The sequence below is a fragment of the Podarcis tiliguerta genome (genome assembly GCF_965153285.1).
Source record: "Podarcis tiliguerta genome assembly, chromosome: 4".
Classification (NCBI taxonomy): domain Eukaryota; kingdom Metazoa; phylum Chordata; class Lepidosauria; order Squamata; family Lacertidae; genus Podarcis; species Podarcis tiliguerta.
In genome coordinates this window covers 13,080,021-13,152,109 of record NC_139537.1, presented here as the reverse complement: position 1 = coordinate 13,152,109, position 72,089 = coordinate 13,080,021, and the positions used below count along the sequence as shown (strand labels likewise).

Genomic DNA, 72,089 nt, shown 5'->3' with positions numbered 1-72,089 from the left:
CTGGTGCTGCATCCATTCATTATGCTCCCGACTAATTTTAATGGACAATGTATTTTGAGAAATGGATTCCCTTCCCCACTCCCCTGGAAACTTTGTTGTTCTTGTTTAGTCATTTAGTCGTGTCCGACTCTTCGTGCCCCCATGGACCAGAGCATGCCAGGCACTTCTGTCTTCCACTGCCTCCCGCAGTTTGGTCAAACTCATGCTGGTAGCTTCGAGAACACTGTCCAACCATCTCGTCCTCTGTCGTCCCCTTCTCTTGTGCCCTCCATCTTTCCCAACACCAGGGTCTTTTCCAGGGAGTCTTCTCTTCTCATGAGGTGGCCAAAGTATTGGAGCCTCAGCTTCAGGATCTGTACTTCCAGTGAGCACTCAGGGCTGATTTCCTTCAGAATGGATAGGTTTGATCTTCTTGCAGTCCATGGGACTCTCAAGAGTCTCCTCCAGCATCATAATTCAAAAGCATCCATTCTTTGGCGATCAGCCTTCTTTATGGTCCAGCTTTCACTTCCATACATCCCTACTGGGGAAACCATAGCTTTTACTAAACGGACCTTTGAAACTATCTCAGCAGAAAACATCCAGCCCACATCACTGCTAAAGACCGGTGTATCTAATCCACAGCCTCCAAGCCATTTTTCCCCCTGCCCCACCCCAAGGCTAACTGGTTCTGGCAGCAGCAAATAAAGTAAGTACAGGCAGTGACTTTTTAAGGAGAGTCTGATACGTGCACAACTGCACACATGTGCATTGCGCCAAACTGAGAAATGACCAAATAAATAAAAAATATCACAGAGGTGTTACAGGCTGTTTGCAGGCTTTTTCAATGAGTGTTCCAATTATACATCATTTCATGCAAGCCTGTGGTCCCTCAGAACATAACCTCCCCCCACAAAGCAGTTGCTGCCTGTAGATACACATTTGGCTGAGGAAAGAAGTTTAATTCTCTCCATCCAGTCAAACACTCTGTGGAGGGTTTGTTTGCTTGGTCTTTTTTTTTTTTGCAAATCACCCCCTTCCTGGACTTTCAATTGATCATTTGATGATCAATGAAGAGGTGATAATCCCCTTCATCCATTGGTCCACACAGATCACATGGGGCAGGGGGCTGTGTGCCTTTATGTAAGAGAGAGCGGAGGGGTGACCACACCCAACATTGGTATTGTTATGTACTGAGTTGAATAGGATCCAAACTGCAGCAGTCTGATTGGTCCTAGAACAATAGGATCCAAATCGCAGCAGTCTGATTGGTCCTAGAACAATAGGATTCAGAATGCATCAGTCTGATTGGTCCTAGAACAATGCAGCAGTCTGATTGGTTGGCAGGAACCACCCAATCATACTCCAGATATAAGTGAATCCACAACCTGATTGGCTTACAGTAGAATTCCAGAATTAGCCAATCATGTGCAGCCCATTGTGTAAATAATGTATATAAAGCAGATACTTTGAGGGGACTTTCATTCATTCCTCCTCACCACTATGAGCAGAATAAAGAGCATGAAATCACCTTGCGACTCTGAGTATATTTCACTGGCGACGAGGATGGGATCCCGCTGAGCTGACTGCCACACACCGCACCGCAGCACCGCCACCTGCCGCACCGCTGCCTCGCACCGTGTATCTAGGCTTCAGCTCCGTGACACAAGGAACTCAGAATGGCAACCAACAGCAGCTTCTCGCCGTTCAACCCAGCATCTGGAGACTGGGAAGCGTACGCCTCTCGTTTCACCTTCCTCCTAGAAGCCAAAGGGGTCACCGATGAAGAAGACGCCAAGAAGAGGGCAATATTCTTCAGCGTCTGCGGAGAGGAGACGTTTGAAATCGCCCGGGCTCTCCTTGCACCTGAAGACGTCGCTACAGTTCCATACAAAACAATAATGGAACAGCTGAAGGGGCACTTTTCGCCACAGCCCTCAGTGGTAGCTCGTCGAAATGCCTTCTACGCAAAGCGGCAAGCCCCTGGGGAAACCATAACTGGGTTTGTGACCTCTCTCCGCCAAGCCGCCCGGTTCTGCAACTTCTCAGAGCTGGAGAACATGCTTCGTGACCGCCTCGTCGGTGGCCTGAGGAATGAGAAGCTGCAACGACGCCTCTACGCTAAGAAGAACCTAACGTTCCAGGTCGCTCTGGAGGAGGCCCTGGCAACGGAAGCTGCTGAGAAGTCGACGCAAGAGGCACGGCCGAGCCAGCCGTCCCAACCGAGGGTCCACCACGAAGACCTCACCGACGACTCAGGATCCAACAGGGAGGAGGTGCACCGAGTACAGCAGCGCACTCAAGCAGCCCACATACCACAGCTGCCTCGACGAGAAGGAGGGAACTGCGCAAGCTGTGGAGAAAGTCACGAGAGGAGGACCTGCCGTTTCCGCAACGCAGAGTGCAGGCAGTGCAGAAAATCGGGGCACATCGCCTGGGTGTGTCGGGCTCGGCCCACCCGACGCCAGGCATCAGATGACCAATCCAAGAGCCCCAGGTCCCGGGGCCCAACGCACCAAGGCAACTCAACGGAGCTCACGGACTTCCAGGTATACCAGTTGCCCCACCCCAACGTAGAGAAAATTTATGTAGAGGTACAGATAGAGGGGGCCCCATGCCGCATGGAGCTTGACACGGGTTCAAATCTATCCATAATCTCGGCAAGGACCTTAAGGAAACTGTGTCCTACTGGGGGTCCCAAACTCAGGCCGGCCCCATTCACCCTCCGGGACTTCCAGAAACGTAAGGTCCCCACAATGGGGGTGGGGACCTTCAGGGTGCAATACCGAGGGCGGACGCGGCAACTGGACTTGCTTGTGGTCAAGGGCCCCTACATTAGCATACTGGGATTGGCATGGTTTGGACCACTGGGGCTAGCCGTCACCGGGGTGAACAACACTAGCTTACAAATGGACGTGGACGCCATATGCAAGGAATTTCCGGGGGTTTTTGATGGGAAATTGGGACAGTATACGGGCCCCCCCATTGCTCTACAGCTTGACCCCGCAGTACGACCAGTCAGGCTCAAGGCCCGCCGGGTCCCGTTCGCCCTGAAACCCCGTATAGACGAGGAATTGGACCGGCTCGTGGAGCAAGGAGTGCTGGAGCCGGTGCCTAATGCCCCCTGGGAAACCCCAATCGTCACACCCGTCAAGCCTAATGGTTCGGTCCGCATCTGCGCAGACTACAAATGTACCATAAACAAGGCCCTCACGGCCCATGCATACCCAGTGCCAGTGGTCAGCCATGTCCTTGCCACCCTGGCTGGGTCGAAAATTTTTGGCAAGCTGGACTTGGCCCAAGCATATCAACAGCTACCAGTAGATGAGGCCACAGCAGAGGCACAGACGATTGTGACGCACAGAGGAGCGTTCAGGGTAAAGCGGCTGCAATTCGGCGTCAGCGTGGCACCAGGCATATTCCAGAACCTAATGGACTCTCTTCTTAAAGGAATTCCTGGCGTCACCCCCTTCTTCGATGATGTGTTGATTGCCGGGCCCACACCAGAGGAGTTTGAGGACCGCCTCCGCACCGTTCTGCACCGTTTCCAGACGGCGGGTCTCAAGGTGAAGCGGGAAAAATGTCTACTAGGAGTGCCTCAGGTGGACTTTCTGGGATTTATGGTGGACGCAGAAGGGGTCCACCCGACTGGGGACAAGGTACGGGCCATTTGTGATGCCCCAGCGCCCAAGAACAAGACTGAACTTCAGGCCTTCTTGGGACTATTGAACTTTTACCATTCCTTCCTTCCCCACAAAGCGGCAGTAGCAGAGCCCCTACACAGACTTCTGGACAAGCGGGCCCCTTGGGTGTGGGGCCAGCGCCAGGAGGCTGCATTCCAGGCAGTCAAGGACTTGCTTGTCTCAAACTCGGTCTTGGCACACTTCGACGAGAGGCTGCCGGTGGTGCTAGCATGCGACGCCTCACCCTATGGCATTGGCGCTGTCCTGGGACACCAACTCCCGGATGGAAGAGAGGTACCAGTAGCATACTTTTCCCAGACACTCAGCGCAACCGAACGGAACTACTCACAAATAGACAAGGAGGGGCTGGCAATTGTGAAGGGAGTAAAAAAATTCCATGATTTCTTGTACGGGCGGCCCTTCACCGTGGTGACTGACCACAAGCCGTTGCTTGGCTTGTTTGCCCCCGAAAAGCAGACCCCCCAAGTGCTGTCTCCTCGCGTCCTCAGGTGGTCAATTTTCCTTGCCAGCTACCAGTATGCACTGATTCACCGACCTGGGAAGGCGATGGGCCATGCGGACGCCCTCAGCAGGCTACCACTACCGGAAACAGGCCCCGACCCAGCACCTGCACAAGAGGTTATGAGCCTGGAGCTGCTTCCCGACCGCCCCATTCAGGCACAAGAAGTTGCACACCATTCCAAGAAAGACAGAGTCATCTCCCGGGTCCTGGACTGGGTGTGGAGGGGATGGCCCAGCAACAGCCCTGGGCCAGAATTCGCTGGCTACACAACCCGCAAACATGAACTGTCGGCCCACAAGGGGTGCCTGTTATGGGGAAGCAGGGTCGTTGTTCCCCAGCCCCTCCGCAAAAGGGTCCTCACAGCCCTACACGAGACACACCCAGGGGTAGTAAGAATGAAGGCCCTGGCCAGGAGTTATGTGTGGTGGCCGGGGATCGACGGAGAGATAGAGGCCTGGGTCAAACACTGCCAGGCCTGCCAAGAATCCCGCCCAGATCCCCCAAGGGCCCCAGTCCAGTCCTGGGAGTCCACCCGAGCACCATGGTCACGCCTGCATGTGGACTTTGCTGGCCCCTTTCAGGGGAAAACATTCTTCATAGTGGTGGACTCCTACACCAAATGGCTGGAAGTCGCACTGGTACCGTCCACTTCTACATCCGCAGGCATCCGGGTACTACGCAGGCTGTTTGCAACCCACGGGCTCCCTGACACTCTCGTCTCAGACAACGGGACTGCATTCACGTCAGGAGAATTCCAAACCTTCACAGCGCAGAACGCCATCCGCCACATCCGTTCGGCGCCATTCCACCCTGCCACCAATGGCCAAGCAGAACGCATGGTGCGGACCACCAAGGACACCCTTCGCCGCATGACGCAAGGGGATTGGGAGTACCGCCTTGCCACATTCCTCCTAGCACAGCACAGCACCCCCAGCTCAACGACTGGCCGGAGCCCCGCTGAACTACTAATGGGTCGGCGCCTTGCAATCAGATTGGACCGCCTTCACCCCGATAGAGCTCAGGATGAGGTAGTGGTGGGGGAAGGCAGGAACCCCCGGACCTTCGAGGCCCAGGGCCCAGTGTACGCAAAGAATTTTGGGGCAGGCCCAGCATGGGTACCCGCCACAGTCACCAGGGTCACTGGCCCCATGTCATACGAGGTGCTAACGGATGGGGGGCAATGCTGGCGCCGCCACTGCGACCAGATACGGCGACGATTCCCGGGAGAAAACCAGGAGGAGGAAAGGTCAGAGGAGTCCCAAGGGAACAGAGCGGCAGTGAGGCCCATAGAGCAGGAGGGGCCAGCAGGAGAGGCAGAATCAGTAAATACAGAGAGGACCCGCGAGGCCGAAAGGACACTGGAACCAGAACCACGACTGAGCGAGCCGGTTGCGCCAGACCAAACAGGCCCATCACAGCCAGCATCCTTGGAACACGAGCCAGAACCTGAACCCCGGACCAGGGAACACCACAGGCCGCAACGCACACGTAGGCCGCCGGCGTACCTCGAGGACTATGAATGTGACCTCCCGGGCAGGACTGGAACTTAGAGGGGAGGGGTGTTATGTACTGAGTTGAATAGGATCCAAACTGCAGCAGTCTGATTGGTCCTAGAACAATAGGATCCAAATCGCAGCAGTCTGATTGGTCCTAGAACAATAGGATTCAGAATGCATCAGTCTGATTGGTCCTAGAACAATGCAGCAGTCTGATTGGTTGGCAGGAACCACCCAATCATACTCCAGATATAAGTGAATCCACAACCTGATTGGCTTACAGTAGAATTCCAGAATTAGCCAATCATGTGCAGCCCATTGTGTAAATAATGTATATAAAGCAGATACTTTGAGGGGACTTTCATTCATTCCTCCTCACCACTATGAGCTGAATAAAGAGCATGAAATCACCTTGCGACTCTGAGTATATTTCAGGTATGCAGCCCTCAAAGAATTGGACCAGGTTAGACATTCCTGGCTCAAGGGTAGAGAGCTAATTCGGCAGTGTCTGAATATAAAAAAGTTGGACCATTTAAAAAACCAAGTGGAAGGCGACCCTACTGCAAATCAAAGAATTGGGCCCTCACTCCAAGCCAAGCCAGAAGGAAAGCACAACTAAACAGAACACCCCTCCTCTTAATCCTGAACTCAGTAAGTTAGTGCCAATAGAATTATAGCCAAAATGAAGTCAATGAGAAACAAGAATGAGGAACCCAGTGAGAACTGGGTATGCTCACTTGCCCCATAGTTTTGAGTAACTGGGAAGGGGTGTGGAAATGGAACGGACTGTACTGGAACTGAACAGAGCTTCCCAGTTGGGACACTGGAAAGGAGCTATCTGCACTGCTTAATGTTGGTCCCTGCATTGACAGCAGTGGCTGGCTGGTGACTTATTGGTGGGATTTGCTTGTTTCTTTAATGAAGATTGGGATGCGGGTGGCGCTGTGGTCTAAACCACTGAGCCTAGGGCTTGCCAATCAGAAGGCTGGCGGTTTGAATCCCCGTGACGGGGTGAGCTCCCATTGATTGGTCCCAGCTCCTGCCCACCTAGCAGTTTGAAAGCATGTCAAAGTGCAAGTAGATAAATAGGTACCACTCCGGCAGGAAGGTAAACGGCATTTCCGTGCGCTGCTCTTGTTCACCAGAAGCGGCTTAGTCATGCTGGCCACATGACCTGGAAAAACTGTCTGCGGACAAATGCCAACTCTCTTGGCCTATAGAGCAAGATGAACGCTCAACTCCAGAGTCGTCCGTGACTGGACCTAATGGTCAGGGGTACCTTTACCTTTTTCATGAAGATCACTGAGCAGATTCCACAGTGTAAGAATAATAAAAAACAACAGTGACTAACAAGTGCAATCAAACCCCACATATTACAAACTATGATCAAAATATAGTGCTGGTTAAAACAATTCAGAACCACAAGAGAACTTTACTATGGAAACCTGTAAAAGCCGCCAGATTGGGGATTGATGGCTTCCTTTCAAAGACTGGGGGCAGAATTGGTGTGTGTGTTAACCCTGCCATTTTTTGCTGCTGGAGATTTTGCAAATAAGTTCTCATTCCTCATAATAAAGACCACAAGTGCATTCTGTTATTCAAGAGCCAGATTGCTCATACATTGGCCTTCGCCAACACCTACGGTTTCATCCCATTGACCTGCCTTCGACACCAGACAATTCTGAACGCTTTAAGAACAGCAAATAACAAGAGTGCAAAGGCGTAATACAGAGCTCAGCAACATCGTATTAGAAATCTATGGCCAATTTATTTCCCAGAAACGACGATTTGCCTGGTGAGAGACATTTGGGAGTGAGAGAATATCTGTCATACTATTCATAAGTGAGTTGCATGCCTCCCCATTAACTGTGCACCACAGCACACTCCAAGACATCAGAAGAACAATTGCTTTATTTAGAAGCGGATAAAAGGGACCAGCTCTGATGCTGGCTTGCACAGAACCGATCTGGCAGAGGGCTGAAAGATCCCCATACACACCCCATAAATCTCACCCACTGAGTCATAGGTCATCAAATGGTTGTGATCAATCTCCTTTGGGACTTCCCCTTCTCTGCCATCTATTTCATCAAGGATGGTGAAGAGTCTCTTCCCAGCCATGATCCTTTGGATGTCATTGACTGTGGGGACAGAAAAGTGTTGTCCCTTGAAAGTCTTACCAAGGTCCTTGGGATCAAGACACACCATGAGTGACTCATTATTCTTCTGTGTAATAATAACTGAACTACTCACGCATGCTGGAAGGTTAGTCGTTATAGAGGTGACCTCCATAGACTTGAGAGGCTTCAGTTGCTCTATGAGCTCAGGTGGTAGAGCGTGAGTCTCTTAATCTCAGGGTCGTGGGTTCGGGCCACACATTGGGCAAAAGATTCCTGCATTGCAGGGGGTTGGACTGGATGACCTTCATGGTCCCTTATAGCTGTATGATTCTATGATGATGTGGGGAATCTTCTTGCATTTATGGACAACAGGGGCCCACATAAATATAAAAGGTAAAGGTACCCCTGCCCGTACGGGCCAGTCTTGACAGACTCTAGGGTTGTGCGCCCATCTCACTCAAGAGGCCGGGGGCCAGCGCTGTCCGGAGACACTTCCGGGTCATGTGGCCAGCGTGACATCGCTGCTCTGGCGAGCCAGAGCCACACACGGAAACGTCGTTTACCTTCCCGCTAGGAAGCGGTCCCTATTTATCTACTTGCACCCAGGAGTGCTTTCGAACTGCTAGGTCGGCAGGCGCTGGGACCAAACAACGGGAGCGCACCCCGCCGCGGGGATTCAAACCGCCGACCTTTTGAGCGGCAAGCCCTAGGCACTGAGGCTTTTACCCACAGCGCCACCCGCATCCTCCACATGAATATAACACGCAATAAAAAAAGCATCCCAGGCCAGCAATAGCACCAGAATATGCTGTAAGGAGATTATCTTTAGCAGCGGACAATTGGCATGTGACTTCATGCACATACTGGACCAGATCCATAGTCTCACCTGCTGCAGAGCCTAAAAATGCCGGATCTCCTTTAGCAGTGATATAAAAAACGGTGAGATCTGCCTCAAATGCACCTGTCCACTTCGAAAGAAATATGCTTGCCAATAACAATCCCTGTGGAACACCAGGAAGTCCTGCGTGCTTTTTGCCTTGCTCTCTGTCTTGCCAATGCAGTGCCTATGCACCAAGGAGTGAGGTTCTCCTCCTTAATGGGTTAGCTTGCTTTGTCCTGCATGGCTTTGCAAAGCGATGTTTTGTGGAGCAGCCAAAGCAAAAGCTTCTGAACACTTGGACAGCTCCTGGGACTGCGGATGGAGCCCTCACCCAGTTTGTGCAGCATTTCCCTTGTGCAGCAGACAAAGCAGGGGACTTCATGGCTTTTTGCACTTCGGGGGTGGGTGTGCTTCTGTTTATCCTGAGCTCTTGCATACATTTTGTCTCTCTGCAGCTCTAAGCGCTCGCTGCTTCTTCAGCTCGGCAAATGTTGACAGCACAAGTAAGGGTCAAGTGAGGGTCTCTTAGCAACCTAGCCCTCAGTGAGTTTCTGAGTTTACTCCACAGACAGCAGGATTCACATCTGCCTGCAAAACCACAAGTTTGTGTAATCGCCTTTAAATCTCTGTCACAGAGACCAATGCTTCCCCACCCAATTCCATCTAACCTCTTGTGTCTCTCATAAGTCACACTATTTTCTTTCTTTCTTTTCTTTATTTTGGAGCAGAGCAAGCCTCGAATTTGCTGGGAACAACAGACATCTTTTGCTTTTCAGCTTCATCAGTCAACTGAAAGATACCGAAAACCTCCCTGGCCTCTTCTCCAGACACATTCAGCAAAAGGCCAGATTGGAATCTGTCCAAAGACCTGCTCCCACCTTATCCAGTTCTTGGTCACATTGCTCTGAAGCACCAGCTGACCCAGGGACTCTGTTTGTCCCATAGTCACTGTGCTGGGGTGTCAAAGGAGAGCAAGACCAACTCTGACACGATATAATATTCCTAAATGGCTTCAGATATAGAGCTTATCCACAACTCTGTTTGCCTCTATCGGAAACCCGATATTTAGCCCTGAATGGGAATAAATGGCAATTGGGTTCCTTCCCAGAGTGCTATTTGTTCCAATTTATCACTAAAGAGTGGATTTTCTGGGGGAAAGTGGCAGGGCAAAGGCAAAACTGCCTAGAAAGCACAGGGACTAGCAGAAGTGTGGACGAGTTCAAAGTCAGTAAATCATGCTTTGTTATATTAAGTCCAGATATTAACTGTGTTGCTCTGAGAAAAACACCCCTCTTTAGTTATTGGCTTTTAGAGAGGTGTCACAAAAGGGCTGCAAAGTGTCAGATATTGAAATTGTTGCTGTGGAGATGTGTTTGTGTGCTTGCCATTGTGCCATTAGCTGCTCCACCTCACAGGGACATAGGAAGCTGCTTTAGTCTGACCCAGCCCATTCATCCATCCAGCTCAGGATTGTCACAAACTTTTCCCGACTCACGGACCACTTTAAAAATGCAGAGAGTCTTAGAGGACCGCTTCTGCTTCTTGCAGCAATTGCAGTGTGCTGCCCTAGTTGCTATATGACTCTTAATCACATTGATATTGCTTCGCTTATTTTTCATGTTGCCTTTTATTAAATTGCAGTTTAAACTCCATACAGTGCCACAATAATAAAACACAAGAACCAAAAAGAAGCAATAACGACGAAGTTAAAAAAATAATGTGAATATTTCACAGACTGCACCTGCCATTCACAGCTGCTGCACCTGATGTTCTTCAAAGCCAATGGCAACTAACTATGATATTATTATTATTATTATTATTATTATTATTATTATTATTACTCTTCTCTCCATTTGCACCAGGGACGCAGGTGGCACTGTGGGTTGAACCACAGAGCCTGGGACTCGCCAATCAGAAGGTCGGTGGTTCGAATCCCCGCAACGGGGTGAGCTCCCGTTGCTCGGTTCCTGCTCCTGCCAACCTAGCAGTTCGAAAGCACGTCAAAGTGCAAGTAGATAAATAGGCTCCAGTGGGAAGGTAAACAGCGTTTCCGTGTGCTGCTCTAGTTCATCAGAAGCGGCTTAGTCATGCTGGCCACATGACCCGGAAGCTGTACACCGGCTCCCTCGGCCAATAAAGCGAGATGAGCGCCGCAACCCCAGAGTCGGCCACGACTGGGCCTAATGGTCAGGGGTCCCTTTACCATTTGCACCAGTTCACTAGTGTGGTGTAGCACTGAGAACGTGAGACTGGGGTTCAAATCCCCACTAAGCCACAATGAAGCTTGTCGTCTTCAGCGACAGCACCATCTAAACCAGGGTTTCCCAAACTCAGGTCTCCAGCTGTTTTTGGACTACAACTCCCATCATCCTTAGCTAGCAGGACCAGTGGTCAGGGATAATGGGAATTGTAGTCCAAAAAAACCACACACACAACAACAGATGGAGACCAAAGTTTGGGAAACGCTGAGCCCTACACGGTTGTTGTTCAAATAAGTTCAAATAAGGAGGGGGAGAACCATGGACTTTGAGCTGCTTGGAGGAAAAGGTGGGCTAGAATTTAAACGCAAGAGAATGGATTTAACAATAATTAGAGCCTGTCCTACCACCAAGGCGAAGAGAGCTGATTCGCAGTGTCACGAAAAGGCCCGCAAATTGTTGGTTGCTTAATTGGTCATTGTTGTCTTCTGCGCACTTCGACGCCCTTCAGGAAGGAAGGCGCTTGTGTGACTTAAAAAATTCAGCACCCCCTCCCCCACCTCAGGTCGTCACCAAACTAACTTGGTTATATCGCCTTGGGCACGCATTGGGCTGCCTGCGGTGCTAGCCCTACTCCGAGTAGACCCATTGGAAGGAACGAGCCGAACTTGGCCAGGTTTCTGAATCCCAACGCAACTTGACGTGGTTGAGGCGGAGGGAAGAGGAGAAATGTACTAGTCGCCCGCCTCCCCCCCTCCCCCTCCTGCAGCAAAGTGGTTTGGGCCAGCCCCCTGACCCGAATCCCGAATCCCACTCCTCGGGCGGAACCACTGGAGAGAAAGGGGCTGCAACTTCGGAGCCACGGCGGCGCGCGCGCTGACCCTTGAGGGCGCCAAGAGGCTTCTCCCCTTCCCCCCCTCCCTTGGAAAGTGGGCGGGGGGCGGAAGGACCCCTCCCTCCGTCTCTCTCCGCCCCGCTCAGGTATGGAGTTCCTCAGGAAGCGCCTCAGCCCCGCCGCCGCTCGCCGCGGAGCCCGCGCTTTGTGCCCGAAGGAAGGCGCGCGCTGAGACCCGCGTCGTCTCCAGCGGCGACTTTCTCTGCCTTTTCCTCAGAGATGCAACCATCGCCCGGGGTCGACTGAGGCTTCTCTCTCCAGCCCCGCTTCTGGTCGCCGCTACCGCCGCCGTTCCTCGCCGCAGCAGCCGCCCCTCGAAGCCCGGAGGACCATGCTGAGGGAGGCGGGCAAGGAAAAGACGCCTCCGGGGCTGTGGCTGCCGTGGCTGCTGCTCCTCTTTCCCTCCTCCGCTGTGCACGGTGAGTGGCCAGCCCGTTCCGGGAGCATCTGGGGAGCCGGGGAGCCATGGAACCCCCCCCCCCGCCTCGCCCCTGTCCCATTTGGCTCAGTACTGCCTGCACTGACTGGCAGCGGCTTTCCAGGGTTTCAGAGGTGTGTGTGTGTGTGTGTGAACACACTTTATAGCCTTACCTGGAGCGGCCGGGGATTGAACCCGGGCCCTTCTGCATGCCAAAGGGATGCGCTAACCACTGGGCTAGGGCACTTCGTTTGCTGGGAGATGCCTTTTCCTTGCCAAAGGCGTTATTTGTCACTTGTTGTGGCTGGAGTGGTGGGGCAGGGGGCCAATCTAGGTTTGTTTCTGCACAGCCTGCAGCAAAGAATGTTTGTTGGGTTGGATCTGGATGTGTGGTGCAAGTGTTGTTGTTTAGTTGTTTAGTCGTGTCCGACTCCTCGTGACCCCATGGACCAGAGCACGCCAGGCACTTCTGTCTTCCACTGCCTCCCGCAGTTTGGTCAAACTCATGCTGGTAGCTTCGAGAACACTATCCAACCATCTCGTCCTCTGTCACTCCCTTCTCCTTGTGCCCTCCATCTTTCCCAACATCAAGGTCTTTTCCAGGGAGTCTTCTCTTCTCACGAGGTGGCCAAAGTATTGGAGCCTCAGCTCCAGGATCTGTCCTTCTAGTGAGCACCCAGGGCTGATTTCCTTCAGAATGGGTAGGTTTGATCTTCTTGCAGTCCATGGGACTCTCAAGAGTCTCCCCCAGCACCATAATTCAAAAGCATCGATTCTTCGGCGATCAGCCTTCTTTATGGTCCAGCTCTCACTTCCATACTTGCGGTGCAAGTGTAGCCATGCCTATTCCGAAGTAAGTACCAGTTTTCAGTCTGGAAATCAAACCTTATGAGGAGCGGTTGAGGGAGCTGGGTATGTTTAGCCTGGAGAATAGGAGACTGAAAGGGTGGTATGAGAGCCGTCTTCAGATATCTAGAGGGCCGTCACATGGAAGATGGAGCAAGCTTGTTTTCTCCTGCTCCAGAGGGTAGGACTCCAATCAATGTCTTCCAAGTTACAAGAAAGGAAATTGAGGCTCGATGTCAGGAATAACTCTCTGATGGCAGCTGTTCTACTGTGGAAGGAACTCCCTCGGAAGGCGGTGGGCTGTTCTTTCTTGAAGGTTTCGAAGCAGAGGTGGAATAGCCATCCATCTGTCAGGGATTCTTTACTTGTGATTCCTGCGTTGAAGGGGGTTGGTCTAGATGACCCTCAGGGTCCCATCAAACTCCACCATTCGATGGTTCTCTGAATTATGTGGAGCATACTCTCGGGCATGTGGGGTTAAGATTGCAGCCTTACTCCTTATAAAGTGTGCATTAGGTTTGCAGGGCAAGAAATTCTACACCAGGCTCACTTGTGAGTAGACATCTGTAGGATTGCACTTCTTGGCTGTGTTCACACTCCCTTTGACTGTGCACTCACTGCATTCCCAATGCTGGGTTTTTAATCTGCGTTTGCGTGACATTATCCAGAATGCATGTGTATCCTGTACTTTGTTATAACACACTAGTGGGGGCTATCCAGCATAGACTGGGATAGCATAATTTGTGTTTTTGGACCAACACACTAAAAATCAGGTGAAGTCACTCCAAATTTTGCTCCCACCTCCACCTCAGGAACTCTGGTACCACATCTGGCGGCGATATCACGAGCGGCGGTCAAACCTATGTACAAAAAACGAAGTCACACCACAGTCTCGGTTTAAGTGTGGCTTCTTGATCCAAAATGGCACCCAGCCAACAAAGACTGTCACTCCCAACCCCCTTGTGCCAAGTGGCAATGAAATCTCAAGAAGCAGCCAAACCTATGCCAAAAAAGTTGTGTTTCAGTCTACCTTCTTGGCACCCAACTATCAATGTACCCCCCCCCACACCTCTGGAACCCTTATGCCATGTTTGGTGATGATATCTCAAGAGGTGGCCGAACCTATTCCGGAAGAAAAACGAGCAAAATCACGGCAACGTGTTGTTTCGGTCTGCTATCTTGATTCAAAATGGCAGCTAGAATTCAAACACTGATGAAGACCACCTTTGGAAAACCACATGCCAAGGATCTCAAGAGGCACCTGAACACCTGTAGAGAAAAAACGGATAGACAATGTCAAAGTATACTGTGGTTTGGATGGGTTGGTTCTCTAACCAGCTTCTTCCCACCAATTGGGAGTCTTTAAGCTGTTCCTAATTCCCCAATTTGTTGCTAGCCAAGGTGTGAACATCTTTGCATAAAATAAAGGTACCTTTGCCCCCCCCCATAACACCTGCTGGTGTGGAAACAAACAGAATGACACTAATGAAGCCCTACGGATGTAAGCAGCTGGCAGTGGCGGACCTTGGGGTCTCAAATTCAGTGGAACTCTGTGACACCAAAATTGGATGCCCCCTCCCTCTCACCTTCCATTCAAAACCATGGTTGTGCACCTCCAAGGCTCTGTGCCCAGGGCGAGCAAACCAGTCGCACTCCTCTAAATACAGAGCTGGGGGTGGGAGGGAAAGAGTTCTAGAATGCAAGGGAAAAACAAACTTCACTGCTCACAAAGGCAGCAATGTGAACCTTAGCCTTGTTCAGAGTACCTCTGCTTAGGGCATTAGTTAGTCATGGAAACAAACCCATCTGGAATAGTTATTTTTAAATCTTATTTTATTTCCGTATATAGTAAAAAAAGAGAAAAGAAATCCTTCTCCTAGGGTAGCATTGCACAATGTAAAAATAAAACAGGGATGAGAAATTATCACTGTAATCATCACTGCAGTGTTTACTTAGGAGTAAGTTTCCTTTTGTCTAAGTGAGCCTTACAGTGTGATCATAGCCATGCCTACTCAGAAGTAGGTCCTGTTTAATTCAGCAGGGCATGCTCCCAAGCAAGTAAGATTAGGGTTGCAGCCTTACTCCCTAGTATTAAGTGTACATTAGGCTGACAGCCCAAGAGATTTTTACTTTCCTTTTTCTGTCCCACTGATGGGACTCTGTTGATAAGCTTCGGAAGTAAATTGTGGCTGGAGCCAATCCCAGGAGCAAACTGTTCACAGGATGATAGCTTTCCACAGTTATTAATTCAGCTTAATAGCTTTAAACACACACACACCTGGGGGAAATGTACTTTTCTTACCTGCCATGGTGAATTTAGTGTTTAGGTGACTGTGCGTGTTTTCTTCCATCAGTGGACTTGCTTGCAAGTAATTGAGGAGAGGTTTGCAGCTTTAGAAGCAAAGGCAGAGCAAGCTCCTGTAGCTCCACAAAAGAGCACTCCCAACTTGCAAAATTCCTGTCTCTACACATCCGTCCTCCTTGCCAATTTCATAGTTTGTGTGACAAAGAGAATTTCAGCCATTGCAAATTTTCTCATCTCTGCACCGCTGCAATGTGACAGGATGTACTGCCAAAATTCACCTTCTGCACAACTGTCAAGGGTTCAGTAGTAGCCCAGCCTCCCTTTTTAATCTGGTTATCTTGAGGAGAGGAGATGCAGGCATAGGCAAAAGAAGGGCTGTAAGGTTGCCAGATGTTCGGCAAAAATGACCTGACCTGCTATTGCACCTTTAACAGCTGCAGAAATGAACAGGGAAAACTGTGTGTGTGTGTGTGTGTGTGTGCGTGCGCATAAATATATTCCGCCTGCTGACAGATGCAGATCAGACATCCATTAAAGACACAGGAGCTGCTTAAGAAGCTGCCAGCCCTACAAGGCTTTTAACTTTGATTTTTGGAATGCTGTAGGGGTGTAGCAGATGCTGAGCTTTGGGTTGGCAAGTTGTTGGAGGAAGCTGCATTAGTAAAACCAACTTCTTTCCAAGGGAGGTTTTGCTGAGCCTTTGACACCCATGGTGTCTGAATGCAGAATAACATAGGACTCCTGTACCTTTTCTTTTTTAAAAAAAAGTTTATTTTACACTGATATACATTAAGCTCATATAATATTTACATCAAAATCTATTTATTTATCCTGGCGACTTTCCATCCTTACATCGGTGATGGTCTAATTCTCTCTCCTTCCTGCTGCCTGTCCAACCTTATCTGTTTATCTAAATCCTATATTGCAATCTTTTCTTGCCATTGCTCATAGGTTTGAAATTTCATTTGGCTGTATTGCATTCTTATATAGACTGAAAAGGTTCTTGGTTCTTCCACATATATTTTGTCTTTCTAATTCCTTATTTTAGCTGTGGGTCCTGCCATTTCTAACTACTCTCGTAGCTTGAGTACCCATTCCTATTTCATTGGGATTTCTGGTGCTTTCCATTTTTGTGTGTAGAGTACTCTGGCTTACCAACTTTTGGGGGGGATCTCTCCTCCACGTAGGGACATGGGTGGCACTGTGGGTTAAACCACAGAGCCTAGGGCTTGCCGATCAGAAGGTCGGTGGTTCAAATCCTCGCGACTGGGTGAGCTCCCATTGCTCGGTCCCTGCTCCTGGCAACCTAACAGTTTGAACACGTGTCAAAGTGCAAGTAGATAAATAGGTACTCCTCCAGCGGGAAGGTAAACGGTGTTTCCGTGCGCTGCTCTGGTTTGCCAGAAAGCAGCTTAGTCATGCTGGCCACATGACCTGGAAGCTGTACACTGGCTCCCTCAGCCAATAAAGCGAGATGAGCGCCGCAACCCGAGAGTCGTCCAAGACTGGACCTAACGGTCAGGGGTCCCTTTACCTTTACCTCCTCTGCATATTCACAGAAGAAATACTCCTGGCTTTGGGGGTATATCTATTTTGAACATCTTTTCTAGTTTGTTATAGATCATCTCGCAATAATTCTCTGTTACGCACATCCACCAGGTATGGAAAAAGGTACCTTCCACCTACATACACTCCCAACACTTATCTTTCTATGCATCTTAGCCAACTTGCATGGTGTCAAATACCATAATTTTCCTTAATGGCACAACAAGCGGTGAATTTTCATAGCTTAGTGGAAGAGGGTCACAGCAGGCAGGTGAAGCTTTCAGGTGAGGATAAGAGAAGCTGCAGTTTCTCCCTTGGCTAAAGTAAGGAAGGCACAAAATCCTGACCAGCCTTAACAGACCTGCTTCACCCTGTTGCACTTTGCGAACCAATATTGCAGAGCCCGTAGGAAGGAGCCCCAAGCTGGCTAGTTTTCTTCTGTGGTGCTGACTGCCAAAGCCACGGAAGTCCCAGAAGCATCTCCCATCTGTGTTTGCTGTGTATTTGGAAGAGCGTCAAAAGCAAATCTGAAAGCCTTTATGAGGCCGACCCGCAGGTGCTTAATTCATGCCAAGGCTGCCTTCGAACTTCCATGAAATGCAGGTGAAAATTGCGCAGCACTGGATGGAGGGCAGGGAGACCCAAGTTAAAACCCACACTCAGCTGTGAAGCTGACTGCTTAACCTTGGGCCAGCCACCATCTCTCAGCACAGCCCACCTTGTGAAGATAAAATGAAGGTTGTTGAGAGAACCATGTCAGCTTTTCTGATTGCCTTGGGGCAAAGGCAGGGGATACATTTAGTGAGTGTATAAATTAGAATAATAAAAAAATAGGGAGGGAAATATATAAGAACTAAAATAGGCTGTGGCCCCCTGGGCATGTGCAGAGTAGCTTTGTCTCTGTAGTGAGCAGCAATGTTTTTCCATCACCACGCATTGGGTAATAAAGGAGAAAGAAGGGTTTTCATCTCGGAAGGTGAAAAATTTCAAGACGTTTTGCGTCCTGTTCACCTTTCTTCTGAACCTCTCTGTTCCCTTAACCTTCTTCTTCTTCTTTGGTGATCACTTGTAGCCAAGTAAGATTGTCTCTCATAAACAGAGTTTTAACAATGAGTCCGTAAGTGACTGTGGAGGCCAATTCTGGATTTACGCATCCTTCCACAGTGGGGACATAGGTTTCCGGGTGGGAGTTGATCACGGTGTGGATTTGCCAAGTGTGCCTTCTTCTTAGCACATTTCTCCCTTTTGTCCTGAGTTCAAGTGTCTTCAAAGCCCATGACACCTTTGGTAAAGGCTGTTCTCCAATTGGAGTGCTTGCAGGCAAGTGTTTCCCAATTGTTGGTGTTTATGCTACATTTTTTAAAAACTTGCCTTGAGACAGTCTTTAAACCTCTTTTGTTGACCACCAGCGTTGCACTTTCCATTTTTAAGTTCAGAATACAGTAGTTGCTTTGGAAGACAATAATCAGGCATCTGCACAACATGATCAGTCCAACGAAGTTGATGTGGAAGAATCATTGCTTTGACACTGGTGATCTTCGCTTCCTCCAGTATACTGGTCCTGTCTTCCCAAGTAATGTGTAACAATTTTCGGACACACCATTGATGGAATCTTTCAAGGAGTTGGAGATGGCGTTTATAAAAAACTAGCAGTGAATAAGTAGAAGTGGGGAGACATGGGGATTGCAGAAGCGCCTCCCATGTGCGTTCACTCTGTCCTGTTTGGCCACATGAACGGGACTTCAGAAACAGCTGGATGTGCTGCTCACTAAAGCAGAATGGACATGCGCAATTTTCTTTCTTAACTTTTGCAAGTTGGCAAGAGATTTTTTTATTTTAAACCCGAAGGAGATGAATCTATATGGAGCAGCTTTACTCTTTATAATGAAGAGATAAACAGACGTGCAGTTGCAGCCAGGAATATGTTTTAAGCTGCCTCTGCAGGCAAGCTTAGGCATATTGATAATATTATGCATGTGTGATGCAGCATTACTAGCCGGCAACTGACTGTGGAGGAAGAGCCTTAACTGTTTAACACTGTCTCTAACAACACCAAGAAAGCAGTGATGTTGTCCCATGTCTGGCAAGTGCTTGCATTGCTGGGGTTTTCAAATCACGTAGGTGCTGCTATTGGAAACAAGCGATTCTTCTTCCCTGCACAAATGAGATTGTCACACCTTTGGAAGACGATCACAGCTCAACCCAAGCTGCTCCTTAGTAATGATAAACATAGGAAGTAGATAAAAAGAAAAAGTAGGTTCTTTTTTTTTTAAAGGCACATCTACACTACAGGCTTTCAGGGGTTTTTTTTGCAACTGCTCGGGAACCACCTTAAACTATGCTATCTGCCATGTTTTAATTTTCAATTTTGTTATATTTTGACTTTGAGCTTCTGCAAGCCATGCCGATTCCTTCCTCCCTCTTTTATTTGGGGTGGTGGTGGTGCTGAGGAATCTAAAAAAGCAATATTTGTTTCTTGAGAGCTGGTGTAGGTAAGACAGAGCTACAGTTCCTGAAGGGTTAAGACTACTGGCAATGATGGCTGTGTGCTCTCCTCCACTGTTGGAGGCGGCGTGTTTCTTAGTATCAGCCACTAGGAATCACATGTGGGGGAGAGTGTTGGGGCATGTGCAGAGTGCATTCAGCATGCCAGCAGAAGCATTAAATTGGACCCAGGCCAATCGCCGGTCAGAGAAGACAGACACCAGGCAGCTCAGTATATTTACTGGCAGGTAGTTCGCAGAAGGTGTTCTCAGCAAAAGTTCTCCCAGCAGAAATAGACATATCTGGATTCCACCATCCCAAAACACCCATGCTACAAATACAGGGCTACTTATACCCTACTTTGTGCTGAATCACTGGCATCAGCCTCTGCCTCTTACCCCCACGAGCTCCTGTAGGTGCAAGCAGTTAACCCTAAGCCCTGGCTTTTCTCCCTGCAAGCATGAATTTACTCCAAGAGAGAGTGCCGTTGCGCTCAAGCCCTGACCACGAGTTTCCTACAGGCATCCTATAGTTGGCCACTTTGAGAAAAGGATGCTGGACATGATAGGCCTTTGGCCAAATTCAGCAGAGCTGCCCTTATGTTATTAACAGTTGTGGAGAATAGGAACTGTGGCTTGCAAAGGGTGCCGTGAGTAAAGTCAGCCCTTATTCTCTTCATCTCGCAGTAATGGGGAGAGAAGAGCAAAGCTGAGAGAGTGTCAGTTGCCGGAGGCTGTTTAACAAGTTCATTGTTTATTGCCAAACTGGTCTTGATAGCAACATTTATTTATTCATTTATTTGGATGGCTGCCCCATGCCTGTTTATGGAACTCTCTCCCGAGTGATGTGGGATGCGGGTGGCGCTGTGGGTTAAACCACAGAGCCTAGGACTTGCCAATCAGAACGTCGGCGGTTCGAATCCCCGTGACGGGATGAGCTCCCGTTGCTCTGTCCCAGCTCCTGCCAACCTAGCAGTTCGAAAGCACGTCAAAGTGCAAGTAGATAAATAGGTACCGCTCCAGCGGGAAGGCGAACAGCGTTTCTGTGTGCTGCTCTGGTTCGCCAGAAGCGGCTTAGTCATGCTGGCCACATGACCCGGAAGCTGTATGCCGGCTCCCTCGGCCAATAAAGCGAGATGAGCGCCGCAACCCCAGAGTCGGCCATGACTGCACCTAATGGTCAGGGGTCCCTTTACCTTTACCTCCCGAGTGACACGTGTCAATTGTCCACGCGAGCTACATTTAGGTGACAGGTGAAAACATACTAATTTGCCCAGGACCTTTGGAATCTGGTGGTGTCGATGCTGCTTGGAGTTCAGGGTTCGTGTTGCTGCATTTGTAAAAAATGTACGCTCTTATTTTGTTATATTTCATTCTCCTGTGTATATTATATCCTGTGATTTAAGCTGCCCTGTGCTCTAACCTGAAGGAAAGGTGGGGTAGAAAATGCTGAGGTCAGCGCAGTGCAAGACCAGAGCAGGAAAACTTGGGTTCAAATCTGTGCGCAGCCGAAAAGCACACCAAGTCATCCTGAGCTAATCGCACACACTCTCAGCTTGAGCTACTACCTCACGGGGTTGTTGTGAAGACAAAGAAAAGGACTGGGGAACCAGGTACACTTCTCAGAACTCCTAGGAGAAAAGGGCAACATTAATGTAACAATACAGCCCTGTTTGGTAGTTTAAAATGCCTCTAGAGTAGCCAGTCACTTCAGTGATTGCTTTGTTTTGCTTTGAGTGAGGGGACAATATATAAATATAAGTAACTAATTGAAAACTATTGTTAAAACATGATTGACACTGTCTTTGAGAATAAAAGGGGTGGGCAGGAATCAGAACCCTCCCTTTGGCTCATTGCCTAACCCCCCCCACCTCCCCTAACTCTGCCCTCCCCAATTACACACGCTCCTCCATCTTTCCTCTCTTTCTCCCACACTCTCTCTCCCTCCTTCCCCACTCCTTCACTGGAGGTTTTTAAACAGATTGGAAAGCTATCTGCCGGGGATTCTTTAGGTGTGATTCCCACATTGCGAGGAGTTGGACTAGATGACACTTGGGGTCCCTTCCAACTCCACCATTCGATGGTTCTGTGAGAATTTTCAGTGCAAACAGGAATCTACACCTGTGGCTCCCTCCTCTCTCTCTCTGAGCACACAGGCATAGTTCAACCAGGTCTTTCAATAATCACTTACCTGTACAGATGTGAAAGCTAAAATAAGGACTCTTAGTCATATGGAGGGAAATTTGTTAAAGGATGAGCTGGGGGTTTTTTCAGCTGTGGAGGCTTATAATTAACCTGTGGATAGACGGGCAGGTTAATAAAGGCTTTTGTAAGCTGGTGTCTAAAATAAGATGGAATGTATAATTGTATTGGCTTTCCTAACATTTTGATTTCATCTGAAGACCAGCTGTAAGGCCCCTGGAGTGGCTGAGGAAGTGGTTCTAGGGAAGCATTGTTGTTATTGTTATTGTTATTGTTATTGTTATTGTTATTGTTATTGTTATTATTTAAATCTCTGCTCCTGAGTGGCATCCCCTGACCTAAATTATCCCCATCCCCAAAAAAGCTGTTGTTAGCTCTCCAACACAAGTACCTGTATGTTATCCTCAGCAGTGTCGGGGGGGGGGGGGCAATTGAGAAAATGGTGTTGGGTGAAGGCAAGGCTGACTAAGTGGTATAAAACTATTAGGAAAGAGGTTGGTCTCAGCCAGGACAGAAGGAAAAACAAAACTGCTATAGCAGAGTTATTCCGCCTGACTTGCAGGCACAGGTCTTTTGCTAAGTGTGAAGTCACCAGCATGAGGTATGTAGCATTCAATCAAACTACAGTAACTACCTAGAGAAAAATTGATTAATGAAAACTAAAGAGGAAGGAGCTTCTCCGGCTTTTCAATTAAGCTGTCCGTGGTTCTGTTAGCTGCTTCATCGTGGGAGATTACCTTTCCTCACGTGTTAAACGGAAGGGGAAATATTCTATTTAGAAAGTGCATAGAGACAGGGTTCTCCACATTCAGGCATTGATCTCGAGCACAGGCACATGTTTGATTCAGACATTCTCCTAGACATCAAAAGATTTTGTTGTTTGGCTGGCCGGAGCTTCCTGTTGTCCTCCTCTGCCTGATCCTGTCCAATCGCAAATCACCATTGTATTTGCCCGAATAAGTTTTTGTCATATATTTACGAGGGCGATTTACACGTAAGAGAATTAAAAACGATTAAAAACCGAGCAAACACATTTAAAACAAGACTGAAAGCCTAACAACCAGACACTCGTGGCAAAGATACGTTTGGGAAAGCCTGCTGGAACAAAATGTCTTCCAGCTGCTTCTGGAAAGTGCAGATAGTTGGGTCCTGTCATATCAACAGGAATACGTAGCAGAAGTGAGGTAGTATATTTGGACATCAGCATTTGAGCATATGTGCTTGCAGTGATGGGATGCGGGTGGCGCTGTGGGTTAAACCACAGAGCCTAGGGCTTGCCGATCAGAAGGTCGGCGGTTCGAATCAGGGTGAGCTCCCGTTGCTCGGTCCCTGCTCCTGCCAACCTAGCAGTTCCAAAGCATGTCAAAGTGCAAGTGGATAAATAGGTACCACTCCGGCGGTAAGGTAAACAGTGTTTCCGTGGGCTGCTCTGGTTCGCCAGAAGCAGCTTAGTCATGCTGGTCACATGACCCGGCTCCCTCGGCCAATAAAGCGAGATGAGCACCGCAACCCCAGAGTTGGTCACGACTGGACCCTAATGGTCAGGGGTCCCTTTATCTTTACTTGCAGTGATACACAGAGAGGCAGAAAGATTGGCCAAGAACTGGCATTCACTGGGGTTTGGTTGGACTTTAGTGTGGTAGGCTCTGCTCTCTGGAACTCAATGCTGCTAGAGGTTTTACAGGGACTGTCCCTTCCTTTCGGATGTCTCTTGAAAACTGCACTTGTTTAGGCAACTTTTCACAGAACAAATTGCTCTCCTTAAGAGACCAGTATCTGATGCTTTGTGGATGTTTTTCGATCACGTTTTGTGGGTATTTATGAACTGGTTTTATTATATTTTACATGCCTTGAGCTGCCTCCAAATACTTCATAAAAGTGCAGGTTATAAATATTTGAACGAAGAAAATATACCGTATTTTTCGCTCTATAAGACGCACCAGACCACAAGATGTACCTAGTTTTTGGAGGAGGAAAACACGAAAAATAATATTCTGAATCTCAGAAGCCAGAACAGCAAGAGGGATCACTGTGCAGTGAAAGCAGGAATCCCTCTTGCTGTTCTGGCTCCTGGGATAGCTGTGCAGCCTGCATTCGCTCCATAAGACGCACACACATTCCCCCTTACTTTTTAGGAGGGAAAAAGTGAGTCTTATAGAGCAAAAAATACGGTATATGAGGCGCTCTGCGAAGAATGAGGGGACAGCTCCCTACCCCTAGGGGCTTACTGTTCAAAAATAATCAATTTACAGTTAAGCAGTATGCAAACACCACCAAATGGATGGATGGATAGATAAGATTATGTTTACAGGGTCATGTGTACAGTCAACAGAGATCCACTGTAACATTCTTTAATTGCCCTGTGGTATCCATGATTCTGAGTGTATCACTAAAATATGGCTCTTTACCTGCTAGTTCAATGCATATTTTAATCCCTTCCCAGGTGTTCACGATTTTTCCAAGTTAGCCAGAGGCTGTACTATTCTGGGACACATGCCTCTGGGTGACCCAGTAACAGCCTGAGCCGGATCTAGGTGCAAAATTCAGATGTCTCTTTAAAATTCTCTTTAAAAATCAGAGTTCTGCCTTGGTTTGTGTCTAATCTCCCACCTGTATGTGTTTTGTCTTCACTTCATTTTGCCATCTTACACACTATAGTTTGTCAAATAGTGGTGGTTCTTGTGTGACCAAATGTGGGTCATGATTTGCTGGTTTGGGGATATTTTGTTTTTCTGAATATTGTGCAGCTTTTTTTGAGGGGGGGGGTGAGGTTTGGGGGTTGTTTTGCCTGCTTCCTATGCCAGATGGCAGAGCCTGAATATTCTAGACTGGATGCAAGGCCTGTTGCTATTGGGTGCTGTTCTGATTTTTAGATGTTGCTCAAATAAAGGGCAGACTCTCTCTCTCTCTCTCTCTCTCTCCCCCTTAAGAGCCAATTTCCGATGCCATATCTTACACGCCATCTGCAAACAATCCCTCCCTCTCTGTCTCAGCTGAGAATCTCCTGACTTACAGAGCAGCTTTCTTTTGAATATGTTGTATTGTTTTGTGTGAACCACCCAGACCGGGGTTTGTTTTGGTTTTTTTGTCTGAATCTTGTTAAATATTTTATTTCATAAAATTTTCATACAGCTTGATTGTAGAGAAAACCCTCAAAGCGGTTTACGGAAGAGACAAAACAATAAAAATGACCGCTAATAAATTTACAACCGTGGCTGGACACACGCAGTAAGTGAAAGCCACAATAGAGTACAGTGCTACCTCGGGTTACATACGCTTCAGGTTACATATGCTTCAGGTTACAGACTCTGCTAACCCAGAAATATTACCTCGGGTTAAGAACTTTGCTTCAGGATGAGAACAGAAATCGTGCTCCGGCGGCAGCAGGAGGCCCCATTAGCTAAAGTGGTGCTTCAGGTTAAGTACAGTTTCAGGTTAAGAACGGACCTCCGGAACGAATTAAGTACTTAACCCGAGGTACCACTGTAGACCAAAACGCATACCAACTTTCTAAACAGCTTGGGCAAGCTTGTCTAAATAAGAATGTCTTCAGCAGGCAGGAAAGGAACGCAGTGAAGGCGCTTGCCTCATATCAATAGGCAAGTTCTTTCACATGTGGTGTCAGCAGTGGTGCTGCAGCATTCTGCACTAACTGCAGCTTCCTGATCAAGCGTGAGGGAAGCCCCACACAGAACACATTGCAGTAATCCAGTCTTGAAGGTAACCAGTGCACGAACTGCTGTGGCCACACAATCCAGGCCCAGGAATGGCTGTAGCTGTCAAACCATTTGCAGTTGGTAAAAGGCACTTCTAGCCACTGATACACTGTGCTGCCGGACGATATTTGGATGGAGTCAGATGTGTCCCTGTGCCCAATGCCTCTCAACTCAGTCAGTCTCTGCCATTGGTGGGGAAGCCCCAACTGTGAGTGGCATTAGAAATTCAGGTGTAAATGATACAGATTAAAACGATAAAATACGTGAATACAAATTTATCTGATACTTACCAAAAGTGTGGAAGGAAGTCTACGGCTCGGCGGAGCCTAAAAGAATTCTGTGTTGTATTTTTTATTTGTTGTGATACGCGCAAGTTATGGTATAAATTTTGTATTTGTTCTTATGTATAAATGAGCAATATTAATAAAAATTTACTTGCAAAAAAAAAAAAAAGAAAGAAATTCAGGTGTATAAGCTGGGTGCCAAATGGCTCCTTAAACCAAAGTTGCAGTCGCCAAAACGGAGTGTCTAGCTGCCATTTTGGGGCAAGATGGCTCAAAGATCTTGGTTTTCTCAAATGATGGACTGACTGTGATTGATTCTCGGTGAAACATTTGGCTGGTTCAGATGATAACCTAGAACTTTGAGAACTTCGAAAGAACAGTGGCAAGAAAAACTGATGAGCTATGTGGAACTGGCTAAATTGACATATATACTGCGTGACAGGGACAATCGTGACTTCAAGGAAGACAACAAAATGACCTGGGCAGCTTTTGAATAAACACCCAGAAATTTATTAGTTGAACAGATGACAGCTAAGGCAAGGATATGTGCAATTTTATAATATGCAGAGAACAATATGTGCAAAGAAATCAGAGAGGGGGGCTGAGGGAATTCCTTGGAGGGGAGGGAAGGGGGGGCAAAATAATGCAATTGATTATTTGGAATGATAATTGGGTATGTTGAAAGTGTTTAATAAAAATTATTTTAAAAAAAAGAACTTTGAGAACTTGAAGAAGAAAGGCCACTTGATCCAGGGACGGTCCACCTATAGACTGAACTGTTCCGACCTCTTTTTCCTAATGGTGACTGCTTCTGCTCAGGCTGCACAGGAAAAAGCATTTTGGTTCCAGAAATTCATTCCGATTGTGCAGATACAATATAACCGATAGATTTCTACAGCATGGGGCATTAGTGTGTGAAAATAGTCCCGATCCAATGATCCCCAGGTGGTGGAGACATCAAGCGCCATCCTGGCACCCAGGCACCTTCACTCGGTCACAAGTGGTAGGAAGCCAGGTGCAAAATAATTTTGAAAGCTGCCTGCAAGAAACACCCCAGTGAATCCACCAGGTGGGGGGGGACTATCGGCAGCAGTAACCCCAAAAGCAGGGTGTCAGGGAACTGCCATCGGCTCAGGGGCGAGAGGGGGAAAGGCGGATGGATTATAGAGAGCCCCCAAAGATTGTGGGAAGCAGCACTTTCTCAGCGGAGGAAGGAAGCCACGGCTCTAGTGGAGAGGAGATGCAGGGCTCGGAGGATGCAATAATAATAATTTGTTATTTATACCCCACCCATCTGGCTGAGCTTCCCCAGCCACTCTGGGCGGCTTCCCCCCCCAAAAAAAATTAAAATACTGTAATACATCAAACATTAAAAGCTTCCCTAAACAGGGCTGCCTTCAGATGTCTTCTAAAAGTCTGGTAGTTGTTCTCTTTGACATCTGATGGGAGGGCGTTCCACAGAGTGGGCGCCACTACCAAGAAGGCCCTCTGCCTGGTTCCTTGTAGCTTTGCTTCTCACAATGAGGGAACCGCCAGAAGGCCCTCGGTGCTGGACCTCAGTGTCCGGGCAGAACGATGGGGGTGGGGGTGGAGACCTTGCCTGAGCAAAGTGGGGAGGAGGGAGGTCCTCCTTTACCCAAGCCGTCCCTGTGCAGTAGGCTTCCGCGCAGAGACGGGAGGTGCAGACTGGGGGTCAAGAAACTACTCTGCTGGGGGAGATTTAAGCACAGCCCAATCTCAGATTCTGCCAGTGAATGAGCAAGACATGCAATAGAGGCGCTCTGTTTTGCAAGGTCTTTTTTTAGCACCAATAAGAAAGCTTTAGCACAGACTAGTGAGGCATCGTGCCTGATTGCTCTCAAGCAACCACCCGATACCCCTTACACAGGGTTCTTAAGGGCAGGGGTTGGAGCACTGGATACTGCCAACCCTTCTGCCTTCACACAACAGCAATGAGCACAAATTTGGGTCTCTTTGAAGCACCAGCATGCTAGCTGGTGCAGCCAAGGGGTCCTTTCCTCTCTCTTGCACCTTAGCCAGTGCCAGCGGTGGAGGTGGTGATGGCTACACCTCTCCATCAAGCCCTGGGATTTGGATTTGGAATTGAGTACCTTTAATGTGATACTGATTGCTCTTAGCTCTTTAGATTATTTACGTACCACCCTTTGTGCAAGCCGTAGGGCGATTTGCAACAAAGCAGAGAGATAAAAATAGATAAATTGCACGCACATTCATATACGCACGCCTTTCCAAATAATATTTCTTCATCTCTATGTGCCCGTTGACTTCTGTTCTATATACTCCAGTTGGGTTTCTCACAGCAAATGATCGGTTAGCTTGCATCTATGCTAAAGCCAGCCTTTCTGCTGCTTAAAGACCCAACCTCCAGGACAGTTTAGATGCTGTGGCTATTATGGGAACCATAATAAACTTCCAGCTGCACTTGGCTGTTTTCTTCTTAAGCCTTTGCTCATTACTCCTTCAACATTTCCGGTTGATGCAGATCCTGCGTCAAATTGCAGGGTATTTATTTTAAACGTAAAAACTGCAGGCGAGTGTTTTCTTTTTGTGTATCAAAACCATAACTTCGCTTTTGTTTTCTCCCCATATGGGAGTACAGTTTAATGCCTATCATTAACCACGCACTCCTGAAAGAGGTGTATCTGCCGGGTGAAACAGAAAACGTACGCCGGAGCACGACTTGGGAAGGCGCAGGATAATAAACTGTTCTATATCTTGCAGAGTAAATGTTAGAGACTGCTTTGGGGAGGGATGAAGAGGGGCTTTGGTTGGTTTACTGTTCCGGAGAATTGGTTCCATCCTGTGCGCTGCAAAGGATTCTGGGAACATTTGCAATTACAGTGGTACCTCAGGTTAAGAACTTAATTCATTCCGGAGGTCCGTTCTTAACCTGAAGCTGTTCTTGACCTGAAGCACCACTTTAGCTAATGGGGCCTCCTGCTTCCACTGCACGATTTCTGTTCTCATCCTGAAGCAAGGTTCTTAACCCAAGGTACTATTTCTGGGTTAGCAGAGTCTGTAACCTGAAGCGTCTGTAACGTGAAGTGTCTGTAACCCGAGGTACCACTGTACGCCACTGCTGCCTGGTGAGCAGAATCAGTCAATTTGTTTGTTTCAACATTTATTCCCCCTGTTCTTCCTCGGGAGCTCATTTAGCAGACAAATTAATCCATAGATGCTAAGATTAGAAAATGTCTTTTCAGTCTAATACAGGACCCTGAATATATTAAAATGGCAGCAGAAAACCATTATATAGCAGCAAAAAAATTATTTTTTTAAAGAACCCCCCCCCAAAACGTTTAATATTATTCTAATAAAACAGCCATTTGCGAGCTGGCTGACCCATGTTCACCCATTGTGCATTATGGCTTAGTGGGGATTTGAACCCTGGTCTTCTGGGTCCTAGTCCAGCACTCTAACCACTGCACCACACAGCCTTCCCCCTAGGCACCCCCCCAGTACATTGCTGATTCAAGGCCCCTGCTGCATCCAAGCCCTGTTTCAGGAACCTACCTCTCCACAGCTTCCCAAGCATGGGAGGCAAATGGGACAAGCAACTTTCAAATACTTTACTGCCATTTCCTATTCTCTTTCTTTTATGGCTGGTTATGGGAGGGTGCTTGATGATTTCTTTTCATGTGCCTTTCTCTGTAAGAAATAACAGTCGAATGTGTTAAAATATATTAGCAACCATCTTCCTCAATTGCAAGGTGCTTGCGCTTCTCCGTGGCAGAAGCAAATAATTGGTGGGAACATCCAAGATCTGTTCAAAAGCCTCGGAAGTTCATGCTCTTGTCAATGCAAGCCCTGTTCTGCTCCGCAGGCGCTGAAATCTATCCTTGATGTAGCAAAATGTTCTCCTCTCTGCTGTGTTGTTTTTTCCCTGAAACAACTTGCTGGCTCTTCATGGCCCTGAAGGAGCATTGTACTCAGAAATGCGTAGAGCTAAATAAAAATATTGCGAACATAAATGCCAGGGCCTGCCCTCCTCTTTGTTGGGATTTTAGCAACTTCGCTCACGCTGAATGGATGTGTTTTGTTAAAGGAAATTGCCTTTCTGTATTGGAAGAAAATGTATGCAAAGATAACTCTTTGCCTCCATTTTTCATCTTGTGTATTCTGAGATGCCTCTGCTTCTATTGATAAACAATTGTTCTGCCTTCCACGTGAGGTGCAAAGGGCTTTGCTTTGTTCACCGTGAAGAGTTCCGTTTTTTGGCCGGGAGATGCGCTTGGTCTCTGGTAGTGTGGATGTCTACGTGTACAGTGGTACCTCGGGTTAAGAACTTCATTCATTCTGGGGGTCTGAAACTGTTCTTAACCTGAGGTACCACTTTAGCTAATGGGGCCTCCTGCTGCGCGATTTCTGTTCTCATCCTGAAGCAAAGTGTGGTAGTGAGCCAGTGTGGTGTAGTGGTTAAGAGCAGTAGTCACGTAATCTGGGTAACCGGGTTCGCGTCTCCGCTCCTCCACATGCAGCTGCTGGGTGACCTTGGGCCAGTCACAGTCTCTCAGCCTCACTCACCTCACAGAGTGTTTGTTGTGGGGGAGGAAGGGAAAGGAGAATGCTAGCCGCTTTGAGACTCCTTAAAGGGAGTGAAAGGCGGGATATCAAATCCAAACTCTTCTTCTTCTTCTTCTTCTTCAAAGTTCTTAACCCGAGGTACTATTTCTGGGTTAGTGGAGTCTGTAACCTGAAGCGTCTGTAACCCGAGGTACCACTGTATTCTTCAGAGGCACAGTGTTATCAACTGCTGGCTGTTATGGATGAATTGGATTTATAGCCCAGCTTTTTCTCTCAAGGAGCTCAAGGTTGTAGGGATGTGTGTAGATGCTAGCAGAGGATATATTTATTAGATATTATCCTTCCATAATCACGTTTGTGAGTTTAGCAGAGTGCTTCCCTTTGCAGCTTAAAAGTGACACAGACTCCCTTCGAAGGTGGTGGACTCTCCTTCCTTGGAGGTTTTTAAGCAGAAGTTGGGTGGCCATCTCTCATGGATGCTTTAGCTGAGATTCCTGCATTGCAGGTTGTTGGGCTAGATGGCACTCAGGGTCTACAATTCTGTGTTGTTGAGGATTTGTTGTCATTTACCTTGCCAACAAAGGTCCGTATAGTTAAAGCTATGGTTTTCCCAGGAGTGATGTATGGAAGTGAGAGCTGGACCATAAAGAAGGCTGATCGCCGAAGAATGGATGCTTTTGAATTATGGTGCTGGAGGAGACTCTTGAGAGTCCCATGGTCTGCAAGAAGAACAAACCTATCCATTCTGAAGGAAATCAGCCCTGAGTGCTCACTGGAAGGACAGATCCTGAAGCTGAGGCTCCAATACTTTGGCCACCTCATGAGAAGAGAAGACTCCCTGGAAAAGACCCTGATGTTGGGAAAGATGGAGGGCACAAGGAGAAGGGGACGACAGAGGACGAGATGGTGGGACAGTGTTCTCGAAGCTACCAGCATGAGTTTGACCAAACTGCGGGAGGCAGTGGAAGACAGGAGTGCCTGGCGTGCTCTGGTCCATGGGGTCACGAAGAGTCAGACACGACTAAAAGACTAAACAACAACAACAACAACAACAACAACATGCATGTGTTGCCTTGTGCTTGCTTTTGGATGAGACTAACTGATCCATCATCACCCAGTCTGCCATGTCTTTGATGTCTTGGAGGGAGAAGCCCTTGTATTCAAATTTGTGCTCAGAAATGAGCAATAAGACCTGGCAAATGGTGATATGATGAGACAATATATAGACTACGTTGTTTTTATATTCTGCCTTACAGAAATGGCAAGGTAACACCTATTCATATTTATGTTCCCTGTCTTCCCAGAAGCTCATACAATACAGCAAACTTCTGTTTATGCAGTAGGAGCCAGGAATAGACTAAATCTTCAGTTCCTCCCGTGAGGAACTAAATCCAATATGTTTCCTCACCACTGTAGAGCTTTCTTTTGGTATGCGTTGGAGATGTAGGCAAAATCAATAGCTAAGTAATATAATTTATTCCATCCTTATTAATCAAACTTTTCAAGGCTCCTCTGCTTTTTCTCGTATCAGAAATGACCATCCATAGTTATCTTTAAAAAATTATGACAAAAACCTGCTCTCCCCCCCCCCAGCCTCCATCTAACCAGGTGGGGTGTAATCAACAGTTGTGCCTCACCAGGGAGAACATTCTACAAAAAGGGAGCCTCCACCGAGAAGGCCCTGCCATGCGTCAGTGCCAACGCCAGAAGAACCTGTGAGCGCAAAGTTTGCTTTGTTTGCAGCACCGAGGTGCAAGCCTGGCCTGTGTGTTTGGAGGCCCTGGGCTGTCCCTATCTGTCCCAAAGTGACCACCTACAAGCTCCTCCTGATTCATTCAGCTAATTCATAAGCTTACAAGAGAGTTTAAAATCATGCAAAACCATATACAGTACTATTGCAGATATCTATCAGCACAGTGCGATAAGCTGTCCAGAAACCCAGATTGTCTTTCTTTCTCTCCCATTCCTCTTGCACCGCTGAACTTGCTGTTTATATTTTTGGAGTATTCTTCTCAAATGTCACACAAACAAAACTTGGAGAAACCACATTCTCTTTTATAGATCCAACCTTTTCTTCTAACTGTAAATTGCTGTAATTGATTTTTCATTTTTATGTTGTTGTAAGGCATTCCTGAGCAATTAAAGGCGGGTATGATGACCGTAATAAAAACAACAAACAAACTGTCTGCTGCTAGATCCTTATAATTATAAAGGGAGATACAGGGTGTGAAGTAAAAGACCAACAAATCTGGAGCATCTTGGAGGTAGAGTTTGGGTTTTTTGTTTTATTTTTTCGCTCTCTTCGTCCAAAGCGTGACTGAAATTCCACCATTCATTTTCCTGCCATCTGCAGTGAGATTAAAATTTTAAAACTTAAGCCTGCCACATGCCTTCTTAAATATGAAATGTGCTGTCAGAAAATAAAGCTGGCTGTCAGAGAAGCCTTTGCCATGCCTAACACATTATTAAAAAAAATAAAATTCCTCCAATATTAAAAAGAAAGACCCAAAGGGGGAGGGGAGAGGGAGAATTATATATTAATGGGCAATTACAGGCTTTCTGGCTGGCCATAGCCCTGAGCTATCTAATTGTGCTGAGGAGTAAGGGAGTTTGCATAGTGTCCCCCCCCCCCACTTTTCCTTTATTAATGTGATTTTTGTGGGCAGCATCATAGCCATAATTCCATTGAACTCTGCCAGGAGCTTGACATTTGTGGTGACCCAAGGAACAAACTTGACATTCTCAACCAAGGCGGTGGGATTTCTGATGAGACTCAAAGCCCTTTGAGAACTAAGTTTTCATGAGTTTAGAGGGAATCTGTTATCGGTGCCTATGCAAGCTCAAGCATTGTTGCTGGCCCTTTTCTAGAAGCTGCTACAGCAGGAATGAGGGGCTACATTGGCTGAGGTTTTCCCCTCTAGAAAGTCCACTGGCAGTTCTCTCTTTTTTCTTTCTTGTTCTTCCTAAAGCATATCTTTTCAGAAGTTTGTGTTCCAAAGATGAGCTTCAAAGATTGCTTATCTGAACTTTGCAGATAACCTCAGTAAACCTATCCGTCACAAAGAACGCTCCTAAGGCGGGCGAAAGTATATGCCTTAAAACAAGGAATTCTTATCGATGCTATAAATAAAATAGGGGCCCAGAGACTGGGAATGGAGAAGTTATATTTAAACAGCCACAATTTCTTAAGACGTTGTTGAAACTGCAGGCTTTCCATGAGTGTAGTAGATACGAATTTCTTTTTAGTGAGCTGTGCATTCCTATTATGGGAAGGGGATAGAGGATGGAGGGGTTGTGTAGTATAAAATGTACTGTGCCCCCTTGGTTAGCCATATTGATTCGTATGCTGTTGATGGATTCTTGCCGTTGTGTTGTTGGGCTGTGTATGTGATAAAGGCGTCGTCTTCTATTTGTCCCCTTGTCAGTTTTAGTTTATTGGTTAATTTTTCTAGTAAGGCTGTTTCCCATACTATTTGGTACCATTGGTCATTCTTGGCTTTGCTGATGTGGTTCAAAGGAAAACAAAGCAATGTGTTTGGCATCAGCTTAGGTCCAGGAGTTGCCAGAAGGAGGCATACAAGGTACCATCCAACCGTCTTGGGAATCCACTCCACATTTGTGTAGGGTTTACTCTTTAGCCTCCTTCTTCTCTTGAAGAAGGTGGTCCAGAGTTTTCCTTCTCCTAGATGAGCTACCTTCCCAAATCGAACAAGCCCCATCTGCCTCTCACTTCCCTCTACAGCACGTGAAGAAATTGCCTTCTTGACCTTTGGATCCACTCTTCATCCTGTCCACTCAGTCTGCCAGAGCCTGTCTTCGCACGCAGGGGAAGTCCCTAACTCACTGAGGGTTTGAGACCCATCGACTACCCTTACCTGGTTTAGGCAGCCAGTCTAAGCCTTACCTGGGGTGTGGGCACTGTCATGCGCTGACAGCGTGTAGCATAAGGTTACCAGACTTTTTTCAGTGAATCCGGGGGACACTATAAATAAATAAATAAAGGTACGTTCGGGATGTTGATGCTGCAGCGATGGCGGTGGCAGAGGGACGGCCACTGCCTTGACCTCAACCGCCACGTTTCCCCTTCCTCCGAGGCTTCTATCTCCTTTTTCCATGAGCCTGGGCAGCCCCTGAATTGTTGGTTCTTCGGTGGTGGTGGGGAAGCGGTGTGCAGGCATGGAAGACGGAGGAGGGCCGAGAGCAGCAGGCAGGTTCGGGCGGCACAATGCCTCCCTTCTCATCGGAGCAGCCCCAATCCCATTCCTACCTGCGTGCAAGCAGGAGGGGGCGGGGATCCCTCAGCTGGGAATGGAGGCTTCCCGTTGCCTAACTGAGAGATCCCCGCCCCGCTCCTGCTTGCACGCAAGTAGGAGTTGGGAGGCTGCTGCGATAGGCAGCATGAAGCCTCCCTTCACAGCTCAGTTGCTGGGGTCAGGGAAGGTGGAGGCAGCCCGGAAGGTGCATCTTAGAGCCCCTGCACCACCATCATATGGGGACTTCTGAGCAGCTCCTGAAGCCAGCCAGAGACAACTGCTCCGGGCTGCTGAGATAGCCGCTGCTGCGTTTTTCGGGGACATTCCGGGGATGGAATTTGTCCGGGGACTTATTCACAAATCTGGGGACTGTCCCCGGGAAACGGGGACATCTGGTAACCCTAGTCTATCAGCCACTTGTAAGAGTTGAGTGCAGGGTTGGGGCTGAAGTTGGGCATGCGTTTTGCCCCTCAGTGTCTTCCCTCTTTGGGTGTGGGTTGAACAAAAGCTTATGAAGTGGCTGAAGAGACGCACTGCAAACCTTCTAGCAGCCAACCCAGATGAAAGTCAACATGTTGCCTTTCACAGACGTTGTTCCCCCACCTCTGCCATCATCACCACTCATTATTTTTGATGCTTATTTTGTTCTATTGTACCTGTGCGCTCATTCACCCCATGCATCTTGCTAATTTGTTCTGCTAAATAAATCCTTTGGCCAGGAATCCATGCTGATTCTCAAGGCTTAATGTAGCCGCATTTCCTTCTCGTAGTTCAACATTCTGAGTCAAATTCATTGGCAAGCAAAGGGGCTGCTGTTTGTAAAATTCCGTGTTGTTTCAGAACACCTAAGGAGCACTGAGCTTACAAAGTTGGAAGGAGGACATGCATTTTGAGAAACAAATGAAAGATTCATTAGTACTGGGACCAAAAGTACCAAAATTAAAATAAGATGCTGACTGATTATTTTTTGTGGGGGACCCTCCTCTTCTCCTTTGTTTAACCCAGCGGTCAGCAACCTTTTTCAGCCGTGGGCCGGTCCACCGTCCCTCAGACGATGTGGTGGGCCGGACTATATTTTGGAACAAAAAAATGAACGAATTCCTATGCCCCACAAATAACCCAGAGATGCATTTTAAATAAAAGCACACATTCTACTCATGTAAAAACACCAGGCAGGCCCCACAAATAACCCAGAGATGCATTTTAAATAAAAGGACACATTCTACTCATGTAAAAACACGCTGATTCCTAGACTGTCCACGGGCCGGATTTAGAAGGCGACTGGGCCACATCCGGCCCCCGGGCCTTAGTTTGCCTACCCATGGTTTAACCTATACTGTGTTGCTTTTGTTTGGGGATGTTTTAATTGCTTTCAGTTGTATGCTTATACTTGTTGTAACCTGCCCTGGGACATTACGGTAAAGGAGCAGGTAAGAAATAATAATAAATAGACTTAATCAGTGGTTCCCAACCTTTACAAGTGCGATGAGCCTCTTTTAAACTTCATTTTTTTAAAAAATGCATGCTAATGGTTGTAATTTTAGGCTCTGCTAATCAAGAAAATAGAAGCGTTTAAACAAATTTGCAAATGTGCCAAAATCAAAGAAGGCAGCAAAATTTAATTTACTTATGTATAAATAATCGATGACCCAAGTAATTAATTCCAAAAGGTGTTAAATATAAATTCATTTATTTCCCCAATCCAATTAGATAATTCAAAAGTTATGAAAGAAATTTTAGAATTATGAATTCATTCATTTATTTCCCCTATATACCCAATAATCAGCAACCCAACTGATCCATCAAATTGGACGAAATACAGATTTAATTATTTCCAAGTGAACTCAACTGAGGCAATCCCCGAAAGAACGAAATGAAAACTTTAATTGCCACCAATGTAGTACATTCTTATGCATGAAATGAGGGCTTTCACTTGTATACGTCAATGAAATCCCCAGTGCCTGGAAATTAAGCTATTCATGTAAACAATTGATTTGATTCGGTTCTATTTATATTTATTATTTGTTTATCATTTTTCTAAGCCAGCAGGCATGAGTAGCAAATGCTACTTGGAACAACAGACAACCCCAAAGGTCTGCCCCCCCCCCAAATGACCTAAGATAAATGAAAGCCAAAAAAAAAAAGAATTAGGCAACCCCCACCCACAGAAATCATCCTGATAAACCAGCAAAAGGAATCCCCAATACTGCCCAGACTTAAGGAGCTCAAAAGCAATCAGTAATTAGTAGGCAGAAAGCCTGTCAGCGGTTCACAGTGCAAAATCCACTAAAGCCAGATTCAAACCACCACCCTGGGTATTCCACCCACCAATAAGCCCAATTTGTAGCGCAACTTGAAAGATCAGAAAACCCTGGGTGTAACCTGCCTCCGCAGAAAAACAACAAGAACAAAGCGGGAAAGGCAAAGCCGAAACCCTCTGCATTATCATGCTTTGAGATGCTTTCTGCTTCTTCAAAGCACAGAAGAAGAAGAAGAAGAAGAAGAAGAAGAAGAAGAAGAAGAGGAGGAGGAGGAGGAGGAGGAGGAGGAGTAGTTTGGATTTGATCTCCCGCTTTCTCACTACCCAAAGGAGTCTCAAAGCGGCTAACAATCTCCTTTTCCCTTCCTCCCCGACAACAAACACTCTGTGAGGTGAGTGAGGCTGAGAGACTTCAGAGAAGTGTGACTAGCCCAAGGTCACCCAGCAGCTGCATGTGGAGGAGCGGAGACGCGAACCCGGTTCACCAGATTACGAGTCCACCGCTCTTAACCACTACACCACGCTGGCTCTCATTGATGAAGGAAAGTGGGGGAGGCATAGGCCACCGGCACTGATCCACATTTCATTGCTTTCCTGCTGTTGCAAGCTGCTCAGCAACGCCACTGCGGAGATGACAAGGGTCGTGGAGGGAATCACTCAAACCTCCAGCTGGAGGGGCATTAGTCACAGAGTCCTTGGGATAACTGCCCTGGGGTCCATGGCCCACAGGTTGGGAGTTTAGTTTAGACCCACAGCCTTCAGGTGTTGAGTCTTTAAAGATAAAGGTAAAGGACCCCTGAAAGTTAAGTCCAGTCGCAGACGACTCTAGGGTTGCAGCACTCATCTCGTTTTACAGGCCAAGGGAGCCGCCGTTTGTCCGCAGTTTTTCCAGGTCATGTGTCCTGCATGACTGAGCTGCTTCTGTTGAAACCAGGGCAGTGCACAGAAACGCCATTTACCTTCCCGCTGGAGCAGTACCTATTTATCTACTTGCACTTTGACGTGCTTTCGAACTACTAGGTTGGCAGGAGCTGGGACCGAGCAACGGGAGCTCACCCCGTTATGGGGTTTTGAACCGCCAACCTTCTGATTGGCAAGCCCAAGAGGCTCACTAGTTTAGACCACACCTAGTCTTGTTGCAGCCAAGCTGAAAACAGTGCATGTAGCCTGTCCTCACTTCACTGTCAACCTGTCTGGAAGTCAAAGAAGGAAGCTTGCAATACTTATTTACTTACCACATTCAGAGATTGATATTTTTATTTTGCATATTTATATACAGTCTCTAAGCAGTTTGAAGGATAATGAACACAAATTGTATGTATGTTAGACTGAGAAGAGCTATGATAGCCACCTTCCAATATCTTAAGGACCGTCACATGGAAGATGGAACAGCTTGTTTTCTCCTGCTCTGTGGGTAGAACTCAAACCAACGGCTTCAAGTTACAAGAAAGTAGATTCTGACTAAACACCGGGGAAAACTTTCTGACAGTAACAGCTGTTCAACAGTGGGATGGACTCCCTTGGGAGGTTGTGGGCTCTCCTTCCTTGGAAGTTTTTAAGCAGAGGTTGGAAGGCCATCTGTCATGGATGCTTTAGTTAAGATTCATGCATTGAGGGGGTTGGACTAGATGACCCCCGAGGTCCCTTCCAACTCTTTTGTTGTTGTTGTTTAGTCGTGTACGACTCTTCGTGACCCCATTGACCAGAGCACGCCAGGCACTCCTGTCTTCCACTGCCTCCCGCAGTTTGGTCAAACTCATGCTGGTAGCTTCGAGAACACTGTCCAACCATCTCGTTCTCTGTCGTCCCCTTCTCCTTGTGCCCTCCATCTTTGCCCACATCAGGGTCTTTTCCAGGGAGTCTTCTCCTCTCATGAGGTGACCAAATTATTGGAGCCTCGGTTTCATGATCTGTCCTTCCAGTGAGCACTCAGGGCTGATTTCCTTAAGAATGGAGAGGTTTGATCTTCTTGCAGTCCATGGGGGACTCAACTTCCAACTCTACAATTCTATGATTCTTGGTATATATAACAAACAATGAAACTGAGAAACTACAGCATGACACAATGCAATGCAATGCAATAAAACTACCACAACAAAAGCACAGCAGCATATTTGTGAAACATCTTTAGAGCCAGAGAACCCTCCCTCTTCAGTTTCTCTCCTGCGAAGGCGCATCCTGATTCACTAAATATAACAATCACCCCACTAAGACATACACATCACACTCCCAGTTCTGCACAGATCACACAACACTTGTTATTTCAATGTCACTCACCCAATTCTTCCAACAGTACTTGCAAACACTCATCCACCCGATCACTCCAGCACCAATCAATATCTCCTACTCTGATTGTTCACATTGCTCTGCAAAAGCACTCAAGACAACTTGCATTTTTCATGAATTGCTTGCGAGCTAGGAGACGGAATGGAGAAGGAAAAGGAACAAGGAGTGAAGAGGTAAAATGCATTCATTGAGACCAGCTGCAGTTGGTTCTGGGAGGGGAGGATCCAAATGGTGGCTTCCATATCCCATAAGCTGGTGAAGTGGACCTTTCTCTCTGCCGCAGCCTGGTAGAACAGTAGCCGAACCCCTTTTTCCCGACTCTACAACCAGGTCCTCTCAACTTGCCTTGCCTGACTCAATCCTCTGGCACGGCCTGCTCTGCATATTCCTTCCATCAAAAATCTCTTGTCTGCCTCTTAAACCTTTGTGTTCCTAGGCTAAGAACATAAGAAGAGCTTGCTAGATCAGACCAATGACCCATCTATAGTCCAGCACTCCTGGACCCCAAGCACAATAACACACTCCCCTCCTGGGGTCTCAGAAGCCTTGCTAGCTCCAACTGTGGAGTCAAAGCATAGCCATCATGGCTGGTAGCCATCGATAGACCAGCGATCAACTAGATCAGTGGTGGCCAAACTCAGCCCTCCAGCTGTTTTGGGACTACAACTCCCATCATCCCTAGCTAACAGGACCAGTGGTCAGAGATGATGGGAAATGTAGTCCCAAAACAGCTGGAGGGCTGATTTTGGCCACCACTGAACTAGATAATGAGTGGCTTCCAAAAGCACATTGGGTGGTGGGTTCACCTGACCTCCTGAAAGCTGAGTCATTGCTGCATACCAGGAAGGGCAAAGTTGAGGCAACAGGGAAATCTCCAAGGCATAAACCTGCCAGGACTACTAGTAGTAGTGCTGGTTTGGCTACACCTGTGTGTTAGCACCATGTTGTCTGCACCATCTGAGTCGCAATTGTTCTGTTAACAGATTAAGAAAAGATTTTTTTTAAAAATGCACCTTCTCACTGCCGTGAGAACTTCTACAACTTACACCTGGTAAAAGAATGTTCCACTAATAATGGATTGTTTATTGCCAAACTGGTCATTTGCTGATCTTGGGTGTTGTGCCCTTAATGAAATCTAGTCAACCAGAGAACGAATATATTGGGTCAGGGGTCATTTTTATAACATTTTTGAATTTGAAAATTCTGCATAAACATGTACTATGTCAGCTGTTACTTGATAATCTAAGGAAAAGCTTTGATTAGCTGGCTCTTCACTCTTTTCCTCATTTGTTGTTCTAAATTTGCACCAGAGACAGTATTTTGTTAATCTGTGAGACTGTAACAAACAGCATTAGGTTTTGTTATATATTTTTTTAGGTTGGGAACAACAACAATTTCATTACAGTAGTACCTCGGGTTAAGTACTTAATTCGTTCCGGAGGTCTGTACTTAACCTGAAGCACCACTTTAGCTAATGGGGCCTCCTGCTGCTGCCGCGCCGCAAGAGCACGATTTCTGTTCTCATCCTGAAGCAAAGTTCTTAACCTGAAGCACTATTTCTGAGTTAGCGGAGGCTGTAACCTGAAGCATATGTAACCTGAAGCGTCTGTAACCCGAGGTACCACTGTAATTTGTTTTTTAAATGACGGCGATGCCGGGTATTGGTGGGCACATAAATTCTGGATTTCTGCCTCCAGACATCTGAGTCTCCAGCAGTGAGTGCTTTAGCTGGCTGCTGGTGAGCAGCTGTGCAGAATTAGACCATTTTGCTGGATTCAGCGAGTCCTTTCTCCTACTGTGCTTAATGCATTCTTCTTTTGGCTTTGAGTCAGAATGATATACGATTACTTTTCCGGTCTACTTTCAACTTCAGTTTTGCTTTATACACCTCGTTTTTAAAGCAGGAATAAGTTTGAAATAGCTGCTATTTTTCTTTCTTTTTTCTCTCCTTCCTTCCCGAAGCATTCATACATATGCTTTTCAGACCTTCAGACACTTTATTCGCAGGCTGGTGGCTTGTTTCCCTGGCTCCCTTCTGTGTAGGTGGTTTTAAAATACAGTGCTCTCCTATGTAATTGGCGGAAGAAAAGGCTGCCTGACCCTGTCGCCCTGGTCATTTTCTATTGCGTGGCCTCCCCTCCCTCCTTCGCACTTATTACAATCATGTAATCATCCTCTGAGATGCATTCGCCTCTCCCTCGCCATCCCTTCGCATCTTATTCTCCTTACGCAAGAATCATTTGAGGACTCTTTTTCCATATTAATGGCTCTTTAAGTATGGACCGCTAAGGTAACTAAGGAAGTGGCTCTGTGCCAGACAGTGACTCACTCGTACTTAGAAAAATAAAGGCCAGATTTGGGAGTTTTGAGTGAGGGGAGCTAGAAGTAGAAGCTGGAGGCAGAGCAACAGGCTGGGAAGTCAGAGCCATGTCTGATTTCTGTTGGAATCCAAGACTGTGGCTCTGGAAGAAGCAATATCCTCTTTGGGGTGTTAATGCTGTTGAAGGAATGGGTTTCCAAAATCTAAAATCTGACTGTGCAATCAGTCTGAAACAGGCCCCCAAATCCTCATTTTTCCTTCTCCAAGGGTGCATTAGCTAAAAACCATTAACTTGAGCACTTGAGCAAATGCATAACAGGAACACAGCTGTATAAACAAAGCTCTCTCCTTTATCAGTCCGTGACGCCTAATGAATGGCCTTGCCAGTTCCAAAGTGGAGCAGGGATGACACATCTGGGTCTTATCTTACATGTTGACCACACTGACACACAGACCTTGTCAGCCCCCCGGGAACGGCGCCAGGAGTGCTCTTAGAGTTGGTGACCTTCTTATCCCAAGATAAGGAATACAGGAACAGGAAGCCCTTTTATGCAAAGGAAACATGAACCTGGAGTTAGCGCTTGGAACCCTTGGAATCTTGCACTGCTCCGAGATGTGCAATAGTATAAAATCTTGAATGCAACAATAATAATAATGTTATTAGTCGTACCCTGCCCATCTGACTAGGTTGCCCAAGGCCTGGTCTCATGTTTTCTGGGTTGTTTTTTTTAAGCCCACCAGTGGTCAGGGTATTTATGGTAGTGGGACTAGGATGAGATAACACCTTTCAGGGAAGCCACACGGACAGGCATGCAATATGGTATTGATTTACACAGAAGTCTGTCTCAATTCATAAGAACATAGGGCTTCCTTATACTGAGTAGCAGGAGCAGTAATAATAATAATAATAATAATAATAATAATAATAATAATAATAATAATAATACCCCACCCCAGTGGTTGAACCTGGGACTTTCTGCATGCAAAACAGATTCTCTACCACTGAGTTATTCATGTTCCTTCAGTTCAGTGAGTCTAAAACCCTCTTTACCCATATATGCATTGGTGAGGCTGCTCCCAGCTCCCACCATTGGTCCATTCTGGATATATGTCAAAATCCAAATGCACTGCTGCATTAGTTCCAGTTGTTACTAGTTTGCGTTCGTTCCTGACACACACTGAAATACAGCCATCTGGTTTTCATTAAAAGAGACCGCAAAACATTTTAGCCACCCAGAATGACTGGGGCAACCCAGCCAGATGAACAGGGTATGTTATTGTTGTTTAGTCGTTTAGTCATGTCTGACTCTTCGTGACCCCCTGGACCAGAGCACGCCAGGCACTCCTGTCTTCCACTGCCTCCCGCAGTTTGGTCAAACTCATGCTGGTAGCTTCGAGAACACTGTCCAACCATCTTGTCCTCTGTCGTCCCCTTCTCCTTTCCCAACATCAGGGTCTTTTCCAGGGAGTCTTCTCTTCTCATGAGGTGGCCAAAGTATTGGAGCCTCAGCTTCACAATCTGTCCTTCCAGTGAGCACTCAGCGATGATTTCCTTCAGAATGGATCAGTTTGATCTTCTTGCAGTCCATGGGACTCTCAAGAGTCTCCTCCAGCACCATGATTCAAAAGCACCAATTCTTCGGCGCTCAGCCTTCTTTATGGTCCAAAGTGAAAGGTATGGATAAGCAAATCAGCCTTCTTTATGGTCCAGCTCTCACTTCCATACATCACTACTGGGAAAACCATATAAATAATAAAATTATTATTATCATTAAGTCTATCTGTTGTTCCCTCAAAAACCCTGAGCCCCCTCACCCTCCTGCTTCCCCTTGGTTGTGAAGTGGTGAGCTTGCTTTCTTTTTCTCCATTAAAATGGATTTAAGAGCTTAAGGAGGAAGTTGGAAGAGTGGCACTCTTTCCCACTTCCTCTTTCAGCTCTATGATGTTTTCAAGGCTCAGATTCATTCTGTCGGATGGCAATAATTTATTTTGGAAGATGGCAATAATTTATTTTGCTAGTTGCTGGTTGTCACTTTGTCTTACGGGGAAGAAAGAAGTTTCTCCCGGGCACAGATACATCTGGAAGGCAAGATCTGTGCAATAGGGACCTGATGCTCATCTCATCTCCAAGCCCAGCTGCTCAGCTTCTGGATGTGTAACTGTGGTCAGAAACAGAGAATCGTAGGATTGTAGAGTTGGAAGGGGACCAAGGGTCATCTAGTCCAACCCCGTGCAATTCAGGAATGTAACCTGAAGCGTATGTTACCCGAGGTACCACTGTATAAAGCACGACTAAAACATAACAGCCAGTTAAAAGCATTGACATAAAGCTCATAAAACATTTTAAAACAAATTTGAAAAGAAGTGTAACTAAACCGTGGGTCTCGAAAAGTTTTCAGTAGGCAGTATAACTATACTGCCTGTCTGATGTCAACAGAAATGTAGAGTTGGAAGTGACTCAAAGGATCATACAGTCCAACCACCTCCAGTGCAGGAATCGCAGCTAAAGAATTGCTGGCAGATGGACTAATGATTTTGTAAGTTTAATAGGTACCAGGATATATATGGAAGTGAGAGCTGGACCATAAAGAAGGCTGATCGCCGAAGAATTGATGCTTTTGAATTATGGTGCTGGAGGAGACTCTTGAGAGTCCCATGGACTGCAAGAAGATCAAACGCATCCATTCTTAAGGAAATCAGCCCTGAGTGCTCACTGGAAGGACAGATCGTGAAGCTGAGGCTCCAATACTTTGGCCACCTCATGAGAAGAGAAGACTCACTGGAAAAGACCCTGATGTTGGGAAAGATGGAGGGCACAAGGAGAAGGGGACAACAGAGGATGAGATGGTTAGACAGTGTTCTCGAAGCTACAAACATGAACCTGACCAAACTGCGGGTGGCAGTGGAAGACAGGAGTGCCTGGCGTGCTCTGGTCCATGGGGTCACGAAGAGTCGGACACGACTGAACGACTAAACAACAACACACCATACTTTATCATGTACAGTGGTACCTCGGGTTACATATGCTTCAGGTTACATAAGCTTCAGGTTACAGACTCCGCTAACCCAGAAATAGTACCTTGGGTTAAGAACTTTGCTTCAGGATGAGAACAGAAATCGTGCTCTGGCGGCGCAGTGGCAGCAGGAGGCCCCATTAGGTGCTTCAGGTTAAGAGCAGTTTCAGGTTAAGAACGGACCTCCGGAACAAATTAAGTACTTAACCCAAGGGTACCACTGTATAAGACTATGTTGTTTTTACTCTAAAACAATATTCAAAATCTGGGCTTGTCTTATACACAGATAGTATCTCCCCGCATTTTCTTAAACTGGAGTCCCCAAAAACAGGGGGCATCTTATACATGGGGGTGTCTTATAGACGGAAAAATACAGTGTGTGTGTGTGTATTGCTTCAACCCGAGTTGGCACCCCTAGGGATTGCTCCTAGAAATTCAGTAAGCATTGGTTTGGAGGCATTTGGTTTTCTGCTACTTCCATCCACCTCATGGGTAATGACATAGTCCTCAGGGACGGATCCAGGTGACTGACGCCAGTACAGCAATTTAAGCAAACAGTGACAGTTTCAGCCCACAGCACTGAAAAATTTAGAAGGGAGAGGAGCATAGCTCAACTGTGGTAGCGGCCAAGTTGTGAGTGAACTGCAGAGGTGAGGGAAAAAATGGTTTGAAAGGCTGGCCTTTCAGGGCTGCTCGTGCGCTGACTGCTTATCAGCCTTGGGAGTTGGGAGTTTGGGTCAGTGGAGTGCAGAACAGAATTAGGGTAGATACAACAGGAACTGGGACTAAAAAAATGCAACAGTAGTGCTCAGTTGGCAGAGCATGAGCATGGTGACTCTTCTTCATCTGCTGGTTCTGGTAATCCCACTTCTGCTTGGAGTTTGCGTTCGTCACCTTGGTATTTTCATTTTCAATAACACAAAGTTAGGAACAGAACTTTCAAGGTGAAGTTGTGCTTGAGCAATGGCGTGTGAATACAGGTCAGGAGAGAGATGGAGGGGAGAGCAGACCTACTAGCATTTAATTCTTCATCTGCAAGGGAAAGCAGGCTGAGCGTGCCCCTCTGAAGGTGACATTTTGAGGCCATAAATTAGTGTGCACTGGTGTGGAGCTGCAGAGCATGTACATTTCCTTTATGTGCATTTAGAAGAAGCGCCGTAGCCAGGGAGTCCTGGGTCCAATCCCTGGGATCTCCACGCAGGGCTTGGAGACACTTAACTGCAATATTTTATTACTCTGCCACCCTGGGCTCATCTCGGAGGAGGGATGAGTTGGAAATTGAATGAATAATAATATTACTTTTCAGGCAACAGGCTCACATAGAACAAACACCTTAGAGATTCACCAAAGTATTCGGAGGGGAGTTTAGAGGATGGCATATTTTATCTACAGTGAAGCATTGTCATTTCCCCCCTGTTTACTGAATAATTTCACCTGCTCTGCTCCTGTACCTATGTTCTCTGCCTTTTGTTTCTGTTTCTCTTCTTACCAATAATTATAAACCTCTTAAGGTCACTCTGAAAGCTGCCGACTCTCTAGCTCATCCATCGCTGGCAAATATCAGGCAGCCCGTGATTCTACTCGCCTAGTGTATTAAATTCGTCTCACGCAATATATTAGAAATGAGCAGTAGGTGTCAATGCCACACCTTCCTGAACTTTATTACATCTCTGGGAGCAGCTGGCTTTGCTATCTCAATAGAGGAATTCTATTCTGACTTCTGCTTTAATTTCCTCCCCACACAGGTTGCTTATTAAGCAACCCTGTTAAGGAAAGGACTTGAAACCTGTGCCCCCACCCCGATGTTGTTGGACTACAACTCCCATCATCCACATGCTGGCTGTCAAACAACTTCTGGTTCCTCATCCACCTGTTAAGCCTTAGCACAGGGATGGGGAACCTGTGGCCGGAAGTTACAGCGCCACCAACCCCAGCCAGCATGGTGAGTGACCAGGGATGATGGGAGTTGTAGTCCAGAAACATGTGGAGGTTCCCCAATCTTGCAGTAAGGTCTTGGCACCGTCCTTTTTTAAAAAAAAATCAAAATTATAACAAGACATATTATCCAAAAACATATCATCCTTGTGTCCCCCCCCCCATTTTTCCTCCCTCCCACACAAAACCAACCCACCCACCCCCCGACTTCCCTCAGTTCCAGTCTTTGGTTTCTCTAAGGATGCTGTTTTTTGCATGTTACAAAGTTGTATAGATCCTCAAACTATTTATCTGATTATTATCAATAAAAAGTTTGTGAAAGTTTATTCAAAACCTGCCAAGGAGTCCAGTTCGCTTTGTTGCATCTTCAGATACGTTGTAAAGGGTTCCCATTCATCCTTAAAGTCACAGTTATCCTTGTCCCGTAGCTTATATGTCAGTTTTGCCAGTTCTACATAGTCCATCAATTTTTCTTGCCATGATTCTTTAGTTGGGGTTTCTTCAGTCTTCCATCCTTGTGCTACCAGAACTCTCGCGGCCGTTGTCACATACATGAATATATTTTTCAACTTTTTTGGCAGGTCTTTCCCTACAATCCCCAACAAAAATGCCTCTTTTTTAAACAAATGTTAAATGGAACATTTTCTTCAATTCGTTGTATATCATTTCCCAAAATTTTTTGATTACCTTACAATCCCATCACATATGATAAAACGTCCCCTCCTTTTCCTTACACTTCCAACATATATTTGAACTAGTTTTGTACATTTTCCCTAACTGCACTGGTGTTGTGTACCATCTATACATCATCTTCACGTAATTCTCCTTCAATAGGGAACAATCTGTAAATTTTAAGTCAGTTTTCCATAATTTAACCCAATCTTCCATCATAATGTTGTGACCTACATCTTGTGCTCATTTAATCATAACTGATTTTACCTCTTCATCTTTCATCTCCCATTCTAATAGTATGCTGTATGCGGCCTTCAGTAGTTTCACTTTCCCTTCAATCACTTCCGTTTGAAACCTAGATCTAGTATAACTAAATCCTTTCTTGCTGTCTTCTTTATGTGTTTCATATAGTTGTTGACAACTATAGGACTTGGCACCGTCCTGATCCTCACCTGCCTGTCCTGTTGTCCGCAAAGGGTTGGGAATACAACTTCTTGGAATTCAATTCCCCAGCGTGTTTTCTACTCCTAGTGTACTCTAAAGAGAATGGCTGAACCCTGTCTCGCATTTCTCTTCCATTCTTAGGGGAGAACACAGAACTGCCGACCTTCTCTGCCACTGCGGGGCTCCACTCTGTACTGGAGGACACGGTATCACCCGCATTCAGTGCCACCGTTATCATCATCGTCACAGTCATCATCTCTGGGAGTGCTTACCTGTGTTTCTTGAAATACATCTGTGCTGGGTGCTGCAAATCCACCCAGGTGGTGCCTGTCAGGAGACTGGACCCCAGCAGATCGGAAGAGCAAGTGTAAGTCTTGGTTCTCATTCGGCTGTTGATGGCTCAGCCAAGAAGAACTCATGTCCACCTGGTGAATGAGAACAAAAAGACCAGCCTGTTCCTGATGGTGCAAATAAATGTTGGGAGATGTCTAAAAGGGGAAGATAACCTGCCAGGGAATTTGGTCAACCAGAAAACACTCGTGAAACTTTGTAGCTTAAAATCTGGTTATCTACATATGGTCTATCTCCAATGGATAACTGATTGACGTGGACGGGCCAAAGTGCAGCAAGTCACAGCCTGCAGGACTACTCTGAATCAAATGCCTGGTTCCACTCCCTGGAAGCTGAATTCCATTCTTGTGGGTAGGAGATGGAATATTTGGGCATTGCTCCTTCCTATCCCATAGCCAAGGTTTGAAATTCCCCTCCACTACCCGTCACTAGGGGGGTCTCCCTTTGCAACACCTGCTGTGAGAAGAATGGGTCTGACGTGGTTATGGGGTGGATCAGATCTCTGGGGCTGAGCCCTTGATTTCCTGCACCTCTCCCTCCCTTCTTAGAACGACTTTGTTCCTGTTTTTACTTTGCCTACAAATTGCAGTGCTGGTGAAGATCCCAGGAACCCGCCACCTTAATTTGTCCAGAGGCAGCTATATAAATTAGTGCATTGGCAAATTGTGTCAGGGGCCTGTGCCCCAAAGTCTTGTAAGTACCTAGCAACCTCACTGGGCCAGTCCTTGGTCTTTAATGCTAAAGTCATCATGGTCCAATTCGCCTGATGGAAAAGTTGGTCCATCAAGGACTTGCTCTTTTGAACTTTGGATGCTTCTAAGACAGGCAGCCCACTCCTCCTGTGTTGAAAAGAGTCAATTTGCCTCTAAAGAGGTTGCTCTGTATCTTCTCCGACTGTATTTTCTCCTACTCTTATCTGCATCCGTCAGTGCCACTTATTTAAGCATAAAATGTAAAGGGACCCCTGACCATTAGGTCCAGTCGTGGCCGACTCTGGGGTTGCGGCGCTCATCTCGCTTTATTGGCCGAGGGAGCCGGCGTACTAAGCTAAGCTGCTTCCAGCGAACCAGAGCAGCACACGGAAACACCGTTTACCTTCCCGCCAGAGCAGTACCTATTTATCTACTTGCACTTTGATGTACTTTTGAACTGCTAGGTTGGCAGGAGCAGGGACCGAGCAACGGGAGCTCACCCCATCGCGGGGATTCGAACCGCCGACCTTCTGATCAGCAAGTCCTAGGCTCTGTGGTTTAACCCACAGCGCCACCCGCGTCCTGTCTATTTAAGCATACCTGTGTGCAATTGGCCTTTGCTATTTCTCTGTTGTCAGAGCCTTCCCTCCCCTCAAACAGGAAATCAGTACTGCTACACATGCTGTAAAAACTTTGCTGGCTTACAATGCAATCCTATACAATGATACCTCGGGTTACAAACACCTCAGGTTACAAACACTTCTGGTTACAAACTCTGCTATCCCGGAAGTAGTACCTCGGGTTACAAACTTTGCCCCAGGATGAGAACTGAAATTGTGGCATGGCGGCAGTGGGAGGCCCCATTAGCGAAAGCGCGCCTCAGGTTAAGAATGGTTTTGGGTTAAGAACGGACCTCCAGAACAAATTAAGTTTGTAACCCGAGGTACCACTGTATTATGTCTAACTCAGAAGTAAATCCCACTAAATTCAATTGTGCTTATTCCTGTGGCGCAGGGGGTCAGTGTGTCTGGCTGTCAGCCAGAAGGTTGGTGGTTCAAGAAGCCCACCCAGGGATCACTTTGGGCAGGATTCCTGCATTGAAGGGGGTTGGACAAGATGATCCTTGGAGTACCTTGAAACTCTACAACTATGATTTTCCAGGATTTCTGAGGCTTCAACCCATTATTGGGTTCAACTGGACTTCGAGGAGGCATGCATAAGGTCACTATCTCTCTGCATAACCTACCTGTTGTGCAGATAAAATGGGGAGGGAAGAATCCTGCACTGGAACTCCTTGGTGGAAAAGGTGGTACTGTATATAAATGTAATAAATAAATAAATGTAAGATGTCCGTCTGCTAATATTTTTTCAAGACGAGGTAAGCCTATTGCTCCCCCCAGAGGTGCAAGTTGTGTGATTGTGGGTTTTCAGCACCTGTTGAAAATCTTATCTCTTCACCCATTAGAAGAAAGTTGATTTGACAAAAGCAGAAGTAAATGGATAGGTGCTGTCTGCTGCTCTGGTTATATGGTTTTGTTTTAAGCTTGTTTAAAACCAGTGGTTTTAATTTAATTTTCGTTTAATTAAATGCTTGAGATATAAGTTGCCCTGGGATCGAAACTGATGAAACGTTGTAAATGAATGAATGAATAAATAAAATTCCCAGAATCTGTTTACTACCCCAGTTCATCACATTTTGGAAGGCAGGTTGGTCAAAACCTATTGGGGGGGGGGTGTGCTGTGTTTTGCAGTGGGGTTCATTAGATGTTTTCTTCAAATATCTGAGCGATTTAAAATAGTCCAATAGAATATAAGCAAATTCAGAACCAAACCCTTAGATGAAACCAGTTATCTGGGAACGAAACAAGGAAAATACTACTACACTCTTGACGAAAGCAGCAAAAGTGAAGAACTAAAAAGCATTTGTAGATAAAAACAAGGCTTAAGATTTCAATCGACACACTTACCTAGAAGTAAGTGCCACTCAACTCAGTAGGATCCACATTTGAATAGGTTTGCACAGAATTGAATAGGTTTGCACCGAATTGAATAGGTTTGCACCGAACTAATAAATAATAAGAGATAACCCTCTCTAAAGATATGCTGGGTCTTCAGAGCTTTAGAAACTGCTAAAGCAGGTTTGTGTGAACAGTGTTGGGGAACAGCTTGCTTCCCTTCTACCAACACATGGAGCCCTCAGGTGGACAGACCATGGGGAGGCCATCCCTACTGAGATGGATCAGATGGTAGAGTATGAGATTCTTCACCTCAGGGTTGTGGGTTCAAGCCCCACGTTGGGCGAAAGATTCCTGACTTGCAGAGTGGTTGGACTAGATGGCCCTCGTTGTTGTTGTTTAGTCATTTAGTCGTGTCCAACTCTTCGTGACCCCATGGACCAGAGCACACCAGTCTTCCACTGCCTCCCGCAGTTGGTCAAACTCATGCTGGTAGCTTCGAGAACACTGTCCAACCATCCCGTCCTCTGTCGTCCCCTTCTCTTTGTGCCCTCCATCTTTGCCCACATCAGGGTCTTTTCCAGGGAGTCTTCTCTTCTCATGAGGTGGCCAAAGTATTGGAGCCTCAGCTTCACGATCTGTCCTTCCAGTGAGCACTCAGGGCTGATTTCCTTCAGAATTGATAGGTTTCATCTTCTTGCAGTCCATGGGACTCTCAAGATGGTTCTCATGGTCTCTTCCAATTCTGTGATTCTATGAGGGATCCTGGAACGCAAAGCTGTCTCACCAAGAAGGTTCTCTCACCTGCTGTGCTCCGTTCTGCCTCCACCGTCAGAGGGATCGTGCCACTGAATACCAGTTTCTGGGAATCACAGGGCTCTTGTGTTGAGGTTCTGCTTACAGGTTTCCCATTGGGGCATCTAGTTGGCTCCTGTGAGAACAGGATGCTGGGCTAGGCGGGCCATTGGCCTGATCCAGCTGGCCTCTTCTTATGTTCTTAAAGGATATGGGCAGTGGAATTGGGATTTTGTGGGTGTGCTCCCCTCCCCGCACTCTTTGCTCTTGAATTTCTGCGTGTCCTCAACAATCAGCCTTTTGAATTGGGTCCAGATGTCAATGGGAAGCTGCCCGAGAAGCAATATATTCCCCGTTAAATAAATGCAGTGTTTATTTCTTTAAATGGGTGGATGCGCTCTTCATGGGACAGTTCGCCGGGCTGCACAAAAGTCAAGTTGAAGTGGCCGCCAGAGGGAGCCCCAGGATAGTCTCAAAAGGATAATGGTTCCTGGAGGAATCAGCTGGTTCTCTATAGGAAAATCAATCACTAGCCAAGACCTTCATGGCTGATCTCAACATATGCAAGACCCTTTTCACCACTAACCCCCAACAAAAAAAATTTCTCACAGCCCAGATATTGTCGGCACGATCCTAGGCATGTCTACTCAGAAGTAAGTCCCGTGGAGTTTAGTGGGGGGATTGCTCTCAAGTAGGTAAGTACAGTGGAAGACAGAAGTGCCTGGCGTGCTCTGGTCCATGGGGTCACAAAGAGTCGGACATGACTAAACGGCAACAACAACAAGGTAAGTACAGAATTGTAGCCTCTGGGCTGCATCAGTTTACAATGCAGATAATTAGTTTTTCTCAGGGCTGTGCTTGCTCATCCCTCACCTGCTGCTTTCAAGCTAGTTTAATTCCAAATCCTGCCATATCCAAGATGGATATGATAACCTGATAGATATTTGAAAACCCACCCCTTGATTTGCTTATCCATACCTTTCGCTTTGGACCATAAAGAAGGCTGATCGCCGAAGAATTGATGCTTTTGAATTATGGTGCTGGAGGAGACATTTGAGAGTCCCATGGACTGCAAGAAGATCAAACCTCTCCATTCTTAAGGAAATCAGCCCTGAGTGCTCACTGGAAGGACAGATCCTGAAGCTGAGACTCCAATACTTCGGCCACCTCATGAGAAGAGAAGACTCCCTGGAAAAGACCCTGATGTTGGGAAAGACAGAGGGCACAAGGAGAAGGGGACGGCAGAAGATGAGATGGTTGGACAGTGTTCTCGAAGCTACAAACATGAGTCTGACCAAACTGCGGGAGGCAGTGGAAGACAGATGTGCCTGGCGTGCTCTGGTCCATGGGGTCACGAAGAGTCGGACACGACTAAACGACTAAACAACAACACCACACCACCTTTTGCTTACCACCCATGAATAAGGAAGGGAGTGGTGATTGTGATCTTGGTGTATGCCCACCCACAACATCACTGGGCAGGTGTGGATACACCCCACAATGCTGAGTCCACCTCCATCCACTTTCAGATGGACACACTGGGTGGTAACGTAGGATCAGTCTGCACTGAGCTTTTATTTTTGGAAGGAAACGGGTTGGAGAAAACACTCTTCATAAAATATGCCATGGGTCTGGGTTGTGTGTGGACTAGGAGAAACAAGACCTCAATGTGCATTGCATGTAGAATATAATGTTGATTGCACACAGCCAGGGCCGGATTTAGGTTTGATGAGGCCCTAAGCTACTGAAAGGAATGGGGCCCTTTATATGTCCAGCTGTCCTTTGTCAACAACCAATTGTCGCTGGTTTTTGTATTGAATATATGCTATGTGGTAATTTATAGGCCTAATAGGTATCTAAAGCCATTTGCACATAACAAAATATGTATTTTATCAAAGTAATTGATATAGAAATGAGCAATATATTTTAGGGAGCAGGCTAGCAGGCAGGGCTCATTACTTACATCATAGAAGCCTACACAAAACAAAACACTGTTGCTGTATGTAGCTTTTATTTTATTTGTTTTTTATCTTATATTTTGGAAATGTACATCCAGTTTTTTTCCCCTTTAAATTTTTTGGGGGCCCCCAAGAGAGTGGGGCCCTAAGCTATAGCTTGTTTAGCTTATACGTAAATCTGGCACTGCACACAGCCTTAGTCTGTGATTATCAACAAAGTGCAAGTCCCTTTCAAGGGAAGCAGTACTGTTGGCACACAACCAAAAAACCACCCCAAACAACCCGGAATGGTGGTTACAAAATTCCACACTATGAAAGAAGACAGGCTTTTTTTAATGCAAGGAAACTTGGGAAAGGCTATAACTCCGTGGAAGAGAATGTGCTCATCGTGCAAAAGGTTGCAGGTTCAATCCCCCTAAGGCTGGGAGATTGTTGTCAAAATATAAATTTGTATCATTTAAATTTGTAGCCCACCTTCCGTCCAGAGATCGCAGGGCGGTTCGCAACATAAAAATACAAAATGAAAACACCAAATGTGTAATAACACAAAGACAAAAACAAGACAAAAAACCCCTCCCAGCAACACATTTAAAAGGCCATAGAATGTTAACCAGCCCAAGACCTGGTGGAAGAGAAACATTTTCGCCTGGTGTGCAAAGCAACATAGTGAGGGCACCAGACAAGCCTCTCTGGGAAGAGCATTCCACAAATGTTGAGCAACCGCGGAGAAGGCCCGTTCTCGTGTTGGCACCCGTGGGACCTCCTGTGGAAGGAGGCGCATGAAGAAGGGCCTCAGATGATGACCGCAGGGTCCAGGTCAGTTCATATGGGGATGAGCTTTGACTGTTTTGCATAGCACACCTGAAAATGGAGCCTTTATTTCTAATACAGTGGTTCCTCAGGTTACATACGCTTCAGGTTACAGACTCCGCTAACCCAGAAATAGTGCTTCAGGTTAAGAACTTTGCTTCAGGATGAGAGCAGAAATCGTGCTCCGGCGGCGTGGCAGCGGGAGGCCCCATTAGCTAAAGTGGTACCTCAGGATAAGAACAGTTTCAGGTTAAGAACGGACCTCCAGAACGAATTAAGTACTTAACCCAAGGTACCACTGTAGTTATAGGGCACTTCCAGACTACAGTGGTGCCTCGCAAGACGAAAAGAATCCATTCCGCGGGTCTTTTTGTCTTGCGGTTTTTTCGTCTTGCGAAGCAAGCCCATTGACGGAGTAGCGCTATTAGCGCTATTGGTGATTTAAGGGCTAAAAACGGCTTTTTAAGGGGTGGGGGATTAGCGGTTTTGCTGCTAAAATGCTTTTAGCAGCTTAGCGATTCAAAATAAGGGGTTTTGGAGCAAAAAAAAAATTCAAATTTTTTCGTCATTTTTCGTCTTGCGAAGCAAGCCCATAGGGAAATTCGTCCTGCGAAGCGCCTCTGCAAACGGAAAACCCTTTCGTCTTGCGGGTTTTCCGTCTTGCGAGGCATTCGTCTTGCGGGACACCACTGTATTTTGCAGGAAGTAAGATTTAAGTTTGTGCAACTGAAGTGAATTGCAGTTCTCTGGCAACCTAGCACAACAGAGGTTGGATAGCCGTCTGTCTTGGATGCCGACGCTCCTGCATTGCAGGGGGTTGGACTAGATGACCCTAGGACCCAACTCTATGATTCTATGAACAAATCCATTTTTAAAACGCAAACAAACCCGTGTCTGTTTTTGCTTTCTGAAACGTGGCGGGGAAATGCATGGGGTGAACAAATCACCAATGGAAAGACCTCACCAGGATGATTTCCCCTTGCCATTTAACTGCTCAGCAGAGGGAACAGATACTCAATAAAGACCAGATACAATTTGACTTCTGCGTAAGCTTTGTTGAAGCAAAGCTTAATGTATTTATAATATTTTGTTGGAAGCCACCCAGAGTGGTTAGGGAAACCCAGCAAGATGGGTGGGGTATAAATAATAAATTATTATTATTAATTATTACAATAGGTCTTCTGTAGGCGCCTACGGTTAAGCTTTGAGGGTGGGAATGTGGTTCAATGGTAGGGCTGGTGCTTTGCCCACAAAAAGTTCCAGGTCCAATGTTTGGCATCTCCTGGCAAATAGAAGGGGAAGAAATAGAGGCAGTGAGAGATTTTACTTTCTTGGGCTCCATGATCACTGCAGATGGTGACAACAGCCACGAAATTAAGAGACGCCTGCTTCTTAGGAGAAAAGCAATGACAAACCTAGACAGCATCTTAAAAAGCAGAGACATCACCTTGCCAACAAAGGTCCGTATAGTTAAAGCTATGGTTTTCCCAGTAGTGATGTATGGAAGTGAGAGCTGGACCATCGGCGAAGAATTGATGCTTTTGAGTTATGGTGCTGGAGGAGACTCTTGAGAGTCCCATGGACTGCAAGAAGATCATACCTATCCATTCTTAAGGAAATCAGCCCTGAGTGCTCACTGGAAGGACAGATCCTGAAGCTGAGGCTCCAATACTTTGGCCACCTCATGAGAAGAGAAGACTCCCTGGAAAAGACCCTGCTGTTGGGAAAGATGGAGGGCACAAGGAGAAGGGGAAGACAGAGGATGAGATGGTTGGACAGTGTTCTTGAAGCTACCAGCATGAGTTTGACCAAACTGCGGGAGGCAGTGGAAGACAGGAGTGCCTGGCGTGCTCTGGTCCATGGGGTCACGAAGAGTCAGACACAACTAAATGACTAAACAACAACAACAAAAGACAAGTCTGGGAAAGACCGACCCCTGTACTTGCCTGTATAAGGAGAACATGGTTATCTTCTGCCTGCGTGATTCAATCTTACACGTGCAGAAATCCCGCAGGCAATGCATTTCCCTTTCTCCATGTCAGAAGAAAACTGCTGGATTTTGTCTGCCTTGCAGGCATTAAAAAACAAAGGAACCTCACAAGGGGGGGGAGGAGGCAGCCCCACTTGACTTTTATAAGTGTTTTAATAGCGTCTGGGTTGATGCTGAAAACATCCTCTTATATCCTGCAAAAGAAATAATTGTTAACTGAAGACAAAGAGACGCATCAACAGGAAATGGAGGCTGATAGAATACTAATGACCATTTAAGGTGATTGAGTCTGAACCGTTATATAAATACCATTCAAGGCTGACATCTTTATCAAGAGCTATTAAATGCTGAAGTGCTCAGAGTAAGAGGAGGTAGAACGCAGAGGGATGGAAACTGGCAGAGATAAGGGTAAAGAGGGAAGGATGAGAGAGGCAAGTGGGGTTTTCCTGTTTCGTTCTTTTAAAGCATTCCACATCCCCTTATCGAACCAACAGAAGATCGCAGTTAAGAAATTGGGTGGGTGAGGAAGTCTGTCTGAATTAGAAAATAATATTGCTGAGATGCAAACGAGGCAATAGTACAAACAAAACCCAAAGCAAAAAACCTGGAGGCTGGAGAAACTTTGGGCTATGTCTGGTACTGGATAAAGAAATACCAACTTATTTTCTGTTTCTTGTTATAATTTATTTTTCATTTTACATTTCACACCAAACAAAATAATTTCGCACTGAATTTCAATACCCCATTTCAACCTCCCTCCCTTTCTGTATTTACTTACGTTTATAAGATATCTGCTGCATCTCCAAGTTAAACCTAATTATTATTTATCCACTATTACAAAATTTGTTTTATATCACTGCACGTCTTTACATTAATCCTGCTAATGATCTGATCTGTTTTAATTCATTTTTTAAATATTCAATAAACAATTTCCACTCTAAGGTAAAAACTCTTGTCATCTTGATTTCTTATTATTCTGGTAAGTTCTGCCATTTCTGCATATTCCAGCAGTTTTTGCTGCCATTCTTCTTTGGCTGGGGTGTTATCTATTCCGTCTTTGGGCTAAAATAATTTGGACTGCCGTGGATGCATACATAAAATATTTTTTGTCTCTCACCACCAAAGGAACACAAGCAAATAGTAAAGAGAACCCACACAGGTGACACTGACACAAAACCCCACACATACACTAAGAAGCATTGTCACCCGACCCACACCCCACTCACCATTCCCCCCTCCACCTCTTCCCCCCTTTTCCTCCTAATGTAGCACTAAAGGTAAAGGTAAAGGGACCCCTGACCATTAGGTCCCGTCGTGGACGACTCTGGGGTTGCGGCGCTCATCTTGCTTTATTGGCCGAGGGAGCCAGCGTACAGCTTCTGGGTCATGTGGCCAGCATGACTAAGCCACTTCTGGCAAACCAGAGCAGTGCACGGAAACACTGTTTACCTTCCCGCCAGAGTGGTACCTATTTATCTACTTGCACTTTGACGTGCTTTCGAACTTCTAGGTTGGCAGGAGCAGGGACCGAGCAACGGGAGCTCACCCCGTTGCGGGGATTCAAACTGCCGACCTTCTGATTGGCAAGTCCTAGGCTCTGTGGTTTAACCCACAGCGCCACCTGTGTCCCTAATGTAACACTAATGTCTCAACAAATGAAACTGACATGTAGAAAATGTAACTTGACAAAAGAGACATTGCAGATACTTTTGTAAACCAAGAAATCTTCAATAAAAAAATAGATTTGAAAAATAAAGATCAGGCTTTGCTTCTCAATCAATCAATCAATCAGTTTTTATATTGTTTGGGTATCTCAAATCCTATTATTCCCAAAAGAAAAGGTTCTGGTTTCTTAGAAAAGGTTATCTTAAGAATAAATGCGAACTTTAATTCCATCAGCACATGGGTAACGCTGCTAAATTGCATCTTGAATCTTCTTTTCAAAATGATATGGCCATGGGATTATAAATCAGTGTTTATAACAAATATGATTCAAAAATGTGCATTGTTCACCCACCAAGTCTCTTGCCTAGGACTCAATTGCCTGGAGCAAACAGGGCTCCAAATTCTGCCCCATAAGGAGGCAGGCGAGGAGGAAGAGGCGGCCCAATATTTTCTGATGCCTGAGGCCAAGGACAAAAGGCCATCCCTGCCCATTCCCTATGCAGAAACCAAAGGGCAGGGGCAAGGAGTGTCCTCTACCTGGGGGCAGCAGGCTAGCTTAGACGTCTCAGAGGAAATGTGGGGCATGGGAGGCTACATCCTCTGCCGGGAATGTGAGAAAAGAAATCATGGTCTATTGTCTCCTCCAGCATTGGTCTTTTAACTTGTGGATCAGGAACGGAAATAGATAAAAGGCAGAAACTGGTGTCAACAAAACTCTTCAAAGTGTTTGCATCAGAAGCACTGGGTGTATGTCAACGTTTGACCTCCGCATCAGGCAGCAGAAATCTTGTGCCGCCACCGTTTCCGTGCTAAATCAATGCAGTGCCTGACCTTTCTTCGCTTAAATAGGCTTCAGTGCAAGGATACCGCTAGATCCTTAAAAATCTCAGGCCACAGACCGAGGACATGAATTTGTATACACTTTGCATGTGCTAAATTATATGTACAGGGGCAAATTTAGGCTGGCTTTCAAAGGATTAAGCTGCTGTGCAAGTGACGGGGGTTAAACAAAAAAGGGGGAGGGGGCTACAGATTTCCCCCGGTGCAAATGATCTGGAGTTTTACACACACAGTTCTGCACTGGGCCAACCCTTAACAACATCCTTGGTTAAGTGGCTTGATACTGTTCATTGCTGTTTTTTTCCTGAGAATTTTTCGACTTTCTGATAATGATGATCATTATTCATTTCTTCTCTTAAACCGCACAAAGCTGCTCTTTCCCTAAAGCGTTCAACGATCACAAAATGCCAGAACTTCAAAGAGCTTTTTAAAATAAATAAATCAGACATACCCTTTGTCGTTTCTCTTAACTAGACAATTTGATGAGGCACTGATTTCACCTTTTATAAGCCATGAAGTCCCAGCCACCGTAATGAGCTGAAATAACTTGAAGGGACAAAAATCAAAGGTATATATTAGTAGAGGTGGGGGCTGCTGCCCTTAACCTAAGATACCTATTAATTGCAGAGCAATATCCATAAGATCAAGAGGAAAATGTGAGGTCGAATTTGCTGCATCCTGAAACACTCATCTCGGTTTATCATGCCTGGTAATGGGAATATAGAGCAGCAATATCTGAAGTAAGAAGTACAGGCTGCAATGATATTCATCTTTCCATCCGAGGGCCACATTCCATTCTGGGCGACCTCCTGGGGGCCAGAGGCGAAACTGGAGATAGCAAAAGATTTACTAGGCTACACACTCAAAACACACCTCTCTGTTTTATCATAGTACAAGTTTGCATTCCTGCCTGGGAAAAGACTGCAGGAAAATGCAAAGCAGGGTGTGTGGCGGGTGTGGCTTGGAAAGGTGTGCTGCCTGCAGGGAATGGGCCAGGTGGAGAGGGCCGCATTTGGCCCCTGGAGCTGAGCTTCCCCAACCACAAGCCAGCAATGGGAGGGGCCACAGCCAGTGGTGGGTGGGACCACTCTTTCTGCCATCCCCTTCCCCATCCCCTGCCATTCCATTTTCTCCCATCCTCCCCCCTACCTGAAATTAGACTGAGGGTACATGAAATGAGGGACGCGGGTGGCGCTGTGAGCCTAGGACTTGCCGATCAGAAGGTCGGCGGTTCAAATCCCCGTGACGGGGTGAGCTCCCATTGCTCGGTCCCAGCTCCTGCCAACCTAGCAGTTCGAAAGCACGTCAAAGTGCAAGTAGATAAATAGGTACCACTCCAGCAGGAAGGTAAACGGCGTTTCCGTGTGCTGCTCTGCTTCGCCAGAAGCGGATTAGTCATGGCCACATGACCCGGCCACATGACCCAGAAGCTGTACGCCGGCTCCCTCTGCCAATAAAGCGAGATGAGCACTGCAACCCCAGAGTTGACCACGACTAGACCTAATGGTCAGGGGTCCCTTTACCTTTACCTTACATGAAATGAGGCCAAGGGCCACATGTATCCCTCAGGCTTTCTAGAACAGGAGCACTCACTGGCATCAGACGAGAGGCCAGTGCTTCCTTCCGCCAAGGATTTCTTGAGAGCCAGTGTGGTGTAGTGGTTAAGAGCGGTAGTCTCGTAATCTGGTGAACCGGGTTCGAGTCTCCGCTCCTCCACATGCAGCTGCTGGGTGACCTTGGGCTAGTCACACTTCTCTGAAGTCTCTCAGCCCCACTCACCTCACAGAATGTTTGTTGTGGGGGAGGAAGGGAAAGGAGAATGTTAGCCGCTTTGAGACTCTGTCAGGTAGTGATAAAGCGGGATATCAAATCCAAACTCTTCTTGACGTGCATCCAGATAATTACCTACAGAGACATAATCAGCATGACCCTCTTCCTTAGTTGAGATTCCTGCATTGCAGGGGGTTGGACTACATGATGATGATGATGATGATGATGATGATGATAACCTGACCCTCCTAGTGTCCCTATTTTCCAGACAGTCCCAGATTTACAGAAGCTGTCCCAGTTTCTGATTTGATCCCAGAATGTCTCACTTTTCCTTCCCTATTTTCATCGGAGAACTGCTGGAGGGTATGTGATAACAATAATTTCTTATGCCCCAGCCACTTTGGGTGGCTTCCAACAAAAATACAGAGGGGAAAAGGGGTGGGGGAATCATTAAAAGCTTCCCAAAACAGGGCTCCTTTCAGATGTCTACAAAAAGTTATATAGCTGTTTACATGACTCCCAGAGTCCATTCTAACTCTGCAGTTCTATGTGTCTACGATTGCTCTATCAGTTTTGAGAAGTTCCAGCTGAATGCCACTGAGAGAGCGTGGCAGACCATAATGAGGATGTCGAATCGACCACTTTCCTTGCCATTCCGGACAAGATGGGCTGCAATCAGATGGTGGCCTCAGACCATATTGGCATATTGGCAGAGCTGCTGTCTACTTAGATGTCAATAAGCTGCTCTGCGAAATATTGCTGCCCATTTATTTGAACACTGAAGTGAGGGAAAACATTGAGTGTGCAATGTGAAGCTGTGGCGTTGTGTGACCCCTGCCATTGTGGGATGCCAGCACCCAGGGCAAGGAAAGTATTGTGCTCCTAAGCAGTGGCGTAGCGTGGGTTGTCAGCACCCGGGGCAAGGCAAGTAATTTGCACCCCCTAACCCGTGGGTGGTGCGGGTGGCGCTGTGGGGCGCGGGTGGCGCTGTGGGTTAAAGCCTCAGCACCTAGGGCTTGCAGATCGAAAGGTCGGCAGTTCGAATCCCCACGGCGGGGTGCGCTCCCGTTGTTCGGTCCCAGCGCCTGCCAACCTAGCAGTTCGAAAGCACCCCCGGGTGCAAGTAGATAAATAGGGACCGCTTAGTAGCGGGAAGGTAAACGGCATTTCCGTGTGTGGCTCTGGCTCGCCAGAGCAACGATGTCACGCTGGCCACGTGACCCGGAAGTGTCTTCGGACAGCGCTGGCCCCCGGCCTCTCTGAGTGAGTCTGTCAAGACTGGCCCGTACGGGCAGGGGTACCTTTACCTTTACCCGTGGATTTGCGCCCCCTAACCCGTGGATTTGCGCCCCCTAACCCTACCCCCCAGATGTTGCGCCAGGTGCGGCCGGGCCCCCCTGCACCCCCCACGCTACGCCACTGCTCCTAAGGCAAGTATTGCACCCCCTAGCCAGACCCTCCATGTGGTGGTGCTGCTGCTGCTGCTTCCGGACTGAGCGGGTGGTCCTAGCGCTCTGTTAAGCCTTGCCTGGGAGGGTTCGGATTCAAATCACATGCAAAAATTGTATGTTAGGAGAACAGCACACCGAAATGCTGGCAGATTTCCCCAGGAGGTTGTTGTTGTTGCAAACTCTGGAATTGTGGCAAGCTGAGCTCAAGACTGGAGTAACGAAAAATTCAGAAAAACTGAACCAGGCTGGTGAATCCATTCTTACTCGGACTTCCTGCCCCCTTAGCTTCTGGGGCCTCTCCTGAATGGTTAAAGGTTAGGTTTTCTCCAAAAACCATTCATTCCTTTTCCATCTATTGCCAAGGGCAGGATTCCGGATGATTAAATAAAAATAAAAAAACCACCCTGTTTTGTTCCTATTCTTCCTGTTAAAACAAGCAAGCCCCATGGACCTTCGAGGTGAGAAGCTCTTTAATGTCCCGCCGACAAAGATCTGCACATGCTGTTCTTTCACACTTGCAACCGGAACCGCCCCACGATCGCCAAAAGAAAGTCCTGCGCACTTAGAGACTGAATGGGAGTCTTCTGATGGTATCACAAAGGATTCCTTTGCCAGAATTCAGCCAGTGGAGCATTGGTCTCCGAAATACTGCTGCCATCTCTGGAAACCTGCATTCTCCTTGCTATTTTTCTACATATATTTCCACACGCATCTGGTGCCCTCCAAATGTTTTGGTCTGCGATTCCCAGCAGCCCCAAACAACATTTTTCTGTGGGGCAGACTACTCCCCACTCACCCTGCCTCTGCACCTGTATTGCATGCCTGCAGGGCTGGCCCTATCATGAGGCAAGGTGAGGCAGCTGCCTCGGGTGGCAGAACCCACCGGGCAGAGGCGGTTTTAGGGTAGCATGACCGGTTTGGCTGCACTAGGTGCTGTGTTGCAGGGGGTACCAAAACAATGCTGTCAGAAAGGAGCGCTAGAGGCAGGGGGCCTTGAATTTTAGTGTCACACTAAGCACCGCCGAAATTTGAGAGCCCAATGTCTGCCACTGCACTGGGGCAACAGATCTGCCCTCCAAGGAGTGCATTGTCTGCTGCTACTGCTGCAGATTTCGGCTGCGATGGCTGAGGAGAAGAAGAAGGAGGAGGAGGAGGAGGAGGAGGAGGAGGAGGAGGAGGAGGAGGAAGAGGAGTAGTAGTTTGGATTTGATATCCCGCTTTATCACTACCTGATGGAGTCTCAAAGCGGCTAACATTCTCCTTTCCCTTCCTCCCCCACAACAAACACTCTGTGAGGTGAGTGAGGCTGAGAGACTTCAAAGAAGTGTGACTGGCCCAAGGTCACCCAGCAGCTGCATGTGGAGGAGCGGGGAAGCGAACCCGGTTCACCAGATTACGAGTCCACCGCTCTTAACTGCTACACAGCCACTGCTTCCACAGCACGACTGCTCATGGTGGCGGCAACGGAAGGTGGGTCAGCTCCAGGGTGGCACAGCAATCAGGCCCAATTGTGGCTGGTGCCAGCTGTGAGAACAGCTCAGGATCCATGGCTCAGCCCTCCCCCTCAGGGTATCTCATTTCAGCACTTTCTGCTGGTGGAATTCCTGCCAGCGAGACTTCCACCTGCCCGTACATTCAGCAGGTGGAAGGAAGAGGTCTGGGCCGGTGGAATGATACTTCTGTGGGAGGCCAGCTGAATCAGAAGCAAGCGGAGGAATTTGGATAGCAACCTCGGCTGTGAATCAAAAAGCATTGGGTTCAAATCTCACCTCTCACTGGGTAGCTTCAGAGAATTCACTGTCTCCTTCAGCCTCCACCCATCTCCTGTTTTGTTGCAGATATAGAGGGGCCATGATCCTGATCTGCCTTGCAGGCTTGTTGTTTTGATAAGGCAACGAATCAACTCTCCAAAATGTGATGAAAAATCTTAAGTTGACCTTCCAAAATTCATTCTTCTACATAATTATTAAAGGCACGGGGACCCCTCTCCTCTTTGCACCTGGTTATCAGAGTAGCCACACAACACACACACACACACACACACACACACACACACACAATGTGTGACCTCATCAGCTAGTATATTCTTTGCTTCAATGGCTAGTATAGCTTAAATACAGAAAGGACAGACACCGGCAAGGAGAAACACAATCCCACATGACCGTTTGGCGGTGACATTCTGCAAGTCACGTGACTTCTCGATCTCATGCATGTGGCCCGGAGCTGAAGGTGCCAGACAAGGCCCACCTTTGACATTTTCTCTCTGCCACCCCCGTTTTCTCGCTGATGGAAATGTCTGCTGTGTGTGCACAAGGCAGGCAAAAGGGTCCTTTGTTTTTTGCTAATTCGTCTGAAAAGAACAGTGTTGAGCCAGATTTTGATCATTCCTGGTGAGCAGCCAGTTCTCTCCCTCCGCTCACATGAAAGGCTCCACGCTTGCAGCTCAGCCTTAGTGGGGGAAGGGCTGTGTTGCATAACAGAAGGTTCCCGGTTCGATCCTCGGCATCTCCAGGTAAGGCTAGGAATGTCCCCATTGCCTGAAACCCTGGAGGGTGGCTGCCAGCCAGTGTCAACAATACTGAACTAGGTAGACCAGCGGTCTGACTCAGTATAAGGTGTGGGAATGTTCAGGGTGGCAGGAGAGGATATGTTGTTTATTAATATCCTTCCTAACTTGCGTTAGCAAGTTTCTTTACTTAGCAGAGTGTATTCCCCTTTACACAGCAGAAAACTGGTTGCAAACTCGTGTGAGTTTCTTAAGACAATACGCAATTCAATCTGGTTTGTCCACATTGAAATATGTTCTAATATTTTCCTGGTAAGGCCCCTTGAATTCCTCCTAAAAGAATAAAGACACCACAGTCTTCTTCATAAGCAATAAAAAGAAAGTTTACTCACGATCAGGCAGAGCACAGTGTGATCACTGAAGGCAGGCTTAAGGCTTAAAGCTACAAACTTATATTAACAGGTTTATCCCATAAGGAAGATGGCCTGGGGGACTGCTTGGCTGGCAGCTAGCAGTTCCAGGAAATTCGCAGGATGAAAAGAAGATGGAAAAAAGAGGAGAGTGGAAGCATGCCTTGTCCTTTTACCAGGTCTGGAATGGTCACATCCACCTACTAGTCACATGCACGGAAGGATGCTCCAGGCCAGGAGGAACAGGAGGAAGTTTCAACTGGCTGGACCAAACATTCCCTTGCATGTCCACTTTAGGAAAACAAGGAATGTTGTGCAGTGGTACCTCGAGTTAAGAACTTAATTCGTTCCGGAGGTCCGTCCTTAACCTGAAACTGTTCTTAACCTGAGGCACCACTTTAGCTAATGGGGCCTCCTGCTGCTGCCGCTGCACCGCCGCCGCACGATTTCTGTTCTCATCCTGAAGCAAAGATCTTAACCTGAAGTACTATTTCTGGGTCAGCTGAGTCAGTAACCTGAAGCGTCTGTAACCCGAGGTACCACTGTCCTTGACTACTCTCACATAAAGCAACTTCCTAAGCCTTCAGTATGGAAGTAATTTCTGCACTTGGCAAATAGACATAAGTTTTGCAGATGCATAAGAGCACATGTAAAAGGTGCTCAGATTTCAGGGTCATGTTATGCAAGCCACATAGCTGTTATCCAAGCTGCACCCTGCACATAGCTGTCAACTTTTCCCTTTTCTTGCGTGGAATCCTATTCGGAATAAGGGAATTTCCCTTAAAAAAAGGAAAACGTTGACAGCTATGACCCTGTGAGGGAATTGTGCCAGCTACAACTGTTGAACTCTCCTCCTCTAGACAGCCATAGAAAATTGCAGGAGTTGCATTAGCCGCCACAAGAAGCGGGGCCTTCTCTGTAGTGGCCCCATATGCTTTGCAATGCCCCTCCCCCCAGCTAAGAGGTTAGTACAGATTCCTCCCCCCAAACATCCTTGGCATTTGGCCACTGGGGTGTCATTTGTGGGTTGCGATTGGTCTAATGCATTTGAACAAGTTGCATTTCTGCACAGTGCAGCTGGAAGATGTGGTGCAGTATAGATGCATGAAAAATTAATGCACCCCTCCAAAAAAAACACACCAAACAAACACAGAGAGAAGGGAAATAGTAACTGCTCCAAAAGCAAAAAACAAAACAAAACCCCAGCTCTTTTCTTTTCCACTGCCCTATTTCCTGAGAGCTTCCCTTCTCAATGAGAATACACATCTAATATCACATTTTCTCTTAATGCCGCCAAACAGAAGCTACAGGGACCAGGCTCCATATCAAGGACAGGATATGTGTACCTGAAGTTGGCTCTCCCCACAAGAGGTGCCAACAAGGGGCAATGCAGAGAAGAATCTCAAGTACCGTATTTTTCGCTCTATAAGACGCACCAGACCACAAGACGCACCTAGTTTTTGGAGGAGGAAAACAAGAAAAAAATATATTCTGAATCTCAGAAGCCAGAACAGCAAGAGGGATCGCTGTGCAGTGAAAGCAGCAATCCCTCTTGATGTTCTGGCTTCTGGGATAGCTGCGCAGCATGCATTCGCACCACAAGACGCACACACATTTCCCCTTACTTTTTAGGAGGGAAAAAGTGAGTCTTATAGAGCAAAAAATACGGTATGTGTCGTATTTGCTTCCAGCTGGGGCTTTGCAAGGCTGCTTCAAGAGTCAAGGCGACGTGGCGGCACAGGCTGGTTTGGGAACATGGGCTCGTTTAACAGTCAATTCTGTGCAGTTGTCTTGCCACACCAAGCTCTTCCTGGGTTGGGGAACTTTTTTGTAGACCCAGGGCCACATTGCCTTCTGGGCAAGCTCATGAGGGCCACAAGGCAGTGGTGCGCACAGAGGCAAAAGCAAAGCAGAGAAATGAATGTTGTGTTTACATTCACCGGTACTGCCGCTCTGTTACTTTGCTACTTTGCCGCCGTTCTGTTACATTGCTATTTTGCCGCCGGTTGTTTTTCGGCTTTGCCTTACGCTTTTTTAATGGAAAATTGTGGTTGTGATTCAGACTGACGCTTTTGCACCTTGCCCTGGGACCGTTTGTCAAAGCAGGCTAAAATTAATACAGTGGTACCTCAGGTTAACTACTTAATTCATTCCAGAGGTCTGTTCTTAACCTGAAACTGTTCTTAACCTGAAGCACCACTTTAGCTAATGGGGCCTCCTGCTGCCACTGTGCCACCAGAGCACGATTTCTGTTCTCATCCTGAAGCAAAGTTCTTAACCTGAAGCACTATTTCTGAGTTAGCGGAGTCTGTAACCTGAAGCATATGTAACCTGAAGCTTATGTAACCTGAGTTACCACTGTAAATGATAGGGGGTTGACCATGGAAGGAGAAGCCACCACATTTGCTAAGTCACTTGAACTTCTCCCTGAGTGGCGTTGGGAGGGGGGGGAGGGCGAGGTGAACTCTGCTCAGTGAGTGCAAGTGGGCCAGTGAAAGGGTGAGTCGGCTTTTGCTGACTCAGAATAAACCCACGACATACATTGGCAGCTCATTTAAAGCACATGAGGCTTTGAAACAAATTTCGCTGTGATTCCTGCATTGCAGGGGTTGGACTAGATGGGAGTCCTTTTTAGCGCTACACTTCTACTATTCTATAACTTCCTCCAAAGGCTCCTGGGAACTGCAGTTTATCCCACCCACCCACAGAGCTACAATTCCCAGCACCCTTAACAAATGGCAGTTCCCAGAATTCTTTAGGGAAAGCCCACATTCAGTAAATGTATTTTGTATTGTGTGGATGTGTCCTCATTGTTTCACAGAACATGTAGAGTCTTCCATAGGGAGAGAGCAACTGACAGCCAGAGAAAGAGGATAATGATTCCCATCTTGGCTGTGAGTCCTGATAGACCCGCTCCCTGCCTTGCAGGCTTTTACCTGCCTGATCTGGGAGGGCAGGGCCAGGACTGACTCCAGCTACAAAAGCTGAGACTGAGGAAGAGGCCAGAGATTATTTTGCCGGACTGACTCTAGCTACAAAAGCTGAGACTGAGGAAGAGGCCAGAGATTATTTTGCCGGACTGACTCCAGCTACAAAAGCTGAGACTGAGGAAGAGGCCAGAGATTATTTTGCCGGACTGACTCCAGCTACAAAAACTGAGACTGAGGAAGAGGCCAGAGATTATTTTGCCGGACTGACTCCAGCTACAAAAGCTGAGACTGAGGAAGAGGCCAGAGTCTGTTTTGCAGGCCTCTTAGTGCAGACCCAGGTCATCGAGCCTGAGCTTCCGCCATCCGCCATGAACCACCATTGGCAGCAATGGCAGAAGATATGTTCTCTGTTTTTATGATACTATTTTATTCTCTTGATAATTATGCTGCTTTAAATGCGCATTTCATATTTGACTTCCTTTGGGTATGCTTTCGTTTGAAATGTATAAGATAAAAAATTGTTACCTTTGCTGCGTTAAATGTGCATTCTGCATTTGACTTCCTATGTGGTGTTTTATTTGCTTTGGAGGAGTTAGCTCGCTGAGTGAAAAGCCACGTTTTACTGTCTTTACATTTTCATTATTTTCATTATGTATTCTGTGCTTTGTATACTGTAATTTTGTGTTGTGAACTACCCTGAGACCTATGGGTATAGGGCTGTATACAAATGTAACTAAGTAAATTTTAATAATAATAATAATAATAATAATAATAATAATAATAATGGTTTCCTGTGAATTATGTTTCTTTGAACGTATACTTTATGTCTGACTTTTTTTCTGGAATTGCTTCCTTTGATGTTTTAATATAGGTTGCAAACTGCTTTGAGATTCCAATCCCCTTAAAAATATGAATTGTAGAAATAAAAAGAAAAACAATAATCCCTTTCCCAGTCCTTGCTTCAGGGAGTATTCATGTTTATTCTGAGTATTCATTTTTCCTGTAGAAAAGAGCTGCTTCTGGGATGTTGTACTCCTGGGTGGAAAAGATGCAATACTGCTGATATCAGGATTTGGGTGAGGACAGGTCTTTTTGCACAGGGCAGCCTGGAAGATGTGGAAGCAAGGAATTGTCTTAAACTGCAGCTGATTTCCTTGGATTCTCTGCTCAAAGCAGCAATGTTATTTCTATTTTATTTATTAAATTTATATGCCTCTTTACTGTGCTTTCAAAAGTGTTTTACAAAATACAGTAGCACTGCTTAGGGTGGTGGACCATACGATGGTTTTGAAGCTCAGGCTTGCCACTCTCTGGAGCATAGCTGTCAACGTTTCCCTTTTTTTTAAGGGAAATTCCCTTATTCCGAATAGGATTCCTCGCAAGAAAAGGGAAAAGTTGACAGCTATGCTCTGGAGCTGCACCCATCACAATCTCATGTGGCATGCAAAGCAACATCCAGTTTTCTACAAGCATTTTAAAAAAAATGACAAGAAAATGAAGAAGCATATTATTCCTGCAGAGGTCGATAAAAACTGTGCTGTATTTGAACATCCTTACAAATGAAGTGTAATTACAATGAGCGCTTTTCATTTCTGGCAGATAACATATAAATAGGTACAAAATCCTCTGTCTCTTTCCGTTTCCTCTTGGTTTTCTGCGATACATTCATCAAAAGAACTGGCATTAAAACAGTCGCAGGAGTCAGGTGTCTACAGAGAAAGGAGGTGGATGAGGTTTTGCCAAATGCAAAAAGGTTCTCTTCTCCCCGCCCCCCATCCCACTGCCAGATTTCGTTTTAAAACATCCGTGACTGTCTGTGCCAGAGAAGAAGAGTTCTAGCATCATGTGCGAAAGCTACACCTGGTATGTGAACTTGTCGAAAAGCAATTTTGGCATTCCAGAGAGGGACCACAATAACTGGGGAAAAAATAAGCACCATTAACACCCTTGAGAACAGTTGGGTGGAGCGGAAATAAAGGAGATACATACACCGGGGGGAGTTCTCACCTGACACATTCTAATTTGTAGAATCATAGAATTGTAGAGTTGGAAGGGACTCCGAGGGTCATCTAGTCCAACCCCCCCTGCAATGCAGGAATCTCAACACACGGTCTCCCATCCAATTTGAAACCATACCGGACCCTGCTTAGCTTTGCAAATGCACTAGCAGGCTTCCTGTTGAAAGGCTTTACCCTGATGAAAATGTGCTGCTGAGTTTGATTGCTCTGGTCTGGTTTGTAAACATTCATCAGATGATCTCGGTCTCTGCTGAACATCTGCAAAGTGGACATCTGCAGGGAGGTCTGATGCAAGGTTAAAGAATTGATATTTCTGGGGATGCTTGCCTGGCGCTAACTATAGTTTAATTAATGAATGGCTTGGCAGAACAGCAGAGATCATTCTGTGTGTGACTAAAGAGTTAATTCTTTAACAGTAAGTCAGCTAACCGTGTGTGTGTGTGTGTGTGTGTGTGTGTGTAGGTTTTCCGTGGCAACCAATCACAGCAACATGACCCTCACTGAGGGTCTGATTGGCTGTGTCTTTCTGAGGGAGTTTTTCCTCTGTCTGTTTGGTTGAATGTCTCTGTCACATACAAGGCCTGAACTATCCCCAACTGATTTAATGATAAAAACATACCAAAGAACATTTTTCAAGTCCAATCCAAATGCGGACTGGGATACAGATCTTTGCTTAAAAGACTTGGAAATGGAAGGTCTTCAGCAGGTGCCAGAAAAGACAATAGAGAAGATGCCTGTCTTAACATGTAATAAGAGTTTCAAAGCACAGGTGCTGCTACACTAATGGCCTGATTCAGACACAGATGGAACAGACCTCCTGGTGAGATGGTATCTGCATGAAACCCTCTCTTACCAAACGGTATTATCATGTACTTTTGTATTTTACTTGTATATTACTTTGAGACTCCCTATTTGTTGTGAAGCAATAAATAAATTCAATAAACAAAAGGGATGGGTCTCATTTGATAGGCTTTTTTTTATAGTGGACAGGTGAGGAATTAGAAGTACTTTATTTTCTGGATTTTTCTATCTTCCGCTTTTAACCTCTTTCCTACTCTTGTTACGTCTTTTCTTTTTCTTTATTTCCCTCTCTCCCCTTTTTGTGTTTTTATCCAGATAAAAGTTTGTTTGTTTGTTTAAAAAAGAGAAATATATTACGTTTGGTATTTTTCTCTATAAACCTTAAGAATTTTTTTTAAAAAAAAGATTGATCAAATATTCTTAATGTCTGCTGGTTTCCTCTTTCATTCCTTTTGTTATATTTGCCGATACGTTTTTTAAACCAAGTGGGAGGGACTAACATTGACCGCGGTCTCACTTTTTCATCACAGCTCTCATGCACTGCAGGGGTGCTTGGGAAACCATGGTTTGTACCAAACATCGCTAGATGTGATAACTGAGCCGACATACCATTGTTATTACCTTCCCTGCACCCTGGAGGTTGCTGCACCACATAAATGGGAATACTGAGCAGATGGGAAATGAAGCGAAATCTGCTCCTGCTAACCATGGTTTGGGGGCAATGTCTGAACTGAGCTGCTTAAATGGGGAGAATCCGTTTGAGCAACTGTCTGTGTGTAAAGGCCTGGGGGAAAGGCCACCCGCCATGCACAAAGCTGAAGATGCAATGAAGCATAAGTTGGTGAGATGCTACCTTGGAACAACCAACAGTTTCAGAACTTTTCTCTCGTTTTGACACAGACCAACCCAGAGTCTTGCCTGCCAACTGCAGGGGTCAATGATGCTTGCTGCAGTTCTCTTTCGTGCCTGAAGAGGGCACTGAGGCCGGTGAGTCCACAGCAGCTCAGTCCTTTATGTTCCAGATGGGATGGAGGAGAATCTCAATTCGGTTTGCATTTAAATGTGAACTTACCTAATTTGCATTTTCAGCATCAATATGCGAACCAAAACACAGCCGCCCTTCGAAATTCACATTTTGAAGGATCTTGCAAGTGTGGTTCTCTGGTCAGGTGACATGTACAAAAATGCATATGTATTAAATGCACTTATTGGCGGGAAAATGCATTATATTAATGGAAATTGCATTGCAAAAAATGTGGTTGACAGGGAAGACTGCATACAAAAATGTGCACAGAAAGAACTCAGGCCAATGTAAGTTTCACTAGTGGGAGTGGTCCCTACTCTCAAATAGTCAATAGTCAATAGTAACAAAAACTAATCTATTCAAAAGTAAGTATTCTGACAAGGATTACAAACTCAAATAGAGATTACAAACTCTAACGGAGATTACAAACTCATCAAGATATGTATAACACAGAAATTCGTTAGAGAATTAGAGATAAGACTTTATGAGTAGAGATAAGTTCATGTTAGTCCATAGTCAGATTTGACGTGGAGGTCTTTAGAGCAGAAGTCAATTATGGATCAAAAACTCCCACCATTGAAACTTACATTGGCCTGAGTTCTTGGTGTGCTTTTTTTCTTGGTATATTTAATAACAAGAACTCCAACTTACAAAAATGTGCATGGCAGAAGTTTGCATTAAAATGCTGACAAATTTTCACAGGAATTCTGTTAAAAGAAAATTGCAAAATGATGCTGAAATGCGGAGAACAGAACTCAAGATGGGGAAAACGAGAGATTGTGATAAACTGAAACGGCCATCTTCTCCTGTCCCTAATTGCGAGG

General features: G+C 46.5%; 1 protein-coding gene and 1 long non-coding RNA gene across 3 annotated transcripts in view; one reads left to right on the top strand and one right to left on the bottom strand.

Moving 5' to 3' along the window:
* The first annotated feature begins 11,863 nt into the window (after positions 1 to 11,863).
* On the top strand, positions 11,864 to 49,687 carry LOC310675840. 2 transcript variants are annotated; one of them, XR_014510217.1, is made up of 3 exons: positions 11,864 to 12,190; positions 47,441 to 49,367; positions 49,414 to 49,687. It is a non-coding gene; the product is annotated as an uncharacterized lncRNA (long non-coding RNA). The 2 variants fall into 2 exon arrangements; XR_014510218.1 differs by having other exon boundaries at positions 47,441 to 49,687.
* A 19,257-nt stretch (positions 49,688 to 68,944) lies between these two features.
* Positions 68,945 to 72,089, bottom strand: part of PRSS23 (serine protease 23) — a 21,293-nt gene continuing 18,148 nt past the window's right edge. The window contains exon 2 of the mRNA XM_083436680.1: positions 68,945 to 72,089. This exon is cut by the window's right edge and continues 3,289 nt beyond it. The gene's annotated coding sequence lies outside the window, so the exon portion shown is untranslated.